We start from the raw sequence: 71,173 nt of genomic DNA, 5'->3' as shown, positions 1-71,173 counted from the left end.
GTGGCAAGAATACACAGAAGAACTGTACAAAAAAGATCTTCATGACCCAGATAATCACGATGGTGTGATCACTCACCTAGAGCCAGACACCCTGGAATGTGAAGTCAAGTGGGCCTTAGGATGCATCACTATGAACAAAGCTAGTGGAGGTGATGGAATTCCAGTTGAGCTATTTCAAATCCTGAAAGATGATGCTGTGAAAGTGCTGTACTCAATATGCCAGCAAATTTGGATAACTCAGCAGTGGCCACAGGACTGGGAAAGGTCAGTTTTCATTCCAATCCCAAAGAAAGGCAATGCCAAAGAATGCTCAAACTACCACACAATTGCACTCATCTCACACACTAGTAAAGTAATGCTCAAAATTCTCCAAGCCAGGCTTCAGCAATACATGAACTGTGAAATTCCAGATGTTCAAGCTGGTTTTAGAAAAGGCAGAGGAACCAGAGATCAAATTGCCAACATCCTCTGGATCATTGAAAAAGCAAGAGAGTTCCAGAAAAATATCTATTTCTGCTTTATTGACTATGCCAAAGCTTTTGACTGTGTGGATCACAATAAACTGTGGAAAATTCTGAAATAGATGGGAATACCAGATCACCTGACCTGCCCTCTTGAGAAACCTATATGCACGTCAGGAAGCAACAGTTAGAACTGGACATGGAACAACAGACTGGTTCCAAATAGGAAAAGGAGTTCGTCAAGGCTGTATATTGTCACCCTGCTTATTTAACATATATGCAGAGTACATCATGAGAAACGCTGGGCTGGAAGAAGCACAAGCTGGAATCAAGATTGCCAGAAGAAATATCAATAACCTCAGATATGCAGATGACACCACCCTTATGGCAGAAAGTGAAGAGAAACTAAAGAGCCTTTTGATGAAAGTGAAAGAGGAGAGTGAAAAAGTTGGCTTAAAACTCAACATTCAGAAAAGGAAGATCATGGCATCTGGTCCCATCACTTCATGGGAAATAGATGGGGAAACAGTGGAAACAGTGTCAGACTTTATTTTTTGGGCTCCAAAATCACTGCAGATGGTGACTGCAGCCATGAAATTAAAAGACGCTTACTCCTTGGAAGGAAAGTTATGATCAACCTAGATAGCATAATACAAAGCAGAGACATTACTTTGCTGACAAAAGTCTGTCTAGTCAAGGCTATGGTTTTCCCAATGGTCATGTATGGATGTGAGAGTTGGACTGTGAAGAAAGCTGAGCACCAAAGAATTGATGCTTTTGAACTGTGGTATTGGAGAAGACTCTTGAGAGTCCCTTGGACTGCAAGGAGATCCAACCAGTCCATTCTAAGCGAGATCAGTCCTGGGTGTTCATTGGAAGGAATGATGCTAAAGCTGAAACTCCAATACTTTGGCTACCTCATGCGAAGAGTTGACTCATTGGAAAAGACCCTGATGCTGGGAGGGATTGGGGGCAGGAGGAAAAGGGGATGACAGAGGATGAGATGGCTGGATGGCATCACCGACTCGATGGACATGAGTCTGAGTGAACTCCGGGAGTTGGTGATGGACAGGGAGGGCTGGCGTGCTGCGATTCATGGGGTCGCAGAGTCAGACACGACTGAGCGACTGAACTGAACTGAACTGAAGTACTTATGTAAATGGAATCATGCAGTATTTGCCCTTTTGTGACTGGCTTATTTCACTTAGTATAATGTCCTCAAGACTCACCCATATTGTAGCATCTGTCAGAATCTCCTTCCTTATTCAGACTGAATAATATTCTGTTGTATGTATATGCTACATTTTGTTTATCCATTCATCCATCAGTGAATGCTTGAGTTGCTTCCATCTTTTGGCTACTATGAACACACACAGGTGTATAAATACCTCTCCGAGTCCCTGCTTTCAATTATTCTCATATTGTATGTCCAGACATGGAATTGCTGTATCATTTGTTAATTCTATTTTTGGTTTTCTGAAGAACTGCCATATTGTTTCCCACAGTAACTATCATTTCATATTCCCACCAACAGTGCACAGGAGTTCCAACAAGGTTATCCTCACCAACCCTTTTTTTTTTTTTGCTATTTTATTTATTTATTGTTATAGTAGTCACCCTAATGAGTATGAGGTAGTATCTCAATGTGGTTTTGCCTTGTAGTTCCCTAATGATTAGTGATGTTTATAATCTTTTCATGTGATTATTGACCCCATTTATATATATTCTTTGGTGAAATGTCTATTCAAGTCCTTTGCTCATTTTAAAATGGTTGTTTTTGAGTTGTAAGGGTTCTTTGTATGTTCTGGATATTAGCCCCTTATCAGAGATAGATGATTCATAAATATTCTTTCTCACTCCATGGATTGCCTTTTCATTCTGTTGATTGTGTTCTTCAATGCACAGGAGTTCTTAATTTTGACATAACCAACTTACCTATTTTTTGTTTTGTTGCCTGTGGTTTTGGTGTCATATCCAAGAAATCATTACCAAATCCATGAAGCTTTCTCCTCTGTTTCCTTGCAAGAATTTTATAGTTTTAGCCCATACATTTATATGTTTGATCCATTGTAAGTTAATTTTTGTATACAATATGATCCAACTTCATTCTTTCACATGTGGATATCCAGTTTTCCCAACATCATTTGTTTAAAAGAATTATCATTTTTTATTTTAATGCTCAGATTTTTCTAGTTTTGGCCAGTGGGGTTCTCTTCAAGCTGGCTCCTGTGTCCTTTTGACATGTCTCCATCATTTTTTGAGCACATCTGTTCTTTAGATCACATCAAGAGGTTTCAGGCTCATCTTGTACTTTCCCAGTCCTGGCTCTGGAGTCAGCCATTTCTCCCAAGAAGCTTCATTTCTTTTTAGTGGATAATGGCACTTACGACACCAAGATCTGGGTACTAAAAGTGCTCATTTCTTCTGTAATGTTGCTGACTCTAGGCACTCTCAGTGGACAGAATTAGGATATAAATATAGACACGTGTATGTTATGAATCCATATATACATATGTTTGTAAATCCATACACACATCTATCTTTCTCCTTATATATTCAAATCCTTGAAAACCTGACATCTACAATACCAATCCAACACACCAGAGTGTTCATCCGAGCCTTTCCCTTTTCTGTTTGTAACTCTCTTCTCTAATAGTAAGAACCCTGATTCTCATTAGCCACAAGAATTTTACTTATTTGCTCAGCCCTAAAATACACATTCAGTAGTTTCAGATTTACTAACCTGATTCACTGTGGAAGAGAAGTCTACCAACTAGAGGTCAGTATTTTCTTATAGTCCTTTTTTGTCTGTAGCCTGATGGATACCTGTTCAAGAGTTGCTTGAGTCTGGGACTTCCCTGGTGGTCCAGTGATTAGGACTCTGCACTGTCACTGCAGAGGGCATGGGAGATCCCCTGAAGAAGGAAATGGCAACTCACTCCAGTATTCTTGCCCAGACAATTCCATGGACAGAGGAGCCTGGTGGGCTACAGTCCACAGGGTCGCAAAGAGACAGACATGACTGAGTGACTAACATTTTTCACTTTCACTTTGGGGAACTAAGATGTTAAAAAAAATTACTTGGGTTTGTTCTTCCTGGTCCCCTTCAGTGAAGCTGTGTTTGAAATGTGATTAAGGTTCACTTGTTTCTGTCTGTTTTAGGATTTTCCCCTACCCTGGTTAACTTCATTTATTTTTTAAAGTATGTGAAATATTAACATGGTTTCAAAAGTCAGAACTATATCAACAAGTGTGTTGTGACAACAAGAAGTGTCATTTCTCTGTCCCATTCCTTCCAGCTGGCTCCCACCCACCCCTCTAGGCAACCAGTTTCAATGCTTGATGAAACACTCGCCTCTGTGTATTTCTTTTTGGTAAAGGTAAGCAAGTCTACATGTGTTTTCTTATATCATCTTCTTATTACACAAAGGGTTGCATACTATAGATCCTTTTGGGTACTTTGCTTTTTTCCCACTTAACGGTATGTCCTAGAAATCACTCCTCATCCATCCATAACTTTCTTCCTCTATCTTTTTGCAGCTACCTAGGACTGCGTTGTGTGACTATACCACAGTTTGTTCAACCAGTCTATGTATAGGAAATCATACTGTTGCCTGCTGCTGCTAAGTCGCTTCAGTCGTGTCCGACTCTGTGCGACCCCACAGACGGCAGCCCACCAGGCTCCCCTGTCCCTGGGATTCTCCAGGCAAGAACACTGGAGTGGGTTGCCATTTCCTTCTCTAATGCATGAAAGTGAAAAGTGAAAGTGAAGTCGCTCAGTCGTGCCCGACTCTTAGTGACCCCATGGACTACAGCCTACCAGGCTACTCTGTCCGTGGTATTTTCCAGGCAAGAGTACTGGAGTGGGGTGCCATTGCCTTCTCCGTACTATTGCCAGGATTTTGCAATTATCAATCATGCTGCAGTGAATAGCCTTGTGCATATATATTTTCACATTGTTGGAAGTGTATCTTGAGGGCCAAATGCTGGAAGTGGGATTGCTAGGGTGAAAGAGAAACATGTGTGCATTTTTGTTAGATGTCATGTTCCCCTGCACTGGGGTTGTAAAAAGGTTGTTTAAAAAGCATGAAGAAGAAAAGCTGCTATTCACAAGAGAAACCAAATCATCTTTATTGCAGCCATTCAATAGTTCATATTGGTTTTAAGATCTGAGGGATTTAATTACCCAAAGACTGATTTTAACAGTCATTGAATTTCGCTGATATTGTCAGGGCCTCTGCAGGTGGGTGCACCCTCCCCAACACAACCTGATGCTGCTATAGAAGCTTCTTTCACTGGTGGCTCAGATGGTAAAGAATCTGCCTGTAATGCAGGAGACCCGGGTTTGCTCCCTGGGTCAGGAAGATCCCCTGAAGAAGGGAATGGTTACCCACTCCAGTATTATCAGGAGAATTCCGTGGTGGGATGAACCTGGTTGGCTAAGGTTCATGGAGTCGCAAAGAGTCGGACATGACTAAGTGACTAACATTTTCACTTTGGGCTTACCTTATGGCTCAGCTGGTAAAGAATTTGCCTGCAATGTGTTCGATCCCTGGGTTGGGAAGATTCCCTGGAGAAGGGAAAAGGCTACCCACTCCAGTATTCTGGTCTGGAGAATTCCAAGGACTGTATAGTCGATGGAGCTGCAAAGTCGGACACGACTGAGCTACTTTCACTTTCACTTCAATTTCATTTTCCAGAGGCAGCAACTGAGGTCACACATGACAAGTCACAGGTGTGGCCATCTTGAAAGGTGATTTAAAACCTGTCTGGGCTCTAGGTGATTTAAAAAAATTATTTGTTTATTGGTTACACCATGCAGCATGTGGAATCTTAGTTCTTTGACTAGGGATCGAACCTGTGCCCCCATACTTTGGAAGGTGGAGTCTCAACCACTGGACCTCCAGGGAAGACCCCTAGGCGATTTTAGAGATTATTTATTTCTTTGTAAGATCCAAGATCTTCTAGAAAATCTAATTAAAGCCCTCTCCTTAGGAACACATTGAGAAAGAGAAAAGCAGCCCCCCACACCCAGGAGCTGGCCTCACACTCACAACCAGAACCTGGTGTCCTCCTATTGAATGTGAACAGTTTTGTAGCATATCTGCCTTAGACAAGGCCACTCTGCAGCTGCCCTAGATCAGGACACAAACAAGACCATGTCATAATCACATCTGAACACAGTCAGAGCATGTGCATTGTCCAAGTCATAAAAATTACCAAGTGATTCCCTAACCTGGTTAATATGCTGTTCTTTACCAAATACAACTCATTTTAGTCTTCCCTCTTTCAAGATAAGATTTAATGATACCCAATCATAGAATAACTCCACCTCCAATCCAGAGCAAAACTCTGCTTCCTTAAACCCTCCTCCAAGTCACCTAACAGCAGCCCAAATCCTAGAAGAAATCTTCTCTAGCACCCTCTTACTTAGACACCCCACAGTGTGAGCTGTCTTTTGTTGCAAGGAGCAATCAACTTGTTCAAGCACAGGTGTGGGGTCCTTTGAATGAAGGGCTTTGACTGTACTTAGAGATTTCACAGCAAATTCAAGGACTCTTTGGAACCTCTAGTCCACGGACTCTTAATTAAATGGCCTTGTGGCTAGAGTATTGGTCACGTCATTAAATAGTTGGAGAACGTGAGGTCTAGACAGATGAACGGACTTCCTCAAGCACTCCTCTGAGCTGGTAGCTGGGTGGCAACTGGAAACCATGGTGGCTGGGCCCAGGAAGAGATATATGTCCAGCAGATATGGGACCTGCCCCCAAGGCCCATTCCAGCCCAGCCAGACCCCAAGAGGAGGTCAACAGCGCCGCCTGCCCCCAGCACAGGCCACAGAACTCGCAGCAGCACTCTCACATGATTGTGTCTGAAGGATGGCTTCTTGCCCTCCCTTATCCAGCTTTCTCTCTGCATATTGGAACAGTAAGATCCCAGGTTGAGGTGAGGGATAAAGGAACTCCCACCCCTGGAATTCCCTCGAGGAATTTCAGGCAGTGAGGTATCAGCCCAAAGGGTTTCATCCTCCCTGGTCCAGCTGCTCTGAGTTGCAGAGCCTGGTCCCTCACAGTCACCGGAAGCATACCTTATTCCCATCTGTTTCCCTTCTCATACCTCCCTGCCTTTGCCCATGCCATGCCCTCTGCCTGGAATGCTGTTCCTCTACTTGTCATCCTTGAGCTCTCCTGATTTCCCTTCAAGATCCAGCTTGCTATCACCTGTGAGGTGTCGGGGTAATCGTTCCCACCTCCTGCCTTTGGCACTCCCACACCCTGGGCAGACACTCCCTTCATAAGCCTTATCACACAGGAGTGCCTGTCTCCCCACTAGGCAGGGCCTGCACATCTGTTCTCTCTGGGGCCCCCAGTGCCTGGGCTGGGCTGCGCTGCGGTTCCGGGGGGTGTCCAGCAAGGACTGACTACAGGACTCTATAGAGCAGCCAACTAGTGTGGGTGAAGGAGAGAGGTGCTGCGGGCCTCTGTCTGCCCAGAGTGTGCTTGGGATAGGGCTGCCAAGAGGACCTTCTGGATTTATGGGGGTACTGAGGCTCCCTTTCCAGTCATATTGCCCTCTGCTTCCTGCTCCACTCCACCTGCCGGCTGCTGCCTCTGTTCCTTCCAGAGTCCATGTGGGCTTCTCCATAGCTCCTGGCACCCCAGGGCCTCCTAGCACACTGTCCCCTACCCCAGGTCCCCCTGGTGCCCCAAGATCTGAAAGCGCTGATCTCATGTCGAGCTGTTCAAGCTGTGGGCTTATGCTAATTAGGGCTTCCCTTGTGGCTCAGCTGGTAAAGAATCCGCCTGCAATGCAGGAGACCCTGGTTCGATTCCTGGGTTGGGAAGATCTGCTGGAGAAGGGATAGGCTACCCACTCTGGTATTCTTGGGCTTCCTTAGTGGCTCAGCTGGTAAAGAATCCGCCTGCAACGAGGGAGACCTGGGTTTGATCCCTGGGTTGGGAAGATTCCCTGGAGAAGGGAATGGCTACCCACTCCAATATTCTGGCCTGGAGAATTCCATGGACTGTATAGTCCATGGGGTTGCAAAGAGTTGGACATGACTGAGTGACTTTCACTTTCACTTTGTGCTAACTGAGCCTGACACCTGGAAGGCTGCAGCATGGGTGTCTGTCAAGCCATTGAGCCCTATCCCCTGCCAGGGATATCATTTCTATGGCACATCCTCGACTGTTCTCCCTGTGAAAGACAATGCCATCCCACAGAGTCAACAGAGACCAGTGCTCCTGACAAGGGGCCTAGGATGGTTTCTTAGATAAAGATTCAGCTACACTCAGGAAGTCTCAGAAGCTTATTCTCGCCAGGAAATTTTTATTTAGAACCCCAGCTAGCAGTGGCCTCCACCTCCTGGTTAGAGACACCCAGTGCTCCCCTCCCTCCTCTTCCCTTGGTGATGTGGCCAGGCATCCTTCAAGACCCTCAGCCCTGCAGAGCTGGGTACACTGCGGTGCACATGCCCAATGCCCTCAACCACACTGGGTCCCTCACACGTCCCCAGAGCATGTGGCATGAGTCAGAATTCATGATGGCATCTGCATACCAACCAGCCATCTATGCATCCATCCATCCATCTGTCCATCCATCTCAGAGACAGTTCCCACAAAGGCATCCTTTCTGAAATTTAGAGTCTTTTTTCCCTTTGAATTGGAGGCTGGACTTGACATGTATGTCTCCTTGGGACCTGAAACAATAGCGGGCTGGTCACCCAAAGGTCTCTAGCCACATCCTCTGGGTTCTGGCTCTTGCTCAAATGTCACCCCTGGCTTCCTAGGGCCAGGAATGAAAGGTTTCTGCTCCTCTTTCCAGAGTCACCTTCTGCCTCGGCCCTTCATCCACCTGACTCTTCTACCACAGTCATCTCTCTTACATCTCCCAGAATTCACCCATGCTGTTCCCACTTCCAGGAATGCCCTTCCTTCTTCTCTCTCTTGAGGCCTCCACAGCACTGATCACAGAGTCATGCATTAAGATATGCCCATGACTGTCTCTCCAGCTAGACTGGGGGCTGCTTAAAAGCAAGGGGGTGGACATGATTCATCTCTGTGCTCCCAGTGCATATGGTATGGACTGGATCCATAATAGTCTCCAGTTATGTGGGTGGGTGGATGGATAAGTGGGTGAATGAATGAGTGGGTAGGTGGGTCACCGATGGGTGGATGAATGGGCGTAAGGCTAGGTGAGTGGTTGGGTGACGGGTGAGTATATGGATGGATGGAAGAGTGGGTGATGACTGTCCTAGTGTTTTGACCTGCCCTATATGCTTTCTGGAGCCTCCCCTCTGACCCTCCCACACAGAACTTATCTGTAATCATCTGGAAGAGCAGACCTCCATCTTTAGAAGGTTTTTTCCTCAGCATTCCCTGATAGCTCAGTTGGTAAAGAGTCCACCTGCAATGCAGGAGACCCCGGTTCGATTCCTGGGTTGTGAAGATCTGCTGGAGAAGGGATAGGCTACCTACTCTAGTATTCTTGGGCTTCCTTAGGGGCTCAGCTGGTAAAGAATTTGCCTGCAATGCAGGAGACATGGGTTCGATCCCTGGGTTGGGAAGATCCCCTGGAGAAGGGAACAGCTACCCACTCCAGTATTCTGGCCTGGAAAATTCCATGGACTGTATGGTCCATGGGGTCACAAAGAGTTGGACATGACTCAGAATCTTTCACTTCCTCAGCATTAGAAATTAGTGCTTGATGAATACACATCAACCTGATAGCTTTGGAACAGAACTGAAGTGACAGGTTGACAGCTGGGCAGACAGAGCCCTCAGAGGAAGGGAACAGAAGTGCCTGGGAGGGCCATCTGCCTTGCATGGAGACCTAAGATAGGAAAGAAATTTCTTTTTCCTCTTGCACTGCCTTGGGGCTTCTAGAGCCACTGTGTACTTGGAAGTCTCCCCAGAGATCTCCCCTTCCTATTTCCACACTGCCCTAAATTCCACCACTGGATCAAGTCATTTCCAGTGAAGCTTTGCCTCTGCCATAAACATTCTCGCTGCTTCTTGAAGACATTGACATTTTATTTTTAATTTTTTATTTTAATATTATTTTTTGGCCACACTTGTGTGGGTTGTGGGATCTTAGTTCCCCAACTGGGGATCAAACCCGCATCCTTTGTGGTGAAAGCATGGAGTCCTAAGCACTGGACTGCCAGGGAAGTCCGGACATTGACATTTTAGTATAAAATACCTTTTAATCGGAGAAAGAAAAGGCAACTCAGTCCAGTATTCTTACCTGGGAAATCCCATGGACAGAGGAGCCTGGAGGGCTATGGTCTATCGCATCACAAGAGTGTCAGACAAGACTGAACAGCTAAAACAACAACCTTTTATTCTGTCACAAGAGGCAGAATTTCTGATGGCTGAGAGGGACGAGGTAAGTTTACTGTGTAAGCCTGAGGCCCTCCAAACAGTGAGCAGAGAGGGGACTAAGTCTGCCAGTGATTTTATTTAAGAATTCAGTCATGGCCAATTGTAGTAGGCAGGCATTCCTTTTGTCAACTCAGCAGCCTTCCCCTCTTCTATTAAACACTACCCTCCATTTTCTTTTTGACAAAACACCTCACTCCACCACATGTTTAGTTCTAATGGGGCTAATAACCCCCAACCCTGCCCAGAGCTCCAAAAGTGGACCTGTGACTAGCTTGGCTGTTCAGAGAAATCTGTCATCCTGATGACAGGGTCAGGAATGAGCATGTGACCCAAGCTAGGCAACATGACCTAAAGCTGTGACTACAGGGGAAAAGACTTCTCTTTCCCCCTTGGGGCTCCTAGCTATTCAGGTGGAGGTGAGGTAGTGACTTCGGGAGTGGCCGGCTGAGAGTAAAGCTGTCAAAGAAGAAGCAGAGCCTGCTCCTGGTGAGAGGAGGAGTCCTTAGATGTGGGGTACAGGCCCCACACTAGCTCTGCCCAGGCCAGGTATCTTCAGTTATCCAAGTAAGTCCCTTTTCCTTCAGCTGCTTTGACTTGGCTTTCTGTCACTTACAACCCACAGATCTCTGAAGAATACATCCACCTTCCTGCCCTCGCCTGCCCCAGTGAGATTCTCTGCTCATTTTCAAGATGGATGCTTGAGGTCAGAGCATGCCACAGCCAGGATTCAGGTCCAAGAACTGGCCACTGTGTCCATCCCCCCAGCCCCTACAAGTTCCCCAGGCAGGCCTCAGGAGTGACCTGGACCAAAATCTCCTCCACATGAGACTTGAGCACCTGGGCACCTGGGCTCTTGGCCAGTTCTGTCTCTTAGCCTGTTGGGCAACTTTTTTGTTGTGGAGGGATGTGCCTTACCCCCTCTGGTCTGTAGTGCTTTATCTCCAAAAGCAGGGCCTGGGGTGAGGGAGAGCTTCAGCTCCTGGCTGTTATGCTCTCAGAGACCATCTATTCTTCTCTAAAAGGTGGCTACAAAGGTCCTCAGCAATTCTCAGCTCCAAAGTGCCCATTGTGCAGATGGAGAAACCAAGGCTCTAAGAGGTAACTTCTCCCAGGGTACCCCACAATCACCTGATGGGAATACATCTTTCTTTGTGCTCCTTTCCCCTTTGTCCTCTGGGCCCTATGATCCCCTGGTGGCAGCCAGGGGAGTGCCAGAGACTGCAAGCCAGACATGTCTTCACAGGACAAGGATCTGACTCACCGATCCATCATGCAGGGAGCACTTGCTGGGTGTCTTAGCCCTGGATGGAGCAGCTGGGTCCTGCTAGGAAGGGGGCCCAAGCATCCTTTGTAAGATGTCTGCCATTGTAAGTTCTGCAAAGCAGACAGATTTAATGACTGGCAGCTGACATTTATTGAGTGCTTGCTCTGTGCTGGACTATTTAGAGAGCTTCTCATCCATTATCTTGGTTAATCTGCTCCAAACCACTGTAAGGCAGGAACCATATTACCTGGGTTTCATTGATAAGGCAGCTGAGGCTCAGTAGTTGAAATAATCTGCCTAAGAATAAAGCCATTCCTACTGGTGTCAACAGCCCAGCAGCCCAGAATGGCAATGGGGCATTCGAACATCTTCATGTCCTGAATGAGCCCACCTCGACGGCCACTGTCTGAGCTGGGAATGGGAAGCTTGCTGTGTCTTAGATCTGAATCAGAGCACAGCACTGAAGGTGGTATCAATGGGGGTGGGTCCTCTCACCCCAGAGGGTCATTCCACATCCTCAGGGTAGGGGAGTATCACTGCAACCTCCCCAGCCCCCGCTATTCCACACCCTGTGTGAACTACATCCCCTCCCTCCAGGACCAGGGCAGAACCCATGATGGCCTGGATTCAGCTCTGTCTCCACACTTCAGCCCTTGACGTTCATTTTACATGAGTCCCTTCCCCTCCCACCTCGGTGACCTCATCTATACTATGAGCTGGTAGATGCAGTTTAAGGGAAATTTCCATAATGGTAATACCATGACTCATACATAAAGAGTGAACACATGTCAAAGATTTTACTTAGGGCTTTTATTAACGAGAGAACGGGTAAGATGTTACAATCAGCTCAAAGCAGAATCTGCAGAATAGACATATATAGATAAATTTGCCAATCGATATGCTAGGATATTTGGAATCATCCTTTCTACAGGGCAGAAATCAGTTGTATTTTGAAAGGACAAAATTCACTTGCATGTTTAATAATGGGACTCTGCAGGTCTGTGTATGTTAACTCCTGTCTCTTTAGAGTTTCAAAATGGTGCTGTCAGGGACAAGGGTGCTGCCCCTATGGATCAGATAAGCCATAAAGGCCACCTAGACACACCATTGTTCCATGGAAACAACACCTAAGAATAGTTCTGCACCTTTAAAAGCCTTTCACATTTTTTCCTGAAAATGTATAGGGCTGAACTAGACATTGGCTGAGACTTTTTCCAGCTCAGAGGCATTCCTGGGTTGAGGCAAGCCCAGCCCCTGGGGTTATATCTGCTTTCTGACTCATCTATCCCTCCACTTGTTTGCTTTCAAGATCTGGATGCTGAGGGGTGCCACTAGCTCACATAGGGCATTTCTGGTCCCACTTTCCTCCTTGGCCAGGTGTCTCCGGTTAGGGCACAGCCTGCTCGGCTGAATGAAGGAAGGCGCGATTTCCCAGCTTCAGCTTTGTCCCAAGTAACAAGGGTGGAGAATAGCAAAACGGTCATGAATTCCGCTCGCCTGGCTCTGCCAAAACCTGGATTCCTAGAGAAAGCACCTTTCTTGGTTTCTCTTATAATCCCCAGCCAAGTGGAGGGGAAGGGAAGCAGCATGTCCATCCCCTACACAGATGCCATATGTGTGCCCCCAAAGAGACATGTGCACGAACACCAAGATCCAAGCTCGGGAGCATATCTGAACACTTGAGTATGTGCTGTGCCTGGGCCCCTAGGGGTACACGTACAGACATTCCCTGACTCAGGCCCACATCCACACATGAAACCATGCACACACATGTGCATGGGCCCCCAGAGTTGCACAGGCACAGATAATGACGCCCAGGACCATGGGCACACCTGTAGCCACACACACACACACACACACACACACACATGCATGCATAATCATACAGGGCCTGTGGACCAATATGCCCCTGTGCATACACACATTCATGGGTGCCTGGAGGTCCATGTGCACAGACACCAGAGTCCAGGCTCCTGTGCACTTGTGTGTCCATCCACACATTCATGTGCATTCATGAGTCCCCCAGGGCACATGAGCACAGCCAGCCATGCCCAGATCAATGGAAATATCTGCATCCATGCCCACATACACGCCCAGCTCAGGCTCTCAGGGGTATGTGTGTCCTGACACCCAGGATCAGCCCCATGTATACACTTGGTCAATCACACTGGCAAATACCAAGCACCTGGGGTATATGAACACAGACACTAGACACACAAGCCTGGGCCAATGGGCTCCCCTGCACCTGTATACTTACAAACAGCCACGTGTGTGCACCCTGGGGTATACACATACACACAGACAAAGAAACACTCAGGCTTGTACCTGTGGCAGTAGGGGTTTGAAATCAGACTCTCAGGCATAAGCACATCCTCGCCCATGTACACATTTGCTTTTCACAAGCATCCTGGGCAGGGTACAGGCCCCTGTGTCCCTACTGGGCTCATGTGTACCCTAGCACCTCCATGAAAATGCACACTCGCACCCGTGAAATGTACATGCACACCTACACCTAAACCAGCAAATCCTGAGTGCACCACATACCACTTATGCGTACATGTGTGAGCACTGTAAATGTGCACTCCAAGGCATAGGCACACCTGGCACATTTACATATAACTTCATATATGCTGGAATGCACACGTGTGCACACACACCGCCATGAAGGCACGTGCACCCAATTACCCGCGGAAGCTTTCATTCACCACCTCCTGTCTGGCAGGTAATTACTTTCAGCTCCTGCGTCTGGCAGAACTTTCTCATGAGATGAGGGCTGTGACTGATGATCCACCTCAGCTTTCACCAGCTCCTGCCTTCTAGAGGGATTCAGACATTTGTCCCTAACCTCGGGCTGCCACCAAGCCTGAGATAACACCATTACAGCTACTCTCCCATACCACAGCACCAGTGGATCTAAACTGCATATGTATTCCCTGGGAGAACAGCCTGGAATGAACCAGGTGCGGGTGGAGCTTTAGAAGGAAACATACAGCAGTTCTAAAAGCTCCCCAAATAATTCTTACCCATCTTGCATTGTGTCTGTGGGTGTCTTGTGGATTCAGTTCAGTTCAGTCGCTCAGTTGTGTCTGATTCTTTGTGACCCCATGGACTGTCCATCACCAACTCCCGGAGCTCACTCAAACTCATGTCCATTGAGTCAGTGATGCCATCCAACCATCTCATCCTCTGTCATCCCCTCCCCCTCCTGCCTACAATCTTTCCCAGCATCAGGGTCTTTTCCAAGGAATCAGTTTTCTGCATCAAGTGGCCAAAGTACTGGAGTTTCAGCTTCAGTCCTTCCAATGAATATTCAGGACTGATTTCCTTTAGGATTGAATGGTTTGATCTCCTTGCAGCCCAAGCGACTATCAAGAGTTTTCTCCAACACCACAGTTCAAAAACATCAATTTCTCGGTACTCAGCTTTCTTTATAGTCCAACTCTCACATCCATGCATGACTACTGGAAAAACCATAGCTTTGACTAGACAGAGCTTTGTTGGCAAAGTAATGTCTCTGCTTTCGAATATGCTGTCTAGGTTGGTCATAACTTTCCTTCCAAGGAGCAAGCGTCTTTTAATTTCATGGCTGCTGTCACCATCTGCAGTGATTTTGGAGCCCCCCAAAAATAAAGTCTGACACTGTTTCCCCATCTATTTGCCATGAAGTGATGGGACCAGATGCCATGATCTTAGTTTTCTGAATGTTGAGCTTTGCCTCTTCACACCGAGAGATGAACTCCCCAGGTTGGCAGGTGCCCAATATGCTACTGGAGAAGAGTGGAGAAATAACTCCAGAAAGAATAAAGAGACAGAGCCAAAGCAAAAACAACGCCCAGTTGTGGATGTGACTGGTGATGGAAGTAAAGTCCAATGCTGTAAAGAACAATATTGCATAGGCACCTGGAATGTTAGGTCCATGAATCAAGGTAAGTTGGAAGTGGTCAAACAGGAGATGGTAAGAGTGAACATTGACATTTTAGGAATTAGTGAACTAAAATGGACTGGAATGGGCGAATTTAATTCAGATGACCATTATATCTACTACTGTGAGCAAGAATCCCTTAGAAGAAACGGAGTAGCCCTCATAGTCTTGCGGATACAGCCCCCAGAATCTGATCCATGGGAGTGCTGCAGATTTCAGCCTGCATTTCTCTGGGCTACCCCTCTCTTCTCTGAGCTTCAGAGTTCCCTTCAACTAGACAAGGAAGATGGGCCAAATTTTCCTTCTTTTATTTGAAATGCCTGCTGCCCTCCCCAATGACCAAAATGTGTCTCCTGGAGTCAAATCTGAAACTGAGAGGCAATATATTAGTTTGCTCAGTGTATTAGGGCTGCCATAACAAAATACCACAGAGAGGGTGGCTTAAACAATAGAAACTATTTCCTCAAAGTTCTAGAGGCTGGAAGTCCAAGATCAGGGTGCCATCTGAGTTGGTTTCTTGTGAGGCATCTCTTCCTGATTTGTAGATGGCCACCTCCTCACCGTATCCTCACATGGTCCTTCCTCTGTGCACATGCACATGGAAAGAACTCGCTGGTGTCTCTTCCTGTTCTTATAAGGCCCCCAGTCCTACTGGATTATGATCAACCCTTTTGACCTCATTTTAAAATGACTTTCTTAAAGGCCCCGTCTTCAGAAATAGTCACACAGGGGATGAAGGCTTCAACATATGAATTTGTGTGTCTGTTAGTTGCTCAGTTGTGTCCAACTCTTTGCGACCCCATGGACTGTAGACCATCAGGCTCCTCTCTCCATGGAGTTCTCCAGGTAAGAATACTGGAGTAGGTTGCCATTCCCTTCTCCAGGGGATCTTCCTGACCCAGGGATTGAACCCAGGTTTCCTGCACTGCAGGCAGATTCTTTACCAGCTGAGCCACCAGGGAAGCCCTAAGAATTTGTGGGATGACACAATTCAGGTCCTAACAGTCAACAAAGTGCTACGTTGAGGTGCAGCAGGATGGCTACAGCTCCTTCTTTTCCTCTGATGTGTTCCTGAGATGTGTCTGTGCATAAACCAGATGGAGAGGAGGAGTACCAACAGGCATGATCACAGCCCTTCTTGTAGACGTAGAATTCTTTATTGCTTGTGAAGTAGTGCACTTAAAAAAAGTCACATTTACTGAGGTATATTTATTTACATACAGTAAAATGTCTCCTTTGTACCATACCAGTTCTCTGAGACTTGATAAACAAAAGCTAATTGGTTAATTGCCACTAGTAGGAAAGAAATTCTCTCACTCAAAATAGTTCTTTATGTGGCCATGCTGAAGTCAGCCTCTCCCTCCACTCCGAACCACCACCTGGTGACCGCTGATCTGTCTGCTATTACCAGGCATTCCACTTTCTGTGTGCTCAGTCGTGTCTGACTCTTGGTGACCCTATGGACTGTAGCCCGCCGGGCTCTTCTGTCCATGGAATTTTCCAGGCAAGAATACTGGAGTAGGTTGCCATTTCCTCCTGCAGGGGATCTTCAGATCTCAGGGACTGAACCCACATGTCAGGCATTGCAGGCAGATTCTTTACCACTGAGCCACCAGGGAAGCCCTATAATTTTGCTTTTTACAGAATGCTATATAGGCAGAATTAGACATTATGTAGTCTTGTTATCCAGGCTTCTTTCACTCAGCCTAGTGCATTTGAGGGTCATCTATGTTGGATGCATCAGTAGTTTGCTATTCATTGCTGAGTAGTAAGTAAGGATGTATCAGCTTCTTTATTCGCCAGTGATTGAAAGACATTTGGGTTGTTTCCAGGTTGGAGTGATTGCAAATAAAGTTGTTATGGATATTTGCATATAGGTTTTTGTATAAATATTAGTTTTCATTTTTTTGTACAAACGTAACTTTTCATTTTTTCTTAGATAAATACCTATGAGTGGGATTGCTGGGTTGTGTAGTAGGTGTATATTTCACTTTATAAGAAACTGCCAAACTGCTTTCCGAAGTGACTTAACCATTTAACATTCCCACTAGCACCAAGGGAGAGTTTCAGTCTCACTGACAGTATAGTCAGGCTTTCTAAGTTTTGCCTTTCTATTAAATGTGTATATCTCACTGTGGTTTTAATTTGCATTTCTCTAGTGATTAATGTGGAGAAGGCGATGGCACCCCACTCCAGTACTCTTGCCTGGAAAATACCATGGGAGGAGCCTGGTAGGCTGCAGTCCATGGGGTTGCGTAGAGTCAGACACGACTGAGCGACTTCACTTTCACTTTTCACTCTCATGCATTGGAGAAGGAAATGGCAACCCACTCCAGTGTTCTTGCCTGGAGAATCCCAGGGACCGAGGAGCCTGATGGACTGCCGTCTATGGGGTCGCACAGAGTCGGACACGACTGAAGCAACTTAGCAGCAGCAGCAGCTGTGATTAATGATGTTGAGTGTTTTTTCACATGTTTATTTGCCATCTGTATATCCTCTTTGGTGCAGTGTCTGTTCAAATCTTTTGCCCATTTTGAAACTGGGTTGTTGGTTTTCTTATTATTGAATTGTGGAAATTCTTTATATATTCTGCATACTGCTCCTTTGTCAGATGACTCATTTTGAAAATATTTTCTCCAAGTCTATGGCTCATCCTTTTACTTTAAAAAAAGAATTATAATTTATTGGAGTATTGTTGATTGACGATGTCATGTTAGTTTCAGGTGTACAGCAAAGTGGATCTGTTATACATATACATATATCCACTCTTAAAGAATATTTATTTGGCTGGACTGGATCATTGTTGTGGCACATGTCATCTCTGATCTTAAAATAATTTTATGTATTTATTTTTGGCTGTGCTGTATCTTCATTGCTGGGTGGTCTATCCTCTAGTTGTGGTGTGCTGGCTTCTTATTGTGGTGGCTTTTCTTACGGAGCATGTGCTCTAGGGTGTGCATGGGCTTCAGTAGTTGTGGCGCCTGGTCTCTAGAGCACAGGCTCAGTAGTTGTGGTGCATGGGCTTAGTTGCTCCATGGCATGTGGGATCTTCCCAGATCAGGGAACAAACCCATGTCTCCTGAACTGGCAGGCAGATTCTTTACCACTGAGCCACCAGGGAAGCCCGGGAGATCTCTGATCTTTATTGCAGCATGCAGATCTTTAGTTGCAGAATGTGAACTCTTGGTTTTGGCATGTGGCATCTAGTTCTCTGATGAGGGTCAAACCCAGGCCCCCTGCATTAAGACGTTGGAGACTTAGCTACTGGACCACCAGAGAAATCTCTATAGCCACTCTTTTTTAGATTCTTTTTCCATATGCTAAGTCACTTCAGTCGTGTCCGACTCTGTGTGACCCCATAGATGGCAGCCCACCAGACTCCCCCGTCCCTGGGATTCTCCAGGCAAGAACACTGGAGTGGGTTGCCATTTCCTTCTCCAATGCATGAAAGTGAAAAGTGAAAGTGAAGTCACTCAGTCGTGTCCGACCCTCAGTGACCCCATGGGCTGCAGCCTTCCAGGCTCCTCCATCCATGGGATTTTCCAGGCAAGAGTACTAGAGTGGGGTGTCATTGCCTTCTCCTCTTTTTCCATGTAGGCCATTACAAAATATTGAGTAGAGTTATCTGTGCTATACAGAGGTATAAATAAGTTATCTATTTTATATATGTGTGTGTTCAGTTGCTCATTCATGTTCAGCTCTTTGTGGCTCCGTGGACTGTAGCCCACAAGGCTCCTCTGTCCATGGAATTCCCCAGGCAAGAATACTGGAGTGAGCTGCCATTTCCTACTCCAGGGGATCTTCCCAATTCAGGAATCAAACATGTGTCTCTTGCATCTCCTGCATTGGCAGGTGGATTCTTTACCACTAGCATCACCTGGGAAGTGATTTTATATGTAGTATGTGCATATGTCATTCCCAATGTCCCAGTTTATCCCCCCACCCCATCTCCTCATAGCTCAGCTGGTAAAGAATCCACCTGCAATGCAGGAGACCCCGGTTAGATTCCTGGGTTGGAAAGATCTGCTGGAGAAGGGATAGGCTTCCTTGGTGGCTCGGATAGTAAAGAATCCACCTGCAATGTGGGAGACCTGGGTTTGATGCGTGGGTTGGGAAGATCCCCTGGAGAAGGGAAAGGCTACCCACTCCAGTGTTCTGGCCTGGAGAATTCCATGGACAGAGGAGCCTGGCAGCCTACAGTCCATGGCGTCTCAAAGAGTCGGACATGACTGAGCAACTTTCACTTCACTTATCTCCTGGTAATCATAAGTTTGTTTTCTATAGCCATGACTCTACTTCTGTTTTGTAAATAAGTTCATTTGTACCCTCTCTTCTTTTTTAGATTCTACATATAAATGATATCATATGGTATTTGTCCTTCTGTGTCTGACTTAATTCACTCAGTATGATAATATCTAGGTCTATCCACGTTGCTGCAAATGGCATTATTTTGTTCTTTCTAATTGCTAACTAATATTCCATTGTATATATGTACCACATCTTCTTTATCCATTTCTCTGTTGGTGGACATTTAGGTTGCTTCCATGTCCTGGATATCGTAAGCAGAGCTGCAATTAAAATTGGAGTGCATGTATCTTTCTGAATTATGATTTTCTCTGGGTATATGCCCAGGGGTGGGATTTCTGGGTCATATGGTAGTTCTATTTTTAGTTTTTAAAGGAACCTCCACACTGTTTTCCATAGTTGCTATATCAATTTACATTCCCCCAACAGTGTAGGAGAGTTTTCTTTTCTCCACACCCTAGCCAGCAATTATTGTTTGCAGATTTTTTTTAAAACTTAAAAAAATCCCACATTTATTTATTTATTTTTGGCTGCCCTGGGTCTTCGTGTGGGCTTTCTCTAGTTACGGCGAGCAGGGGCTGCTCTTTAGTTGCAGTCCATAGGCTTCTTCTCATTGGGGTGGCTTTCCTTCTTGCAGAGCATGGGCTCTAGGTCATGTGGCCTTCATAGTTGTGGTGCATGGGCTTAGCTACCCTGCTGCACATGGAATCTTCCTGGAACAGGGATCAAACCTGTGTCCCCTGCATTGGCAGGTGGATTCTTACCCATTAGACCACCAGGGAAGTCCTGTAGAGTTTTTGAGGATGGCCATTCTGACCGGTGTGAGGTGATACCTCATTGTAGTTTTGATTTGCATTTCTCTAATAATTAGTGATATTGAGCATCTTTTCATGTGTTTTTTGGCCATCTGTGTATCTTCTTTGGAGAAATGTCTATTTAGATCTTCTGCACATTTTTTTGATTGGGTTTTGTTTTTATATTTAGCTGCATGAGCTGTTTGTGTATTTTGGAGATTAATCCTTTGTTGGTTGCTTCATTTGCAAATATTTTCTCCCATTCTGAGGGTTGTCTTTTGTTTTGTTTATAGTTTCCTTTGCTGTGTAAAAGCTTTTAAGTTTAATTAGATCCCACTTGTTTATTTTTATTTTCATTACTCTAGGACATGGATCAAAAAAGATCTTGCTATGATTTATGTCAAAGATTGTTCTGTGTATGTTTTACTGCAAGAGTTTTATAATGTCTTGTCTTATATTTAGGTCTAACTCATTTTGAGGTTTTTTTTGTGTGTGTGTGTATGCTATTAGGGAGTGTTATAATTTCATTCTTTTACATGTAGCTGCCCAGTTTTCCCAGCACCACTTATTGAAGTCATGCTTTCACTTTTGCATTATTTTATACCTATTATTTTATTTATTTGTTGTTGTTGTTCAGTCACTAAATTGTGTCTGACTCTGTGACCCCATGGACAGCAGCATGCCAGGTTTCCCTGTCTTTCACTATCTCCTGGAGTTTGCTCAAACCCATGTCCATTGAGTCAGTGATGCTATCTAACCATCTCATCCTCTACTGCCCCCTTCTCCTCCTGCCCTCAATCTTTCCTAGCACAGGGTCTTTTCTGAGTCAGCTGTTCATATCAAGTGGCTAAAGTATTGGAGCTTCAGCTTCAGCATCAGTCCTTTCTTTCATTTATACTTTCAACAAATATTCATTAAATATGCCAGACACTGCTCTAGGTTACCAAAAACACAGGAAACCCAGCAAGCATAAACACCTGTCTTTAGCGACCTCCCATACTCAGTATTATTCAATAGGTAATGAAAAATACTATATTAACATGTTGGGTATGCTATTTGTTTCCTGCCCCAATCCATTCTCCTACCTTCCCTGTCTTGCCCTGTGTCCCTGTGACTTCATCAGCCATGCCCTGCCCCAACTGGCTTCTAGTTGGGTTGGCCAATGAGAGACCTTGATATAGGTGGCTGGAGAATGCAAGGACAGAGAAAGCTGGGTGTTCATTGGCTGGGGCTGAGTTCCAGCTCTTCCTTTCTGGGTTTCAGGAAGATTGTTCCCTTTCCTGCCCATTCAGGCCTAGGAATGGTGGCAGAACCCCTCTGATGCCAGTACCTGGATAAGCTGGCAACCTTATGGGCTTACTGAACCCTCTCTGCACCTCTGTAATGGTCCTCTCATTTAGGTCTCTTCAAAGTTCCGCCTGTGTGTGCTTTGTGTGTCCTCACCTGCACTGCAGGGCTCTGGCTGACTCAACAAGTAAATATGTAATGTACTAGGAAGTTCTATGAAGAAAAACCAAGAAGGATGCACGGATATAGGGGCACTATTTTGGATAGTCAGGGAAGGTTTCCTGAGGAGATGATCTTTAAGCAGAGATAAGAAAGCGAAGGGACAGCCATATAACTGTGAGCGATGCACATGTCTTGGGAAGAGAGTTCAAGCAGAGGCGAAACAGCAGGCATCAAAGTCCCTAAAGTGGGAATAATGCTTTGGGGTGTTTGAGGAACTATCAAGGAGGCTGATGTTGATGGAGAGAACAGGTGAGTAGAGACACTGGAGAGATTAGCAGGACAAGAATTATTATACTAATCTGCCAAAGGTGGAAACCCAGGGCCCAGGGAAAGGGGAGGGGCTGGCCTGAGGTCTCACCGTGAGGTCATTTTCCACTCAATCCCCATGGCTTCTCCTCAGTATATCCTGTGTTTCTGGTGCACAGGAGAAGGGCTGCCATATGCCCCAGAGAGAATGTATTGCCTCCTGGGGAGGCCTGTCAGGTGGCCATGGTCCTGGCCCCTGGGGCCCCCACCCTCCATGGCCCAGCCCGATCTCTGATCTGAACTAAGGACTTCAGCCTGTCCTCACAGTAGCCAGAGGATCCTGTTACAGCCCAAGGCAGCCCACAGCCCTCCTCTGCTCAGACCCCTGTTCCACTTCTTTCAGAGAAAAAGCCAAAGTCCTCCCCGTGGCCAAGGATGCCCTACAGGACCAGGCTCCATCACCTCTTGGACTTCACCTCCTGTCACTCACCCACTTGCTCACTCTACTCCAGCTCTACTGGTCTCCTTACGGTACCTCAAATATGCCAGGTATGCTCCTGCCTCAGGGCCTTTGCACAGGCTTTCCCCTTTTATCTAGATCACTATTCCTGTACGTGTAACCCTTCCTGGGGTCACACTGACTTGTGTATGGACCCTCCCAGGGTTGCATAGCCTGGAGTGTGGACAGTCTTGGGATCAAACAGATGAGGATATAGACATTCATGTGGTTGCTAGATTCGGGTGCCAGCAATCCTGGAGTCACACTGATTGGGATGTGGACCTCCTGGGGTCACATACTTGGATGTGAGGGCTCTAGGTGGTCACAGTGCCTGCAATGTGAACATGACTGAGGTCATGCAGGATGGGGCGTGACCACTCCTGAAGTTCCCAGGCTGGGATGTGTTCTCCTAGAGTCCTTCAAGATTGGTGTGTGGACACTTCTGGAATCACATGGACTATCATGGTACCCAGGTACTTCCTGGTTTCACCCAGGCTCAACTGTAGACACCCTCGAAGTCACCTTCTGGGATATGGACACTCCTGGGCTCACAGAGACTGGGACTAAGGACATGACTGAGGACACATTCACTGGGGGGCCACTGCAGTCAAATGCTTGTGGTGCGGCCACTACTGAAGTATCATATGCTCTGCTGGCAACACCTCTGTAGTCACGCTGTTTGCAGTGTGGTCTGTGCTGGGATCACACCAACTAAAGCAGGGCTGCCTCTCAGGACAGACAGACGGGGGTGGACACAGGTGTGGTAACACCAAATTTGGTGTGGGCATTCCTCTAATTGGGCTTCCCTGGTGGGTCATTCTGGTAAAGAATCTGCCTGCAATGCGGGAGACCTGGGTTCAATCCCTGGGTTGGGAAGATCCCTTGGAGGGCATGGCAACTCACTCCAGTATTTTTGCCCGGAGGATCCCCATGGTCAGAGGAGCCTGGCTACATGTCCATGGGCTACAGTCCATGGGGTCACAAAGAGTCAGAAACAACTGAGCGACTAAACACAGCACAAACACACATTCCTCTAATCACACTGAATGGGGGACCAGTGTCCCTGTGGTCACAGACACTGGAGCATGTAGACGCCTTTGTCACACAGATGGGGGGTTATCCCCCCCTGGGTCACCCAGACCGGAGAGGAGACCGGCCAGCAGTCACAGGCACGGGAGTTTCATACTCCTGTGGTCACACTGACAGGAACACATTCTATTGAGGCTACAGACAGACACTGGGGGGTTTGAACAACACTGGGGTCACATACACTTGAGACTGGTTGCTTCTGTCACAAAAACAGGTGTGGACACTCCTGGGCCGTGGAGGCTGCAGTGTGGTCACCTCTGTGATCACACAGTGTGAGATGCACACACTCATGGTGCCACTCAGACTGCACTGCAAAAACTTCCAAGATCACACACACTAAGCTTTTGCCACTTCTGGACTCTGACTGTGGGCTGAACACTGCTGGGGGTCACAAAGGCTTGGCTGTGGATGTTCCTGTAGTCAAACATTGGGATGTGGATGCAGCCAGGGTAAAACCCACTGGCTCCATCTGGGGTCACAGAGACAAGGGGAGGATGTGTTTGTGGTCACACATACTAGCATGTGGACACCCCTTTGTTCACACTGTTTGGGATGTGGACACACATGGCTTCATGCAGACTGGAGTTCAGCTACTCCTAGGGTGACATGGACAATGTAGTGAATGAGCTTGGGGCAAGAGAAATTGAGGTGGAGACACTCCTTGTTCCCACACTGGGTGGAAAGTTCTGGAATTGCAGGCTTGGGAGTGACACCCCAATGGTCACAGATCCTGGGGCACGGAGACTTCATTGATCTCACAGTCAAGGGTGTACCATCCTGGAGACATTCAGACTGGGTGGTGGCCACTCGTGGTCACACAGAAAGTTGATCATCTTGGGGTCATGCATATTATTATGTGTACACTTTTGGAGAAACACAGGCTGACTGTGGGTCCTCCTGCGGTTACATACCCTGTGGTGTAGATACTCCTGGCATTTCAGTCTGAGGAATGATCACTCCTAGGGAACACTGCTTTTTCATACTGCTCATGGGGTTTTCAACAGTTAGAACCTTACATGGAACAGCTGACTGGTTCAAAATTGGGAAAAGGGTAAGACAATGTTGTATATTGCCACCCTTTTTTATCTAATTTATATTCAGAGTATATGATGTGAAATGCCAGGCAGGATGAAGTTCAAGCTGGAATCAAGATTGCTGGGAGAAATATCAACAATCTCAGATATGAAGATGATACCACTTTAATGGCAGAAAGCAAAGAGGAACTAAAGAGCCTCTTGATGAAGTTGAAAGAGGAGTGAAAAAGCTGACTTAAAACTCAACATTCAAAAAAACTAAGACCATGGCACCTGGTCCCATCACTTCATGGCAAATAGAAGGGGAAAAAGTAGAAGCAGTGACAGATTTTATTTTCTTGGGCCCCAAAATCACTGCAGACCGTGACTGCCATCATGTAATTAAAAGACAGCTTGCTCCTTGGAAGAAAAGCTATGACAAACCTAGACAGTGTATTAAAAAGCAGGGACATCACTTTGCTGACAAAGGTCCTTCTAGTCAGAGCTATGGTTTTTGAAGTAGTCATGTATGGATGGTGAGAGTTGGACCATAAAGAAGGCTGAGTGCTGAAGAATTGATGCCTTTGAGCTCTGGTGCTGGAGAAGATTCCTGAGAGTCCCTTGGATAGCAAGGAGATCAAACCAGTCAATCCTAAAGGAAATCAGTCCTGAACATTCATTGAAGGACTGATGCTGAAGCTGAAGCAATATTTTGGCCACCTGATGTGAAGAGCTGACTCCTTGGAAAAGACCCTGATGCTGGGAAAGATTGAAGGCAGGAGAAGGGGACAACAGAGGATGAGATGGTTATAGATAGCATCACTGACTTGATGGATATGAATTTGAGCAAACTCTGGGACATAGTGAAGGACAGGGAGGCTCGGCGTGCTGCAGTCCATGGGGTCGCAGAGTCGGACACGACAGAGTGACTGAACAGCAGCAAGGGGATACTGACTGGGAGGTGAAAAGTCAACAGTGAGAGACCTGGGGTGTGAACGCTGCTGTAATGCAGACTAGGGGTGTGCTTCCCTCAGGACACACATTGGTGTTACCGAAAGGAGAGTGTGTGTGTGTGTGTGTGGGGGGGGGGGTCTGGCTGCTCACTGCTCAATAGCCAGTGAACAGGACAGGTTGGTGGAAAGGAAACTATGTTTTATTTCAGATGTCAGCAACTGAGGTGGGGAGGAGGGTGGCAGACATCTGTGCAAAGGCAGACTTCCACCCCCTGACAATCAGGGGATGAAGATATAAAAGGGAGAGCTTTTATAGACAGAGTGGGGGGCAGTTACAAGCAGAAACAGTACAGTCATCTTCAACTGGTCATCAGTGTCCTGACTAGCATCACCTTGGTTGTTTCAGGTACAGTTCATCTATAGTTCCAGAGTGAAATTTTTCCCTTCTTTGCAGTCAATTCTCAGAACTGTGGCAGCTCATGTTCTGGGTACAGTCTGGTCATCATGTGGTTGACTTCTCCACCTGGGGTTTTGGTATCTATAAGACAGCTCACAGGATATGGTGAATATTATCTATAGCCCTTGAGAAAGAACTAAAGGTCCTTGACTATGCTTAATGACTACATTATTTAGTCTCCTTTGACTGTTTTTGTTTCAGTATTTCTCACTTCTCTGATTAAATTTTTTGACTGTAGTTTTCCACAGGCAAAAGGCAGGCAGAGGACTTGGTGGGGGGGGGGGTGGCAAGGGACATATGGTCCTGCTCCATTTTATTGGGGTCTAGAGACTCTTGGCATCACACACAGGGGGTGACAAAGGCAGAAATACAGCCATTGATGAAGTCACCCAGATTGAAACATGGGCACCGCCGCTGACTGACATACTTGGGAGTGGACACCCCTGTTGTAAAACACTAGAGTTTTCACAGCTCTGTGGTCAGAAGTTTTAGGATATGCACACTTAGGGGGTCACAGACTATGTTTTGAATACTCCAGGTGACACACGGACTGAAGTGTATACCCTCCTGTGGTGACATGGACTACACTCTAGACACTTTGGGGGATGACAGTGATCGTGGTGTGGTAACCCCTGGGGTTACAGTAACAGGGGAATGGGCACCCATTGTTGTTACACAGTCTAGGCAGTTGACAAATCTGAGATCAAACTGAACAGAATGTGTACACTTTGGTGGTAATACAGGTTGTGTTGTGGAAAGCCTGGGATCACAAAGAGTGGAGAATAAACATTACTGTCATCACAGACTGGGGTGGAAACACTCTAGGAGTCACTCAGACTAATGTTAAGTACTCCACTGGGGACACACAGTCTGGGGTATATGTACCTCTGTGGACAAACTGACTTTAGTGGGGAAAATGCTGGGGTCACACAGAGGGGTGTGGACACTCCTGAAGTCACAAGACTAGGGCCAGACAGGTGGAGAGTGGGCACTCTGGAGAGGTCAGAGACCAGGCCTAGGCCAGATGGGCCCCTCCTAGGCTGTACCCTTGGGGGTGTGGACACTGCTGGCTTGCACAGACTGGGGATTAAGACACTGCTCCCATCAGAGAGACTTTTGGTGCATACTTAAGATGTAATATAGATGGGATGGACATAACTAGGGACACAGCCTGAGGTGAGTATGCTCACAGGTTCCCAAAGGCTGTTGTGTTTTTGATCCTCGAAATGGAGACAAGGACACTCCTGGGATTATACAAATGGGACTGTCTGTACTCCCTGGCTCTTGCTGATTGTATGTAGATGCTGCCTGAATATACATGGTGACGGGGGTGGATATTCTTATGTCACACCACCTTTTGTGTGGATACTTCTGTTTTACATTCCTGGAGTCACACAGACTTGGGTGTGGACATTCCTGTGGTCATACTGATATGAATGAGAAGACTCCTGCATTAACGAGCTGTGGTGTGGGCGCCCTGGGGTTGGAATTGGTATGGCCACTCCCAGGTTCACAAAGTCAGGTACAAACACCTGGGGTTACAGACTGAGATGTCAGTAGTCCTGAGCTCAGTGGATGGGAGTGTGCACAGAGAATGGTGATTTTCTAAAGATATGTGAGTGAGCTGCAGAAACCAGACCTGCCTACGTAGCTGTCAGCTCCTGTTTGCTAAAATGTAAATTCAGGACTGCACTCATGACAAACTTTCCGACATGCCTTTAAGAAAGGGTTTCTTAACATAAAAAAGAAAAATTTGTTCTGGGGAGTTCCCTGGCGGCCTAGTGGTTAGGATTCTGGGCTTTCACTGCTATGGTGCAGGTTCAATCCCTGACTGAGGAACTGAGATCCCCATAAACCATGCGACACAGCACCCCCTCCCCAAAAAAACTTTGTTCTAGGGAATCCTATGGCGTCTGATCTGATCAAGTCTGTGAACTCCTTCATAGAATGTTTTTAAAAGCATGCGTGTACATACACACACACACTCTCTCAATTATTATGGATACCAAGTAAAACAGTATGGTGGTTCCTTAAAAATTTAAACAAAACTTAACATATAATCCAGCTATCCCTGGATCCCAAATATATACTTTTGGGTCTGTATCCAAAAGAGATGAAGTCACTACTCAAAGAGATATCTGCACCCCCATGTCCCTGTAGTATTACTGACAACAGCAAAAATATGGAAACAACCTAGGTGTCTTGTCAACAGACAAATGGATAAAGAAGATTTGGCATATGCATATGACAGAGTATTATTCAGCCATAAAAAAAAAGGTGGTGGTGGTGGTGGTTTAGTCACTCAGTCGTGTTTGACTCTTGTGACCCCATGGACTGTAGCCCACCAGGCCCCTCTGTACATAGGATTTTCCAGGCAAGAATACTGGAGTAGATTACCATTTCCTTCTCCAGGGGATCTTCCCAACCCAGGAATTGAACCCAGGTCTCCTGCATTGCAGGCAGATTCTTTACTGACTGAGCTATGAGGGAAGTCCATTTGTGACTACATGGATGGACCTCAAGAGCATTATGCTAAATGAAGTCAGAAAACACAAATACTAAATATGGAATCTAAAAATGGGGGAAGGTGGTAAAAAGGTACAGCTTCCAGTTATAAGTTCTGGGATGTAATAGTGCATAGTGACTATACTTATCAATACTATTTTGTATATTTGAAAGTTGCTTAGAGAGCAAATCTTTTTTAAATTAATTTACATTTGGCTGTGCTGGGTCTTTGTTGCTGCATATGGGCTTCCTCTAGTTGTGGCGAGTGGGGGCTTCTCTGTAGTTACGGAGCACAGGCTTCAGCAGTTGTGCATGGGCTTAGATGCTCCACTGCATGTAGACTCTTCCTGGACCAGGGATCAAACCCGTGTCCCCTGCATTGGCAGGCAGACTCTCAATCACTGGACCTCCAGGTAAGTCCAAGAGCAAATCTTAAAAGCTCATATCACAAGGAAAAAACTAACTATGTGATGTGATAGATGTTAACTAAACTTGTGGTAGTCATTTTGCAATATATATTAAGTCATTATGTTACATACTTTCAAATTACACATATTATATCAATATGTCAATTACAGTTCCAATAAAAGAAAAAGTATCATATTAAAATGAAACAACATTGAGGTGCTACAATAAATGAACTTTAATTAGTACATCAAATTATAAGACCTTATTCACTACAAACAAGGTAAAAAGACAACCCTTAGAATGGGAGAAAATAATAGCAAATTAAACAACTGACAAAGAATTAATTTCCAAAATATACAAGCAGCTCATACAACTCAAAATCAGAAAAACAAACAGCCCAATCAAAAAGTGGGGAAAAGACCTAAACAGACATTTCCCCAAAGAAGACATACAGATGGCTAACAAACACATGAAAAGATCCTCAACATCACTCATTATTAGAGAAATGCAAATCAAAACTATAATGAGATACCACCTCACACCAATCAGAATGGCCATCATCAAAAAGTCTACAAACAATAAATGCTGGAGAGGATGTGGAGAAAAGGGAACCCTCTTGCATTGCTGGTGGGAACATAAACTGATATAGCCACTATGGAAGATGGTTTGGAGATTCCTTAAAAAGCTAGGAATAAAACCACCATATGACCCAGCAATCCTACTCGTAAGCATGTACCCTGAGGAAACCAAAACTGAAAAAGACACGTGTACCCCCGATGTTCATTGCAGCACTATTTATAATAGCTAGAACATGGAAGCAACCTGGAAGTCCACTGACTGACGAATGGATAAAGAAGTTGTGGTACATATATACAATGGAATACTACTCAGCCATAAAAAGGAACACATTTGAGTCAGTTCTAATGAGGTGGACGAACCTAGAGCTGATTATACACACTGAAGGAAGTCAGAAAGAGGAAATATAAATATTGTGTACTGATGCATATATATGGAATCTAGAATGATGGTACTGATGAATTAATTTTCAGGGCAGCAATGGAGAAACATATGTAGAGAACAGACCTAAGGAAATGGCTGGGGAGGAGGGGAGGGAGAGGGTGAGATGTATGGAAACTTACAATAATACCATATGTAAAATAGATAGCCAATGGGAAATCGCTGCATGACTCAAACAGGGGCTCTGTGACAATCTAGAAGGGTGGGATGAGAAGCGAGTTGGGAGGGAGGGGACCTGGGTGTTCCTATGGCTGATTCTTGTTGATTTGCGACAGAAAACCACAAAATTCTGTAAAGAAATTATCCTTCAATTAAAAAAATATATTATGTATGAAACGAGTTGCCAGTCCAGGTTCGATGCATGATACTGGATGCTTGGGGCTGGTGCACTGGGACGACCCAGAGGGATGGTATGGGGAGCGAGGAGGGAGGAGGGTTTAGGATGGGGAACACATGTATACCTGTGGCAGATTCATTTCAATATTTGGCAAAACTAATACAATTTTGTAAAGTTTAAAAATAAAATAAAAGTTAAAAAAAATAAAAAAATAAATTAAAAAAGATTTTATCCAAAGTAGTGACCAATATTTTAAGATGCCCATGACAACTGTAATAAGTTGTAACAACATAAACAAGTAACTTTGATACGTACTGGTGGGCAAGTTGCAGGCACTGCTTCTACTACTGTAAAAGTAACTTTACAATACTGATTTGCTGCCAGCATTCAGATTCTGGAGGAAAGCTAAAATTTCAGTTAGTAAAACTGAACTGATTTCCCTCCATTAAGTTCACAAATACCCCTGACTTCTACCCAGGGTTAAGAAGCCCTGCTTTCAGGGTGAGTTCTGGACATATTCAGGACACAGGGCTGGGAAGATTTAGAGAAAGCAAGACCCTACTCAAGAATCCCCCCTACAGTGCAGACGGGCACGCCGGGATGTTTCTTTCCTTGTTGTGTTTGTGGCGGTTGCTGGAGGTTCCTCCTCAGAGCCTGTCAGGATGGGTTGACGAGGTATTTGAAAACAAGTTCATCAACTCAAGTTCTGGTTTTCCTGACAGCAAACAGCTTCCGAGTCCTTATCAGATTGCCAGCTAACTAAAAGGTCAAAGTAAAAGAAGTTTTAAACCAAAATATGTTTCCCACTGTCTTCTACTATACTCATTGTTTTCTCAGCTACATTTTTGTGCAGTTTTTTCCTCTACTTTCATTGTGAACCATAACTCACAGAAAATGCATAAAACATATAATGTTCATTCTTTTTGATATGTAGTTCTCCACTGTGAATAAACCAGGATTTAACGATCCATCCTACAGCTTATGGGTGTTTGGACTGTATTTAGTCTGGGGGGTACTATAAATGGGATGGTTAGGAACATTGAAGTACTCCTTTCTTGCTGGAACTAAATACACATGCAGCTTTAGCAGATAATTCCTAACAATTATCTAGCAGTTACACCATTATATGCTGCCCTTGGTATATACAAGGGTTCCAATGCTGCACGTCCTTTCAGATATTTAATATTGTTAATCTTTTTAGTTTTAGCTTGCATTTCTCTGAAGAGCAGCTTTTCATGTACTTACTGGGCATTCTCATATTTTCCTTATTGATTTATAGCAGCTTTTTAAATATCATGGATACTATACATGTACAGATTATAAATATCTTTTCCCACTGTGATCTGCCATTTCATTTTTTTAAGGTGTCTTTTTTACTTATTTTAATGGTAAACTTGGTCTGAATAAACTGCAAAGCCATTGTCAGACGGGGATGTCCTCTAAAGTGGTGTCCTGAGGATGAGAAGCCCTCCAGCACTGATAGGTTTAGCCCAGACTGTTCCAGGCAAACCGGCTCCTCACTGCTCCCCCACCATTCCACCTCAGGGCCTTTGCATTTGCCATTTCCTCTCCCTAGAATGTTCTTACCCTAGATTAATACATGGATTCTCTCCCTCATCTCCTTCAGGTCTCTGCTCAAACATCACCTCAGTGAGACCTTCCACAATAACTGTCTTAAAAACTGCAAACTGCCAGACCCTAGAATTCTTGATCTTTTGTGTGCTATGTGCTAAGTCTCTTCATTTGTGTTATCACTTGTTATGACCCTATGGACTGTAGCCCACCAGGCTCCTCTGTCCATGGGATTCTCCAGGCAAGAATACTGGAGTGGGTTGCCATGACTTTCTCCAGGGGATCTTCCTGACCCAGGATCAAACCTGTGTCTCTTATGTCTTCTGTATCGGCAAGTGGGTTCTTTACCTCTAGCACCATCTGGGAAGCCCTTATCTCTTTACCTTGCTTTAAAATTTTTTCATATCCCAGGTTACTTTTACATATTATATACATATGGGTGGACACAGAGCAAGATAAATAGTACATGTATGTGTGAGTGGAAACTCCTGCATTTAGATTGTGAACTATTACCTCTTTCCTATACTAGAAGCTCTGAGGGTCAGGGTATCTGCCTGTTTTGTTCCCTGCTTCATCTTCAAATCTAGAGCAATGCCCAGCACACAGCATGTGTTCAATAAATGTTTACTGAGTACCTCAATGTGTAAAATCATTAAGGCAGTTCCTGACACATAACATCAGGAGTTTTAGTAAAGGTCTGCTGACTGAAATCTTACCAGTTGATGTAAAAATTTAAAAAAGTAGAATTTTACTCAGTTTTTTCTTAAAGATGCTGTTTACTCAAATTCTTAGATTAAAAAGGCAAATTTACCTTCATGTGTTAAGATGAGCAAGTCACTCCACTGTCTTCCACCTACCCAAGAAAAAGAAGAGAGACTCAGATATTTGGTTAAGCTTTTCTGCTCACTATACTTGGTTTTACCCATTGATTTTTATAGCTATTGGGAGTTAGGAAACAGAAGTTTGTCCCAGATACCACATGATTTGGGGTAGAAAGAAGCACATGAAGAGGGGGTCACTGTGGGCACCGAGGGCTCTGGGTCCATGTTTTCAGACCTCAGACGTCTGCAGGGTGTAGCGCTGTGGAGTGGCCAGGGACTGGGGCAACAAGTCCACTGTGCTCATGGGGCAGTCCTGGGGGCAGATCTCCTTGGCCAGCTGCCCCTTCTTCTTCAATGCGCAGGCCTCCTGGTAGGGCGGTGAGATGGGGGGCTGCGTGGGTGGAGTGTACTTGTATTCTGAACCATCCTCTAGCTGCAGGGACACACATTGGGAGGGTCCTCACACACATTGTGAGGACCTGGGAACAGAGGACAGCACCCCCCATCCAACCCACTGTTGACAGGGCACTTACGTCCAGTGGGTAACTGCGGTCTGAATCATAGGCGCTCAGGTCCCCACAGGTCACAAATGGCACAATGATGCGGGTGGGGCCATCCAACTGGTTGAAATCTGGATCTGACAAGCAGGGACAGATGAGACAAGACAGGGCCAGGGTGTCTGGGGTCAGCTGTGACTCAGGCTGCACCCCAGATGGGTACGGAGGCCTCCCTCACATATCCACCAGCTACTCTCTATACTCTTGCACCAGAAATCCTTCATTTGGTTCAGATCACCTCCTCAGGGAAGCCCTCCATGATCACTCATTCTAAAACAGCCCTCCCCAACCTGCTTTTCTCCCACTGCACTTATGGCCACCTGCCATACACTGCCTGGACTTTGTCTCACTCAAGCATGCTTGACACAAAAGCAGCCCTGTGCTTTTTCCCTCTGGGGCCAGGTTGAAGGCCCTCACAGGACAAAATTCCCACACAGAGGCAGGGTTTCTACCTGGGGGTGTGACTGAGTCTTCCTAGGCTAGAAACTCCTTAGGCAGGTGGAGTGTCCCTTGGGGTAGGACTCAGAACTTTCACCAGGTCTAAGAGTCATCACTAGGGAACTAAGCTGAAGATCCTCCTAGATCAAAATACCCCTACAGGGGTGGAATTTTCAGAGGGTGGGGCTGAAGATCCCTTTGGGACAGCATTCCCTTAAGGGGCAGGGTTTCAGCTGGGCGTGGGGCTAACGGCCCTCCTGGGACATAAAATTTCACTGGCAGACAAACTCTCCCCAGGGATGGGGCCCAGGGCTCTCACCATAAGAGTGGTCCAGCAGGGGTTTGGTCAGGTCCGGCAGGAAGCCCTCAGGGGGGTCGTAACCCTTACAGACAGCAAAGGCCTCTATGGGGAGAAGGTAGAGTGAGGGGCAACTGCTGCCTCCACTCCATGTGAGATGGGCCTCTGAGATTCAAAACCCCTGCCTGGCCCCTCTACCCCACTGACCAATGCTGGAGTTCCGGCTGCTTCTGGGCTTGGCACAGAGCACGCTGGAGAAGAAGACACGCAGCTGGCTATAGATCAGCGTCACATCCCGGCCTCGGAAGATCTGCAGGGTGGGGAGGCAGAGATGGAGGCATGAGGATGAACTTTGGGGACTCCTCTCTACCCCCTACCAGGTTCCCTGAGACTTACCTTAGCCACAAAGCAGCCCCCTGGCTTCAAGACGTGTGTAGCAATATTCAGAGCCTATGGGCAGGACAGATGGCTAAGGCTGAGATACAGCCAGCCAGGAGGGGGCCAAACTGAGGTAGGGACAGCCAGGGTTACTCACAGCTAGGAGGAGCTGGGCCTGCATATACTCATCAACATCGTGGAGGCCGGTTACTGTGGCAAGAGGAACAGCGTTAGGGGGCCATACAGTCTAGCTATCTTCCTGTCCCAAAGAGGTTAGAGCGCTAAAAACATTTACCAAGCTCTCTTACTACTAAGGTTCTGCATGCAAATGACTACATCTGCCAACTGGATGCATATTCTGAGCTCCTAACCCTAAGACATTCATTTTCAATCTCAAAACAATCTTAGGCACGAGTATTATTTCTTCTATCTCCAGTCCAGATTCAGATCAGAACGAACATCTCAGATGCAACACATCCAAAAATAAACTCTTTACCTTCTTGCTGGAACTTGCTCCTCCCATCATTTCCCCCATCTCACCTGATCCTTCCAGTTGTTCAAGCCAAAACCTTCAAGGTAGTTACCTTTGATACACACACACCCCTCCCAATCTCTTCTCACATCCACATTTAAGCCATTAGTAAACTTTCTCAACTCTTTCAAAAGATCTCCTCTACTCATCTCCACCACCATCGCCACTCACCTGGATGACTACAGCAGCCTCCCCTCCCCAGGTCTCAGCCCTCACACTGCTCACAGCAGCCAGAGGGATCCTGTCAAGACACACATCAGGCATGGCCCTCCTCTGCTCACAACCACCCCATGGCTTTCTCCATGCTCTTGTCTTAGTGAAGGAGCCAAAGTCACCACTGTGGCCCAGAAAGATCCACCTGAGGATCTGATTCCCACCACCTCACTGACCTTACCTCCTACCACTCTCACGCTTACTCTGATCCAGCCACAGTGATCTTGCTCTTCACCCTCCTACCTCAAGTCCTTTGTATGTGCCAATCACTTTACCTGGATTGCTCTTTATCCAGATGTGCCCTAGCCCACTCCCTTGGCTGCTTTAGGTCTTTATGCTAAAGGCAGTGAGGCCTTCTCCACTTTACTTAAAATTCCTCCAGGTATTCCCTCCCTCTCTCTCATTTTCATTATTTCCCCATGGTGCCTATCACCTTTTGACATGCTTTATAATTCAATCATTTGTTTCTTTTCTGTCTGCTCCCACTAGAACACCAGCTCTATGAGGTCAGAGAATAGTAGAATTTTATTCATGTTATCCTCCCAACATGTCTAACAGTGCCTGACACACAACAGATGCTCAGTAAATGTGCTGAATGGATGGATAGATGGCTGACTTAAAAAAAAAAGAAGTGAGTGGAATGGAACAGTTGCAGAGAGATGACAAAAGGGTGGATAAAACCAAAACAGTAGAAGACAGAGGCAGAGAACAGGAAACAGAGGTAGGGAGAAGTTGCCAGATGTGGGAACAGCTGACAGTGCAGGGGAGAGGCAATAAAAGAAGCCAACAGAAGTGGGACATACAGAGAGGAACATGCAAAGGACCCCCCGCCTGGCCTCCCAATCCCTGCTGTTTACCATCAGGAGCCCCGTCACACACTACTAGGTCCGCGGGGCAGCCTTCAAAATGCTGGATGATCTCTTTGGCAGTGGACAGCTATGGAAGAAAGGGATGATGAGTGGCCCCACAGCATCCCCACCACAGCCCTCTAAGCCCACCACGGCCCTGGCCCACAGCATCAGGTCAGCCAAATTCTCAGGCTTTGCCTGAGACTGGGCTCCATCTCTGGGAATATTTTTTTGCTGTCTCTCTGTGATGACAACTCACTGGCTCTGTTCCTCTTCTGTTATCCTCTCTTGGTTTCTCTCAGCTACTCTACCTGTCTGTCTTTCTTGGTCTCTTTGTCTTTTTCTTTCTTCCACTTGCTGCAAACCCCAGATTGGGAGGGCCTTTGTCCAGAATACACACCAACACCCCCAGCCATGCTCTCACCTGGGTGATATCCCCCTGGATCTGTAACACACCTGGTAGTGGAGCCATAGCCTGAAGGTCCACAGCCACCACGTGGCCAGACCCTTGGCCCCTGTGGACAACATGGTCTGTGTCAGCTCAGTTTTTACTCCTGGTCCACCCTCCAACCTAGTCTGCCCTCCCAGCCTCCCATCTGGGACTCCACACTCACCCAATCTTCTGACTCAGCACCTGGCTCCAGCTGCCTGGGGCCGCACACAAGTCAACTGCCCGCGTCACACCTGAGCACACACAGGAAGGTGCACTGGTCAGCTTCAGCCACCTCTCCAACCTGGGACCCTGCAAAGTTTACCCCTTTCCCCCAGGAAGCACCCATATCTACCTGCTGCCCAGATCCTTTTGAGTACCTGCCATCTTCCTGACTGCCCCACAGACCCTCCAAGTCAGCCCACCTACCACACAGAGCTCTGTAGACCTAGCCCACTTGTCTATTTCCTTCGCCCGCCCCATCCCCCAGTGAACTGCCCACCAAAAATGGGGACCTTGGAAGAGTTGGAATTCCTCATCAAGTTGTAGCAGCTTGAAGGCACTGCGGGCACGCCAGCCATTCTCCTTGGCTAGGCGGTAGTAGACATCTCTCTTGTCCTTTGACGTCCGTCCCATCTTCCACACTGTTTGCCCAGGGACCTGCCAACAGTAAGCTGATGCTGCCCCATATCAGTAAGTAGGTGAGTGGGCCATTACCTATCTCTGCAGGGCTGTGAGAACCACATGAACTAAACCAGGCTCATCTGATCTATGTGACAGTTCTCTCAACAGGTGGCGAGGTTGGAGCCCAGTCACTAACCCACTGAGCTCACCGAGCCTAGGATCCCATTACTGAGGTCTCAGGCTCCACCGCTCACCCTACAGATTCCACCATTAAGCCAACAGACCCCTCAAAGTCCCACAAACCCAACACTTATCACATAGATGATGTTACTGACCCTGTCCACCTCCCACTGCTGTCACTTACACTCCACATATTAAACCCTGCAAGTCTCACGATCAACCCTTCTCTGCCCACCTTAACCCAAATAACATCTCACCACCACCCCCAGCTCTCCTCACTACCCCTAGTCATAAAGCCCTACTAGGCCCCATTAATCCCCTGCTTTAACTCTATTACCCTCACACTAGCTCACTGCATTCCCCGCCTCCTTAATCTCTCTCCCCTGAAATGATTAGGCCCCAATTATTCCTTTTGTTGTTGTTTAGTCGCTAAGTCATGTCCGACTCTTTTGTAACCCCATGGACTGTAGCCCGCCAGGCTCCAATGTGCATGGGGTTTTCCAGGCAAGAATACTGGAGCGGGTAACCAATCCCTTCTCCAGCGGATCTTCCTGACCCAGGGATCGAACCCACATCTCCTGCATTGCAGGCAGATTCTTTACTACTGAGCCACTTGGGAAGCCCGATAATTCTTTTATCATCCCCCATTAATACCTGGAGGATCATGGTCTATTAGTTCCCCATTAAACTCTCATTTACTATGATTTATCAACCCCCTTTAGCTCGGCCCTCCAATTGATCCTTCACAGATCACTAGACCCTGTTAACTCTTCTTACCACATTCACCTTAATCCTTGATTATCATACATCTCCCCATACACACCATTCTCCCCTCACTGCCCACCTGTTTCCCCACCCAATAATCAATTTATGATCACACCCAACAGCTTACTTATTACCCTCTCTTTGCTCACTCTGTTCTCATTACTTCTTCAATGATCATGCCATCATCACAAACTAAAATCCTTTGATCACAATACCCCTTGATCTTCCCATTCTCTCTTCTTTGATCACTACTTCATTAGTTCCTTGATCATGACCCTCACCTCTTATTCCCTCCACAGCCTCACCATTATCCTTTGAATCACTATGCTCCATCACTCTTTATCAACCCCTTGAATGTCATAACTCCATTCGTCCCCCAGCGATCACACTGCTACTTGTCTCCCATTATCTTCCAGTTTCCCATTCTACCATCCCCTCATTAATGAACACATCCCCACTGGCCCCCATGAACACATCGACTAAAGCACACCTATTAGCCCCCACTGATTTCCCAATAACACTCCCACCAGACCTCTACTACACCCACGCAGCTCACCAAACCTCCACACCTACCCATTAACAGCCCTCTGGCTACACCACTGGTCCCTCCTCATCATTACCTCAAAGCCCAAGTCCCCACTGGGACCAGGACCACAAGACCCCCTTCAAGGCAGCTCCGCCGGTATCTGGACCCCTGGGCCCCCGTCCCCCACCCCTAGCCCATCCCGCAGGAGCGGTCCTATTCTCCAAACAAACCTTGGGTCTGGAGCCTACCCAATGCCAGCTGCCCAAACCACACTGTTGCGAACTTCCCTCCTTCCCTCACTGGCAGGACAGTGCAGGCATGCCTCAACTGTTTGAGTCGGGACCCAAGTCCTCCGCGTCCCAGGGCCTACCTCCAACTTTGGGAGTGGGGAGAAAAGGAACCAAGGAGGCCGGTTCGTGAGCAGCACAAGCCTCGGCGAGAGCGCAAACCGGTGAGAAGTCGTAGGTTTTCAGTTTGGGTTCTTAGTTGCTCCAAAAGTCTGTCGCGCATGCCTAAGGGCCACCAGAGTGTGCCACGCCTGTCATCGTGGAATGCGGTGGCTCGCGCGAAGCCGGGACCGGACCTGAATTTACCACGTGAGTTCCGGCAACTCATGCCGACGTAGCGGGTCTGGCGAATTGCCGTTCCCAGCATGCAACGGGCTCTAGTAAAGCCGCCGAAGTCTCGCACGGAAAGGCTGAAATGTCGCGAGGCATGAGAACTGACTATGCTCTTTTGTTATAAGCCGAAAAATCGCCTTTTTCTCCACTCCTCCCTTCTTGGACAACTGTATGTCTTGAGCCTGTGAACTACATTTCCCAAGATACTACGAGCACGCTGGCACCTACTTATTTTTCGCGTACCGTGAAGTGCAGTTACCTTTGGGGTGGTGAACTTGAGAGGAAGGAGAGTGCGTTAGTTAAGTGCGCGGGCGCGCGAAAGCTACTGGTCTGCGATTTCTAATCTCACTTCCGCTAATTGATAGCTCATTCTGATTGTTACCTTCTCAGAACTTCGGTTTCTCTGTCTGTAGAAAGGGGATAATAAATAATACAGACTCCACCTAGAGTTACTGGGAAGATTAAATAGGTGCAGTTCAGCACACTAATTCTTTGTAATTCTGTGTTCTTCAAACACTTTTAACTCGGACCTAGAAAAAAAAGACTGCGTCTGGACTCAGTGCACAAGCAAATATAGTAATGGAAACATTATAGCGTTTACCATGTGCCAGGCACTCTCTGAGTGCTTTCAGTGATATTCTGGTAAATGGTTAACAAGCATTTATTTAGGTGGAGAGGGAAAGGAAGCTCTGCTTTCTAACATTTGCCAGTTTCCATGGTTTACATACTATTATCTTGTCAGATTTCAGCTTACCAAGGTGTAGTCACGGAACACGGAATCTGGAAGAGGTGCAGTAGTGCACCATGTCTATTATCTCCATTGTACAAATAAAACAGGGATAAATGATCTCTCAGGAGCATAGAAATAATGAAATGTAGTAAAATAAGTGATGAATTTTGAGTATCACCTTTCAGAATTTAATTTAGTTGTAAGTTTATATAATTTCATGTTTAATAATGGCTGTTTCCCCCGTTTACAGATGAGGAAAAGGAGGATATGTATATATGAATATAATAGAGATGTAAACACATGCCATTTACTATGTATATGGTGACATAGAAGTATATAGTGATGTCTAATTTTTACTGGTATATAAATTATATATTAGTAAACAATACAATAAATATACATATGCCATTATATGGAAATATAGAATATATTTTTGCATTTTGTATAGTATATGTACAATATATATATCATCTTATATAAATTTATATGCTGAGATATATATATATATATATATATATATAAATCTGCTGTATTTATCTACTTACTAAAGTAACTGCACTTAAGTATAAATAAATAATGTTATGTTCAGTTCAGTTCAGTCGCTCAGTAGTGTCCGACTCTTCGCGACCCCATGAATCGAAGCACGCCAGGCCTCCCTGTCCATCACCAACTCCCGGAGTTCACTCAGACTCACGTCCATCGAGTCAGTGATGCCATCCAGCCATCTCATCCTCTGTCGTCCCCTTCTCCTCCTGCCCCCAATCCCTCCCAGCATCAGGGTCTTTTCCAATGAGTCAACTCTTCGCATGAGGTGGCCAAAGTACTGGAGTTTCAGCTTTAGCATCATTCCTTCCAAAGAAATCCCAGGGCTGATCTCCTTCAGAATGGACTGGTTGGATCTAATGTTATGTTAGGTGGTGATAAAAGCTATGAAGAATAATAAAGGATGAAAGGAATGGAGAGTAACAGGGGTTGAATTGCTATTTTAGTGTGGTCATCTAAGGCTTTCAGAGGAGGTGACATTTGAGCTGAGCCGGAATGAATATTTGGAGGAAGAGCATTCCAGGCAGAGGGAACGCCAAGTGCAAAGACCCTGAGGTGGGAATGAGCTTGGAGAGTATCCAAAGAACTGAACAACCAATTCATCATTCCTTAGAAATGTGAGCATTGCTAGGCAGGGATTTCTTTTGTTTTGTTTACTGTTGCCTCCCTGGCGCCTAGAATAGGGCTCGGCACACAGTTGGTATTCAATAGATGTTTGTTGAATTCACCCTTCTATTGCTTTGTTCCTTCACTTTTTCCCTAGTGGTGTGCTCTGCGTTTATGTGGGGCCCTGGGAGGAGGTGTAGACAGCCAGACACAGACCCTGGAGAGCCAGGGAGGAAGCCAGAGTTTGTCACTGGAGTTCAAGGGCATTGTGGGGGGCAGTGGGAACATGGCCCCCCTTCAGAGGTTAGCATGTGTGAGAAAGCAAGGGTTCAAGCCACCAGGCGCTGCTCAACAGAGAGGAGGAGGTGCCAGGCATTGGGGGCCCAGGTTCACCCTGTGGGACGCTTCCCACGTCCTGTTTTCTTGCCTCTCACAAAGAGGATGTTTAACTTTTTGCAAAGAAACTTGCTTCCTCCAGCAGGGCTGGGGGGATTGGGGGACAGGAGCCAAGCTCTGAACTCTCCAGGCTCTTCCCGGAGTGAGGTGTCCGCCTGCAACTCCCACCCAGCACCCCACTGAGTGTAAAGTTGTCCTCCCCTCAGCCTCCAGAAAGGTCAGAGAGGGGAGCTGCCAGGCTAGCCCTGTGCCAGAGGGCATCTTACCACGTGAGGGAAACGCGGGGCGGGGGGGGGGGTGTCCAGGCTCAGCGGACCAGACACTGACTCAAGAAGTCTTGCTGTCCAGGGGCTGCTTTGAGGGACAGAAAAGTTGTCCATGGATAGCCTGCCTGAAAGGAGAGATTAGAATCCTAAATCCAGCTCAGTGGGGTACTGCTTTCACTGGATGAGAAGAGTTCATTAATTCCTTTCACAAAGATGTTATTGAGCAATTACTCTATGTCAAGCATTGTTCTTAGTGCTTTACCTGTACTAATTCCTTCAGTGTTCCCCATGGCCCTGAGTTAGGCAGTACTTAGCCCCGTGAGAAGGCAATGGCAACCCACTCCAGTACTCTTGCCTGGAAAATCCCATAGGAGGAGCCTGGTAGGCCACAGTCCATGGGGTCGCTTAGAGTCGGACACGACTGAGCAGCTTCACTTTCACTTTTCACTTTCATGCATTGGAGAAGGAAATGGCAACCCACTCCAGTGTTCTTGCCTGGAGAATCCCAGGGACGGTGGAGCCTGGTGGGCTGCTGTCCTTGGGGTCGCACAGAGTCGGACACGACTGAAGTGACTTAGCAGCAGCAGCAGCAGCCCCGTGGGAAGCTTGACAGTGAGATTTTGAGACTTGCTCCTGGCCACTCAGCTCCTAAGTGGCAGAGCTGTGAAAACTCAAGCTATTAACTGCTTTGCTCCATGGTTCCCTCCCCTGAAGGCTGCTGTGTAGTGATTTAATGAAAAGCCGGGGTTCTGCTTAGAAGAACTGACAAGAACTTAAACCAACTTTTAATAGATTCGATAGCAATCCCAAATGTCACATGAGGGTCTGCTTTACTGAACCAACGAAAGCCTTAAATGACCCCTAGAAAGGGCCCTAATTTGATGAACGAATACCGCGTTCTTATCCCTGGCACAGCCTCGAGGCCTCAGTAAAGCATAAAGACATCTGTTCCTTCTAAAGCAGCCTGCTTCTGCAGCCAGATTTCACTTTCCCTTTGTTTTTCCTCCTACCAGCATATGTAGAACACCTGCTATTTGCAGTGCCCTGAAACTTAGCTGAGCGATGGGGTGTAGAGCTGGATGAGGGCTTGCTCCTCCCCTAGAAGAGTTCACTAGGCAGAAATGAAAATAATAATGATGATGATATGACACTTTATAAGAAACATTTATCGACCTCCTGACATGTACCCGGGTGGCCCTGTGCTGGGCAATGTTTAAAGGCCTGGGTGGCCCTGGAAGGGGAGGACAATGATCAGAGTAGGAAGCTGCTGCTGGGTGGTAATGGGTGAGGGCATCTGTTTTTTGTCCTAGTTTCACCAGTTCTTTGGATGGGATACTTCAAACTTTTCTTGAAATCTAGACACCAGCCTAGCCAGTCCCCATCCCCCCGCCCCCTAGTCATTTGGGCCAAGGTCTCAGCTGACAGGTGTCTCTTTCCCTGGCTGGCCTGGGGCACAGGTGTGTAATGGCTCTTGGGGAGAAGAGGAGACTAGAGACACAGTAGGCCCGGACAGACGGGAGTAGTGTGTGTGTGCACATGCACGCATGCATGTGTGTGAATACCTGAGGGTATCTCAGCTGCCTATACATGGTCCCAGCCACAAACACATGTATGTGAGCTCCACATGTGTCTTAGTATGTTACTTGCCTGGTTGTGTCTTGTGTCCACGGTTGCCTATCCAACTTGTATTTCCTTTTTGGCAACTAACTGTTGGTCCCGTCTGCTTGTGCAGTCATCTCTATGGGGCTGTGTGTGTGTTCTCTGAGTGCTTCTGTGTCTCCTTTGTAATGCTCATGGGTGAGAAGTCTGTCTCTTCTCTGTGTGTCTGTCTCTGATGTCTGTGTGTCTTTCTTCTCTATCACCATGTTTGTGTCTCTACTTGTGAGTGGCTGTAGGTGTGTATGCCCTATGTGTGCTTAGTCAATCAGTCGTGTCCAACTCTTTGCAACCCCATGGACTGTAGCTCGTCAGGCTCCTCTGTCCATGAGGATTCTCCAGGCAAGAATACTGGATTGTGTGTCCTAAGGGTATTTCCTTTGGTGCAAGCAAATGCTCCTTTGTTTCTTCTTCAAAAAGTTTTAGGTGTATTTTCTGGATTTCCTCTTTGTAATGATAGTAAATGTACTTTCTGCATCCCTGTTTCTTCCGTTTGTGTGCCTATATGTGTGTTCTCCGTGCACATCTTCCCTGACTTAATTTGTGTAAATAGTTGTGTATACACAGCTGTGTCCACCTGTTTTCCTGAGTGCAGTTGTGCATGTATCTGTGACTACGGCTTCTCTGTCTCTACAATCGTGTCTGGCTGTGCGTACCTCTCTCTGTGACCACAGCTGTATGTGGTCACAGTTCATACACAAGTTCACATGCACAGAAGTATCACTATAGAGGCTGAACCTGAATGTTGGCCTCCAGGGTCGTCTGAACCTGCAATCATGTGTGTGGGAGATGCTGGGACTGTGTATAATGTTGTTGGTTGTGTGGAATTGTATTTGTCTGTGTGCTCTGGCTCTGTGTGTGGCTGTGAGTCTGTGTGTGATTTGCCCATTGGTTCTCTTTCAAGTGGCCACGAGTCTGTGGGTGACGATGATATCTGTGAGTCTGCAGTAGCAGTAAAGCAGTGAGAGCCTATTCCTGTATCTGTCTGTTATCTCCGTGTGCAGCACTGAGGCTGTGGATGACGATACTTATAAGACTAAGTCCCTCTGCACAGCTGTCCCATCGCCTTGGCTCTCCATGTGCAGTCTGTGTGTGTTCGAATCAGTCAGCCTGTATTCTCTGTATGTGGCTGTGAGTCTACACAGGAGTTTGTGTACCTCTGTGGGTGGTGGTGAGTCTGCCTCCATCTCTAAGCCCCTGGATGGGGCTGTGATCCCTGAGTGTTCGAGAGTCCCTCTCCTGCTAAGGGGAAGGAAACGCCCCATCCCTCACCCTCCTCCCACTGCCAGTGGGGTGGAAGCCTCCAGGCTAGCTTTGAAGCCCTAGCCAGCCCCTGGCCTTTCCGGGAATTCTGTGCTCCCTGTGGGGGGCGGGCAGGTGGGTGGAGGGGCCAGGACAGAGGCTTCTTGTCCACCTGGGCCTCAAGCAGCCCAGTCAAGTGGGGCCCGGACCCCATGTATACGCTCCTGACTTCCTGCAGGAGACACATGCTTCGCCTGAAACAGACATGCTTGTCACACGCCCGAATGGAGTCAACACACAGACCCCTATTTAAGAGAGACAGACAGTGGGGCTCCTCAGTTAGGGCATGGACAGGCTCCACCCAACGCCTAGGCTGGGGTCCAGGAATTCAGGGCGTGCCCAATTTACAGACAGCGTGTATCCACACTCTCCACCCAACTACAAATTCCCTCCTTGCCTCCCTCTGGGGACCCCCCCCAAGATCTAGGGTCCTTTCTCCATTGGGCTGTCTGTCTGAGGTCAGCCTATGGTGGCCTGGCTGTGTCTCTCCCTGCACCTGTCCCACTGCTGTCCTCACATCTGTCTGTTCTTCTGCCTGAATCTGACTTTCTCTGCCTGTTGCCACCTGCCCCCATCTGTGTCTCTCAGCCTCAGCCACTTGCTCTGTCCCTTTGGGCCAGTGTGTCTGTTCCTAATCTATGTTTGTGGATGTGTCTGGCTGTGTCCACCTGTCCATCTGCATTTGTCCAGGAGCTTGCATGCGCCTCTCCCTGCCCACCGTTTCTGAGTCTTTCTCCCCTTACTGCCCAGCTGCCTATCACTCCCTCACACTCCCCGTGTCTTTCTATCCCTTCCTGTTTTCTGTCCTTGTGCTGTTTCTTCTGCCTGCTCGTCTCTATTTGAGATCATTTCTCTTCCTATCTCTGTCTCTCCTCCTGCCATCCATTCCATTCTGCCGTGTGTCTGACCTGAGTCAGTTCCCTCTGTCTGTCTTTTCCTCTCTCTAGATGTAGGTCTGTTCCTTTGATCTTTCAGTCCATCTCCACCGCCTGCCCGGGAAACCTCTGTTTACTTCAACGAGGGTTCAGATGAAGGGAGGCAACCCCTCTCTTTCCCCCACCCAGAACAAGAAGAGGGAAACTGAATTAAACTTAAAACTCTACAGGGAAAAAAAAAAAAAAACAACAAACCGCGGGGCAGATGGAGCACTGGCAGTGCTGATTAGCCACCGACAAAACCCGAGGTGTTGATTGGTCAGAGGGCAGGCGAAGGCAGGGTCTGGCTGAGTGGGAGCCCTGCCGCCCGGTGGCGGGGTCCCAGAGCCCCAGTTCTGAGTTGCCGCTTCAAGAGCTGAGAGGAGCAGGGAGGTGAGGAGGGGGTGCTGGCCATCGAGGGGGCTCCTGAGATGCCAAGGCACGAACAGGGGTCCCGGGAGGGGGCTCAGGGGTTCCCTGAAGATTTTTTTAGTCCTAGTGAGGAATTAAATGGGACGGGGGTCCTTTTGGTACCCAGATCCCAGGAAATGAATCCAGGAGTGGGTGGGAGTCTTGAAATGGTGCTCACACTTGACGATGGGGCTCCTTGAGAGCCTTCCCTGACCCACGGAGGGGATTCAGGGCTTGGGTAGGGGGTTTCCTGGAGGCAGTTTTAGTGATGATGGGGACCTTGAATGGGGTTTTCTGAGATACGGCATTCCCAGGAAGTGAGTTCAGGGCTGGGGGTTTCTTTAGAGACACTCTGTCCAGAAAAGGGGGACTCCAAGCTTGCATGGGGATTGCAGAGACACCCCACCCCAGGAAGTACATCAGGCACTGGGAGTGGGCTTTTGATGACTGTCTGAGGGACCTCTTCTCCTCATGAGGGGAAATTAGGGCTCAGGCGAGGTTCCTGAGACACCGCAAGTCCAGAAACAATCTCAAGCCTGGAAGTGTCTCTAAAGTGACTTCTACTAAAATAGGGGTATATAAGACTTGACAAAGGTCCTGGAGAATACCTCTGTAGTCCCTAGGAGGGGAATTAAATGGGAATCCCGGGGTCACTTCTATCCCTGGAAAGGGGTTCAGTTTGGAGAATTGCCTTTGGCCTCTATCGAGGATATTCAGAGTTGTGGCAGAGAGCAATTTGCCGTGTCCTGTCCCCGGCGGGGCTGGGGTCGCCGAGCCTGCCCCCCACCCCATCCCCAGCCCCTTCAACAGGTTGCATCAGCTCTTGCTCAGGCTGGCGGCCCAGGCGGGGAGGAGGGGGGTAGGGGGCGTTAGGAGGGGTGGGGCAGTCGGGTCGACACGTGTCCCTGTAAGGAGTGAGAGGCCTAACCACACGGTGAGGGTGGAGGGAAGGGGGAGGTGCTCAGGGGACCGGGGAAGGAGAGAAACCGAGAGTAAGAGAGAGTGAGTCTGGGGTCTGAGAGGAGAGGCTGTCCCCACTCCAGATGGCCATCTCGTCTGCTGAGGGGTCAGTATCTCTCATTCTGTCTCTGTCCCTACCCCTTTATCTCTAGTTGCCTTCTTTTTTTTCCGTGTCTCAATGAGTAAACTGTTGGCGTCTCTCCCTCTCTGATTCCCTTCTGTCTCTCTCCCTTCTCTTTCTCCCTCGGCCTCTCCCTCTTGTCTCCAATCCTCTCCACTTTCCTTCCTGTCTCTCTCATCCCTCTGTCCCTGTTCCCCTCGCCTCATCTGTGTTTCTGTTTCTGTATCTGTCCATTGCCATCAGAGCCTCAGTCCCCTTCATCTAGGTCGCCCCACTTTGTAAGCCACCCTGCTCCATAACTGACCACCCCACCCCATTTCTCTGCCCACAGGATGGAACTGCAGGATCCAAAGATGAACGGAGCCCTCCCTGGGAATGCTGTGGAGTGAGTCGGGGGCCCAATGGGTCAAGGTCAGAGGTCCGAATTACCTTCTCATCACCTCCTTAATTTCTCTGCCTATTCTACCTGCAGGCAGGAGCATGAGGGCTTCCTGCCCAGCCATAGTCCTTCTCCTGGGAGGAAACCGGCCCAGTTCATGGATGTGAGTGACCCCACAGGACCCATCCCAGTTGTATCTTGCCCAGCTCAGCCTCTCCCCTACTGCTCCTTCTTCCCCGGCTCTTCCCTTCTGCTGTTTTGCCTCTGGTCTCTGCCCCACACTCCCCTGTTCCTCTCTACTTCCAGCTGCTCCCCTCTAGAATCTCCCTTCCTTGCTCTCCCTTTCCCAGCTTCTTCCCATATTCAAATTATTTTCCTTCTGATGGCCCTTCCTGGGTTTCTCCCTGCCCCCATCACTTCTTCCCTAGCCTTTCCCAAGGCCCCAGCACTGGTCTCCGTCCCTAGTCTCCTTACCTGGTCCCCTCCCCATGTTCCCTGGGCCTTGCCCCTTACCAGCAGTTCGAGGGGAAGACATCGTTTGGAATGTCAGTGTTCAACCTCAGCAACGCCATCATGGGCAGCGGCATCCTGGGGCTGGCCTATGCCATGGCCCACACGGGGATCCTCCTCTTCCTGTGAGTCCTAGGCAGTCTGGGGTGGGGGCTGGGTGTTGTGGGGCCAGCCGGGAGGCCTGGAGGCCAAGTCCGAGCAGTGCCATCTGCCATAGGGCTTTGTTGCTGTGCATCGCTCTTCTGTCTTCGTACTCCATCCATCTCCTGCTGACCTGTGCTGGTGTTGTAGGTGAGACCCAGAGCTCACCTAGACCTTGGCCTCCAGACCCAAGACCGGCCCCTCAGAACTTGGATCCAGAACCCCAGACACCACACTCAAGTCTCTGGGCTCCAGACCCCAGACTGTACCCTGGGTCTCATACTTTATCTGGGCTCCCAGATTCCCAAGCCCCAATCCTCAGCCCTCAGTCTGACCATCAAAGCCTGTTGCTCAGACCCTCCCTACTCCCAGACCACTCCACTCCACCCTCGGTCTCCAGCTTACTTAGCAAGGAAGCCAGCCCCACAACCCAAGACTACCCTCCCCCAGCTCCCAAGCTGCCACAGCCCCAGATCTCAGACTTCATTCCTACCATGGCTTCAGTGGAGTGAAGCCATGGTAGGACCCCCAGGACCCCCATTACCTACATCTGGCCCCCAACCTTCTCCCTGGCCACAGATCCTACCTGCCAGACTCCAATCCCAAGCCCAATCCTAACTGCCTAACCCTCACCTTCAGCTCCGAGCAATGAGACCCAATCAGCCCAAGCCCCAGCTCCCTAGCTCCCAGGCTCTGGCCCTGGGAGGTTCTCCCACCCCTGGCCTGGCCTCCTGGACCCACAACCTGTCCCTTTCTGGTCCCCTCCCCTCCAGGCATCCGAGCCTATGAACAGCTGGGACAGAGGGCGCTGGGGCCTGCGGGGAAAGTAGTGGTGGCGGCGGTCATCTGTCTGCACAATGTTGGGGGTGAGCACTCTGAGAGGTGGGGGTCAGCTTGGGGGAAGAGGGTGGGCTGAGGTGGGCTTCCCCAGGCTGGGGTGGGAGGGAGATGAGGGGAATGCTTCTGCTTACACCTGCCCCCACCTGCACCAGCCATGTCCAGTTACCTGTTCATCATCAAATCCGAACTTCCCCTGGTTATCGCCACTTTCCTGGACATGGACCCTGAGGGGTGAGTGTGCAACACCCCTTGGCTCTGACCCACAGGCCACTGATTCTGCCTGTGGGGTCTGGCTGCTAGCTTCAACTCTATGTCCGGCTGACTCCCAGGTCTTCTATTTTTGAGGCTGTTGGGCAGGCCAGTTTGGGCAGACTGCGATTCCTGTGTACTGTGATGCTAGCAGTATGTGTGATTGCTCTGGCTAGTGGAGTCCAGTAACACCACATGTTGATTTTTGTGACTGTTCTGGCTGACTCCATGTGTCCAGTGTACTCTCATGTTGACCCTGTGGCTACGCCTATCCAGTAGACCTAAATCCTGTCCATGGGTTTGATTCTGTGACTCTTGCACTGGCAGATTCTCTGGCCATCTGTATGCTAGCTGACTACAGCTGTGTCCTGTGTGCTGTGACTCCAGCCATGTGTGTTTGACATTTGCTTACTCCGACTTTCTCTGGCCGGTGCATTCTGTTTGATTCTGGGTCCATTAGGCCTGGCTGAATCTGTCTAGGTATAAGTGTATGGTCACTGACTCCAGCAGAGTACGTGCACGTGTTTGTGCAGTGTACCATGGCACCAGCTATGTATACATGTGCCTGCTCAGTCACTCAGTCGTGTTGGACTCTGTGACCTCGTGGACTGTAGCTTATTCGGGCTCTTCTGTTTGTGGAATTTTCCAGGCGAGAATACTGGAGTGGGTTGCTGTTTCCTACTCCAATGTATAAATGATTTGTGTTTAACTCTCTGTGTTTAACGTGGTTACCATTGTTCTGGCAAATTCTTTCTGGCTGTTTGTGTGTGAGCCTCAACTGTGACTATATATGTTTTCTGTATTATGGTTCCAACCATGTATGTTTGCCTGTTCTGAGTATATATCCAGCCAATTGTGTGTTTAATTCTGCATCTGTCTGATGGCTGAATCTTTTCAGTTGTTTGTTTATGATAGCTGATTCTGGGTATCCTCTTAGATCTTTGGTTTGATCCTGAAGCCATTCAGGTAGCTAACAGTCTATGTGACTAGATGTGTCTCATTATTATAATTAGCTCCCACTGCATATATGACCAGTGGTGCTTTGTTGGTTTGTAACTGTGTGTCTAGTAGGAAGAGAATATGTGAATGCCCAGAACATATTAAGCACTATTTAATAAAATTCTTTGAGGAAATGAACAATTGTTCAGCCAATTCTGTATTAACAGACTATCCTGCCTGGACACCTCCCTCCAATATCTGTACAGATCCCTCTCTTTCTTTGAGCTTGGTTCCAACAGCATGGGCAGCTGGCTAATTCTGTCTCAGTTTCCATCTTTGACTCTGGCCAAATCGGCTCAACTACTTTCAAGTGCTCAACAAACCTTGAGTTGTTCAAACAATCACACATATGTGTTTCTGACTTTTTGTCGAGTCTGCAGATCATCAAGAGATCATCAGACTGTTGTTCTACCTGTTAGACATACCAGGGTCATGATTCACTCTGTGTCTGGCACCTTGTGTTGGACACTGTGAATCTGGCTGTTGTGGGCTGTTGTTTGCCCATCTGACTGTATGTCCACTTGAGGTCTGATGACACAGTTTGTCCAGCTATGTGTGTGTTCCCAGCTATATCCCTCTGACAGTGTGTGGCTGATAGTCTGATAATCTGTCTGGCTGTTTCTGTCATTCCTGTTGTGCCATTTGTCCCTGTAACCACCTGTAGGGGTCAGCTCATCTCTCCTGACTGTGTGCAGAAACCTGTCTGGCTGTCTTCTATGAGTGTCTGCTTGACAGTTTTCTTTGGTAGGCAGTTAGTCATTATGTTTGCCTGTCTCCTTAGGGACTGGTTCTTGAAGGGAAACCTCCTTATCATCATTGTCAGTGTTTTAATCATCCTGCCACTGGCCCTCATGAGACACTTGGGTAAGAGGCTTCCTGCCTTGGTCATTTGGATGATGGAGTTAGAGAAGGGGAGCCAGATTCAAAGAATCTCAATTTTCAAGGGCTGTGGAATACCAGGGGAGAGCTTGTTTCATGTGGGTTTTAACAGATGAATAGGAGTTTGTCAAGTGTTGGGGGGCTGGTCCAGGTGGAAGTTTGTGCAAAGTGTGGCAAAATTGGGGTGAAGGGGCCTTGAATTTAAGGTCAGACTAGGGGGTTGATATTTGCTTGGGGGGGTTCCCTTGATTTCTGAGACTCTGTATATTGCCCCTTGCAGGCTACCTGGGGTATACCAGTGGTCTCTCTCTGACCTGTATGCTGTTTTTCCTCATTTCGGTGAGTCTGAGGGAGAAGGACATGCAAAAGTACAGAAAAGGTTTGGGGCATTGGGACATAGCCTTCCCCATGACCTCACTTCCCCACCCTCCCTCCTCCAGGTCATCTATAAGAAGTTCCAGCTTGGCTGCACTGTAGGCCACAATGGAACAGCAGTGGAGAGCAAGAGCTCCCCAAGCCTTCCCATCCATGGGCTCAACACAAGCTGTGAGGCCCAGATGTTCACAGCTGACTCACAGGTTGGTGTGCTGGCATATGTCTATGCCTTGCACTGTACGCAGGTCCTCTGGTTTTGTCCCACACTGCACTCTGCTCAGAGTGGAGCCAGGTATTGGACATCAGGGGCTTCCATGCGTCTGATGTGGAAGGCAATGGTGGAGCTGGGGGGGTGGGGAGGAGAAGATGGAGCCCTTATACTCTAATCTCTTGTACTTGGACCATTCCCCCAGATGTTCTACACAGTGCCCATTATGGCTTTTGCCTTTGTCTGCCACCCTGAAGTGCTGCCCATCTACACAGAACTCTGCCGGTGAGTGGGCAGGCAAGTGGGCATGGGTGATAGGGCAGCAGGTGGGGTGATAGTCATAATGCCTATCATGGTCCTGGTACTGTACAGCTCGATTGTGGCCAGATTGTGCCAAGGAAGGGGTTTGAGGTGGCCAGGAGGGCTTGGGGGATGCAACACAGTGACTGTTCACTAATTGGGGCTTAAGTATTCTACCCTTTTAACATCCAGTATAAGTGTGAATGGACAAATGGAGAGGCTGAGATCAGATGAAGGGGTGGCATATGTGGATGGGATGGGGGAGATGGGGAAGGTCAGATGGAGAGGGATATGGATGTGCAAAGGAAGGGCAGGGATGATATGATGATGGGAGGAATGTATGAATGATCAATCAGGGGGACAGTGTGGATAATCAGAATGGAGGGAGAGGCTGTGACAGTCAAATGAAAAAGAGAGACAGAGATGGTCAAAGAGATAGGCAGAGTTGGTTATATGGGGTTAGAGGGATGGATAGAGAAGGGAGGCGTGGCTAATACAGGGGAGGCAGAGATGGGCATCTCAGCGTGTACTAGCTGAACATCAGCTCTGGGAAGACTCTAGAGGATGGGGGCTGGTTTGGAGGGGCCTGGACCAAGTCCACGGGTCTGGACATGACAGTTCTATGACCTCTATACCTCAGGCCCTCCAAGCGCAGAATGCAGGCTGTGGCCAACGTGTCCATTGGGGCCATGTTCTGCATGTATGGGCTCACGGCGACCTTTGGATACCTCACCTTCTACAGTGAGTGCGGCTGGGGCCAGGGCTGGGTAGAGAGCTAGGGTGGGGACTGGGTAGATTACTAAGCAGGAGCCTCAGCACTTTCCCTGCATGCTTTCAGACCCCTCGGTTTCCAAAGGGACTATACACACCCTGCATGGAGATTTTGTCACTGTCTGTGTGTGCGTGTGTATGTGTGTGCACACATATATGTTTCTGGGACACTGGTCCTGGTGCTTCAATCACATCCCATCTCCTGTGTCCCATGTCCCAGGCAGCGTGGAGGCGGAGATGCTGCACATGTACAGCCAGCATGACCTGCTCATCCTCTGTGTGCGTCTAGCGGTGCTGCTCGCTGTGACTCTCACGGTGCCAGTTGTGCTGTTCCCTGTATGTTGGGGGCAAGAGTGGGCCTACAGGGTGGAGGGGCATGGATGGATGGGTAGAGCGTTAGGCAGGAATGTTTGGATGGAGGGTGGAGGTAGGAGTGGATGGATGGATGGATAGAGGAGGCTGGGATGGACAGACAGGGAAGATAGAGTTGTCAGATGGACAGAGAAGGCTAAAATAGATGGTCAGACACAAGGGGGACATGGATGGCAGAGTATAAAGAATCAGAAGAACAGGGTTGTCATTTCGAGGGAGAAGGCACAGATGTCTGACTAGACAGAAGAGGGAAGCAGGAATAGACAGAGGGTAGAGGCATAGGTAGATGGATATTCAAGATGAAGAAACAGGGATGGACAGATAAAGGATGGAGACAGAAGTAGTGAGGTGTAGGAGGGACAAGGCTCCCTGATGGAGAGGTTGGCTGAGCAGACAGAGGAGGGAGATGGAAGTCATCAGATGAGGAGAGAGGGGCAGGGACCTCAGGGTGGAAGGACATGTGGGTGGTCAGGAAGGATGAGGCAGACATAGTTGGATAGAGGAGGACAAGATTTCAGACAGTGAGTGGAAGCATAGATGGATGATCACCCAGAAGGGTCACAGACTGTCAAGCAGAAGGGATGCAGGATGCTCATGTAGAAGGTGGAGGCACAGATGGATGGTCAGACAGAATGGAGGTAGAGTCAGATGGAGGAGAAATCAGGGGTCTCAGACTATGGGTGGTGTTAGAGACAGATATATACATAGAAGGGGAGGCAGTGCTTGAGCCCTGACCCTCATCCTACTGTACTCTGGTCACAGATCCGCCGGGCTCTGCAGCAGCTACTTTTTCCAAGCAAGGCCTTCAGCTGGCCACGCCATGTGGCCATAGCACTGATCCTGCTTGTCTTGGTCAATGTTCTTGTCATCTGTGTGCCAACCATCCGGGATATCTTTGGGGTTATCGGTCTGTATCCCCAGCCCTAGTCCCAGACCCCACATAATATGGGCCTTGTACCCCAATCTTACATTGCTTCTTTCCTTCCTGCTTGTCCTTCAGGGTCTACCTCAGCCCCCAGCCTCATTTTCATCCTTCCCAGCATCTTCTACCTCCGCATTGTGCCCTCTGAGGTGGAGCCCCTCTACTCCTGGCCCAAGATCCAGGTGAGCATTCCAGGGGAGGGCTGGGGAAAGAGGGAGCATTCTGAAGAGGGAGCATTCAAAGATGGCTAAAGGTTGAAGGAACATTTTCAAGAGGGGGCTTGGAGCAGAGAGGGCAGATGGTCTAGAAGAATGAAGAAGATTGTCATAGGAAGAGGCTGAGCAGACAGAGCACAAGAAGAGTTTGAGAAGACAGCAAGCACTTAAGAAGGGGCTGGCGTGGAGGAAGCATTCTTCAGACAGATGGAAGGAGCACTATTAGGAGAAGTTTGGAACATTTTCAAGGAAGATGGGGGAGAGTACTCCCTGAAGAATTTTAGGAAGACGGAAGGAGGAGTCACAGGAAGGGGTTGGTTTTAAAGGAGAGAGAGCAGAAAAGGAGGATCAGGAATGAATGCAGCACTCCCTGGAGGGGATGGAGGAGCTTGGGTGTAGGTACACACCCAGCCCCATCTTTTCTCCCTCTCACCCACAGGCTCTGTGTTTTGGTGTCTTGGGGGTCCTCTTCATGGCGATCAGCCTAGGTTTCATGTTTGCCAACTGGGCCACAGGCCAGAGCCATGTATCTGGACACTGACCAAGCCCTGCTTCACCTGGGCCCCAGTGTGCATCCACCCGTGCACGTGGAGGGAGATGGACTGCTCTCCCGGTTCCCATCAACATAGCCACAGGCTGAAGAGTGGTTCACTCCCTTCTTCCTCAGGGGATGCCAAGCTCAGATCATGACTCTAACCCCAACCCCAACCCTACAGGAGGAGGAGGAGGAGGCTAGGCCCTTAGGGAACCCCTGCCCAGTCCAGTCTTTTCTGCCTCCTCCTTGTAGAAGCTGTTTGTCAGGATCACCGTTGAGCTAAAGGGGAAGAATAAAGATGCTAAATTGCAACTCTATCATCAGTATTTCATTTCTTTCCGGCACTTCTTAGGGGAGCCTTCCCAGGTTCACATTGGTAAATGACAGGAGGACTGTAGCGGCTCTTATCTGTTCACCCACTTCTCTGCCCTTCAGTAGCTGGCTACAAAACTCACATAGATCCCTTCACTGGCTCACTCAGGAAACATCTCCCAGAGCCTACTGGCAACCAGGTGCTGTTCTAGGGTGCTGGGGGTATAGCAGCAGATTGAGCAGACAATAATCCCTGAAGTTGAACAAAAAATCCCTGAAGTTACACAAGAAAGGGCAAAATATGACCTGCCAGCCAAATTCAGCCCACTGACTTTTTGTTTATCCCCAAGCTAATAATAATGGTTTACACATTTCTAAGTGATTGGAAAAAAAATCAAAAGAAGAATTTGTGACAGTTGAAAATTAACATGAAATTCAAACCTCAGTGTCTTCAAATAAAGCTTCATTGAAACTGTCACACTCCTGGTACAGGCCACCAAAACAAACAAACAAACAATACAGTCACGCTTGCTCATTTACACACTGATGATGGCTCTTTAGTGTTACAACAGCAGAGATGAGGAGTTACAAGGGAGACCACAGAGCTCACAAAGCCTAAGCTATTTATTATCTGGCCCTTTTCAGGAAAAAATTGCTAAATCTCTGATCTAGCTGAAGAGAGGAAAACAGATAAAGAGGAGCACTATGAGGAAAATGAGTGTAATGCTGGGATTGGTGGGGGGGGCGGGCAATCAGGGAGACCTTATAGAGGAAAGGAAAAGGAGCTGGGTCCTTGATTGACTAGAAGGAGCAAGTCAAGTTTCAGGTAGAGGAAGCAGCCAGTGCAGAGGCCCTGAGGTAGGAGCAAGCATGGCAGGTCCAAGGAGGAACCAGGGTGGCCATTTTGCTCTCCCATCAACCAATGACACCACAGTCTTGCCAGCAGACTGTTAGGAGACATAGACATTTACCTCACTAATAAGTGAAAAATTCACATGTGTTTCTTTCAGTTTAATTCAGTCACTCAATCACGTCTGACTCTTTGCGACTCCATGGACTGCAGCATATCAGGCTTCTCTGTCCATCACCAACATGCAGAACTTACTCAAACTCACGTGCATCAAGTGGGTGATTCCATCCAACCATCTTGTCCTCTGTCATCCCCTTCTCCTCCAGCCTTCAGTCTTTCCCAGCATCAGGGTCTTTTCCAGTGAGTCAGCTCTTTGCATCAGGTGGCCAAAGTACTGGAATTTGAGCTTCAGCATCAGTCCTTCCAATGAATATTCAGGACTGATTTCCTTTAGGATTGACTGATTGGATCTCCTTGGAGTCCAAGTGACACTCAAGAGTCTTCTCTAACACCACAGTTCAAAAGCATCAGTTCTTAGGCGCTCAGCTTTCTTTATGGTCCAACTCTCACATCCATACATGACTACTGGAAAAACCATAGCTTTGACTAGACAGACCTTTGTCAGCAAAGTAATGTCTCTGCTTTTTAATATGCTGTACAGGTTGGTCATAGCTTACCTTCCAAGGAGCAAGTGTCTTTTAATTTCATGGCTGCAATCACCATATGCAGTGATTTCGGAGCCCAAATAAACAAAGTCTGTCACTGTTTACATTGTTTCCCCATCTATTTGCCATGAAGTGATGGGACCAGATACCATGATCTTAGTTTTCTGAATGTTGAGTTTTAAGCCAGCTTTTTTATTCTCCTCTTTCACTTTCATCAAGAGGCTCTTTAGTTCTTCTTCACTTTCTGCCATAAGGGTGGTGTCATCTGCATATCTGAGGTTATTGATATTTCTCTCGGCAATCTTGATTACAGCTTGTGCTTCATCCAGCCAGGCATTTCGCATTCTGTACTCTGCATATAAGTTCAATAAGCAAGGTGACAATATACAGCCTTGATGTACTCCTTTCCCAATTGGGAACCAGTCTGTTGTTCCATGTCCGGTTCTAACTGTTGCTTCCTGACCTGCATACAGACTTCTCAAGAGGAAGGTCAGGTGGTCTGGTATTCCCATCTGTTAAGAATTTTCCACAGTTTGTTGTGATCCACACAGTCAAAGGCTTTAGCATAGTAAATAAAGCAGAAATAGATGTTTTTCTGGAACTCTCTTGCTTTTTCAATGATCCAGCAGATGTTGGCAATTTGATCTCTGGTTCCTCTGCCTTTTCTAAATCCAGCTTGAACATCTGGAAGTTCGCGGTTCATGTATTGTTGAAGCCTGACTTGGAGAATTTTGAGCATTACTTTGATAGCATGTGAGATGAGTGCAATTGTGCAGTAGGTTGATCATTCCTTGGCATTGCTTTTCTTTGGGATTGGAATGAAAACTGACCTTTTCCAGTCCTGTGGCCACTGCTGAGTTTTCCAAATTTGCTGGCGTATTGAGTGTAGCACTTTCACAGCATCTTTTAGGATGTGAAATAGCTCAACTGGGATTCCATCACCTCCACTAGCTTTGTTCGTAGTGATGCTTTCTAAAGCCCACTTGACTTCTCATTCCAGGGTGTCTGGCTCTAGGTGAGTGATCACACCATCATGGTTATGTGTGTCATGAAGATCTTTTTTGTATAGTTCTTCTGTGTATTCTTGCCACGTCTTCTTAATATCTTCTGCTTCTGTTAGGTCCATACCATTTTTGTCTTTTATTGTGCCCATCTTTGCATGAAATGTTCCCTTGGTATCTCTAATTTTCTTGAAGAGCTCTCTAATCTTTCCCATTCTATTGTTTTCCTTATTTTTTTGCATTGATCACTGAGGAAGGTTTTCTTATCCTTCCTTGCTATTCTTTGGAACTCTGCATTCAAATGAGTATATCTTTCCTTTTCTCCTTTGCCTTTTGCTTTATGAAAGATTTCACTTTATGTGTTTATTTATGAAAAAAGTTTTCAGATGTTTAAGAGACATTCATTTGTCTTCTCAGATAATTTTTCTACATCTAAAAGCCACTGCTGCTGCTGCTGCTAAGTCGCTTCAGTTGTGTCTGACTCTGTGCGACCCCATAGACGGCAGCCCACCAGGCCCCCCGCCCCTGCCCCCGTCCCTGGGATTCTCCAGGCAAGAACACTGGAGTGGGTTGCCATTTCCTTCTCCAATGCATGAAAGTGAAAAGTGAAAGTGAAAAGTGAAAGTGAAGTTGCTCAGTCATGTACGACTCTTCGTGACCCCAGGGACTGCAGCCTACCAGGCTCCTCCGTCCGTGGGATTTTCCAAGCAAGAGTACTGGAGTGGGGTGCCATTGCCTTCTCCACTATAAGCCACTACAGTTTTATAATCTTTTCTCTCCTCTCTATGTTTGGAAATGGGGCAGTTGACTAGAGTTGATTACTTCTGTATACTCCTTGTTTCACTGTTCCTTCCTTCCTGCCACTAAAGTTAAGCTCAACAAGCTTGCTTTTTAATAATAAACTAACTTTAAATCCCAGTGCCTGGCCCTAAAAAATGTTCATCTTCATGTTGAACCTTAAGATCATCCTCTCAATAAGCACTCTTGCAGAGTGAAACTTAAAAATTTTGATGAAGTCTAATTTATCTATTTTTTAGTGGGTTGCACTTTCAGTGTCATGTTTATGAACTCTTCAGCATGCCCAGTTTTAAATTTTTATGTTTTACATTTAAATCTATGACCCATTTGAATGACTTTTTGTGTTAGGTATGAGATTTAGGGGGCTTCCCAGGTAGGGCTAGTGGTAAAGAACCCACCTGACAGTGCAGGAGACATAAGAGACATGGGTTCAATCCCTGGGTCGGGAAGATCCCCTGGAGGAAGGCTTGGCAACCCACTCCAGTATTCTTGCCTGGAGAATCCTACAGACAGAGGAGCCTGGCAGGCTACAGTCCATGGGGTCGCACAAAGTCAGACATGACTGAAGCAACTTAGCACACACATGAGGTTTAGTTCAATGTTCTTTTGGGGGAGCCTATGGATATCCAGTTGCTTCAGCAAAATTTCTTAAGACAATACTTCTTCCACTGAATCACTTTTGTAATTTTGTAGAAAAATAAAAAATAAGTGTGAGACTATTTCTGGGTTTTCTATTTTGTTCTGTTTTGATCTACATGTTTATTTTCTACCCAACATTACATTTTTGACTTCAAATTTGGTTGAGTGATTCCTCCCATGTTGGAGGGAGGAACATTTTCCAAGTTGTTTTTAGCTATTCTAGTTCTTTTGCCTTTCCATATAAATTTTAGAATAATCTTGTCTATATCTATAATATTTCTTGAATTTTTATAAGAATTGCATCAATCTGAACATCAAAGTGTGGATATACTTTTGTATATACTTTTGTGGATATCAAGTGTTTGATATCTGTATATCAAACCTTTACTATGTTGAGTCTTCTCTGGATCTTTTCCTCAATGGTTTGTAGTGCTCAGTATATAAGTTTTATACATGTATTATTAAATTTATACCTAATTGTTTCATTTTCTTTGCAGCAATTGTAAGTGGTATTATGTTTTTGGGGCTTCCCTTGTGGCACAGTGGTAAAGAATTCACCTGCAATACACGAGACTCGGGTTCAATCCCTGACTTGGGAAGATCCCCTGGAGAAGGGCATGGCTACCCACTCCAGTATTCTTGCCTGAGAAATACCATGGACAGAGGAGCCTGGTGGGCTACAGTTTATGGGGTCTCAAAGTGTTGGACACAACTTAGTGACTAAAGAACAAATTATGTTTTAAATTTAAGTCTTCATTGCTCACCATTCCCACTATTAATATCAATATTAGTCAATATTGAACTAGACATCATGCCCATTGCAACAAGAGGGGTAAGTATTTTAAAATGATGGTAATCATGTTATTTTTTCAGATGATGAGGTTATCTACTTAGGAGAACCAAGAAAATCAACAAAGTATTAGAATTAGAAAAAGAATTCAGTAAGTTGTCATGGACACAAAATAAATATCCAAAAATCAATTTGTATTCCTACCTCTCAGAAATAATCAGATAGAAATTACAATGGGGAAAAATATTCTGCTTACAACAACCACAAAATGGTAAAAAAAAAAAAAACTCACTAAGAATAAACTGAATCAGAAATATTCTTCTTTCTAAATTCCATATCATATAAGAAACAAATCTTTCTAAATTCCATATCATATAAGAAACAAATCACCAGTCCAGGTTTGATGCAGGATACAAGGATGCTTGGGTCTGGTACACTGGGATGACCCAGAGGGATGGTATGGGGAGGGAGGTGGGGGGGGGTTCAGGTTGGGGAACACGTGTACACCTGTGGCAGATTCATGCTGATGTATGGCAAAACCAATACAATATTGTAAAGTAAAAAAAAAAAATAATAATAAAAGGAAAAAAAAAGAAATATTCATGACTATAGTAACAGCACTATAAAACTGAACTCAAGGACAGAAAAGAAAATGGGAATAAATTTACAGAAATATTCTATTTCTGAATGAGAAGATTCTTTATTGTACAGATGTCATTTCTGATATCTATTTTATACACTTTCTATTTACTGCAAGTTTCTACTTAATGCAATTTTTAAACAAAATCCATGTGAGATTTTCTTTGGATTATGACTTACTTTTTGAATTATGTCAGACTGATTCTAAAGTTTGCCGGTGGAAAACCAGGTGGCAACAGAATAAATATATGAGAATAGCCAAGAATTATTTTTAGTTTTCCTGAATTATTTGAAATTTAGACAAGTTTGAAACACTTTTATTTATTATTTTATTTATTTATTTTTTTTTACTTTACAATATTGTGTTGGTTTTGCCATACATCAACATGAGAAAATACTCAGATATACAGGCCTGAATTCTTTTTTTAATTGGAATATAATTGACATATAGCATTATATCAGTTTCAGGTGTACAACATAATGATTTAATGTTTGTATATATTGTGAAATGATTACCACAATAAGTCAACATTCATCATCACACATAGTTACAATTTTTTTCTTGTGATGAAAACTTTTAAGATCAATTCTCTTAGCAACTCTCAAATATACAATATGTATTTTAGCTATAGTCACCATGCTGTATATTACACCATCAGGATTTATCTATTTTATAACTAAGATTTTTTTAAAAACTAAAGAATAGTAGAGTGTTCTTGCCTTAGCAAATGTTGTCCAGTTCAGTTCAGTCGCTCAGTCGTGTCCGACTCTTTGCGACCCTATGAATCACAGCACGCCAGGCCTCCCTGTCCATCACCAACTCCCAGAGTTCACTCAAACTCATGTCCATAGAGTTGGTGATGCCATCCAGCCATCTCATCCTCTGTCGTCCCCTACTTCTCCTGCCCCCAATCTCTCCCAGCATCAGAGCCTTTTCCAATGAGTCAACTCTCTGCATCAGGTGGCCAAAGTATTGAAGTTTCAGCTTCAGCATCAGTCCTTCCAATGAACACCTAGGACTGATCTCCTTTAGGATGGACTGGCAGGATCTCCTTGCAGTCCAAGGGACTCTCAAGAGTCTTCTCCAACACCACAGTTCAAAAGCATCAATTCTTCGGCGCTCAGCTTTCTTCACAGTTCAACTTTCACATCCATACATGACCACTGGAAAAACCATAGCCTTGACTAGACGGACCTTTGTTGGCAAAGTAATGTCTCTGCTTTTGAATATGCTATCTAGGTTGGTCATAACTTTCCTTCCAAGGAATAAGCGTCTTTTAATTTCATGGCTGCAATCACCATCTGCAGTGATTTTGGAGCCCCCAAAAATAAAGTGTAACACTGTTTCCACTGTTTCCCCATCTATTTCCCATGAAGTGATGGGACCAGATGCCATGATCTTCGTTTTCTGAATGTTGAGCTTTAAAAGCCAACCTTTTCACTCTCCTCTTTCACTTTCATCAAGAGGCTTTTTAATTCCTCTTCACTTTCTGCCATAAGGGTGGTGTCATCTGCATATCTGAGGTTATTGATATTTCTCCCGGCTATCTTGATTCCAGCTTGTGCTTCTTCCAAGGATCAAGACCATCCCCATGGAAAAGAAATGCAAAAAACCAAAATGGCTGTCTGAGGAGGCCTTACAAATAGCTGTGAAAAGAGGAGAAGCAAAAAGCAAAGGAGAAAAGGAAAGATATAAGCATCTGAATACAGAGTTCTGAAGAATAGCAAGGTGAGATAAGAAAGCCTTCCTCAGTGATCAATGCAAAGAAATACAGGAAAACAACAGAATGGGAAAGACTAGAGATCTCTTCAAGAAAATTAGAGATACCAAGGGAACATTTCATGCAAAGATGGGCTCCATAAAGGACAGAAATGGTATGGACCTAACAGAAGCAGAAGATATTAAGAAGACGTGGCAAGAATACACAGAAGAACTGTACAAAAGAGATCTTCATGACCCAGATAATCATGATGGTGTGATCACTCACCTAGAGCCAGACATCCTGGAATGTGAAGTCAAGTGGGCCTTAGAAAGCATCACTTCGAACAAAGCTAGTGGAGGTGATGGAATTCCAGTTGAGCTATTTCAAATCCTGAAAGATATGTTGTGAAAGTGCTGCACTCAATATGCCAGCAAATTTGGAAAACTCAGCAGTGGCCATGGGACTGGAAAAGGTCAGTTTTCATTCCAACCCCAAAGAAAGGCAATGCCAAAGAATGCTCTAACTGCTGCACAATTGCACTCATCTCACACGCTAGTAAAGTAATGCTCAAAATTCTCCAAGCCAGGCTTCAGCAATACATGAACCGTGAACTTCCTGATGTTCAAGCTGGTTTTAGAAAAGGCAGAGGAACCAGAGATCAAATTGCCAACATCTGCTGGATCATTGAAAAAGCAAGAGAGTTCCAGAAAAACATCTATTTCTGCTTTATTGACTATGCCAAAGCTTTTGACTGTGTGGATCACAATATACTGTGGAAAATTCTAAAAGAGATGGGAATACCAGACCACCTGACCTGCCTCTTGAGAAACCTATACACAGGTCAGGAAGCAACAGTTAGAACAAATGTTGAGATGTACTTTAAAATCAGTAAGGGGCCTGGAACAATGTGTTAGGCAGAATAAGTGCCCCATCTGCTAGGGTGTCCATATCCTTAGGCCCAGAACCTGGGAATTAAAATTGCAGGTGGAATTAAGTTTGCTAAACTTTAAAATAGATTATCCTGGATTATCTGGGTGGGTCCAAGGTAATCACAAGGGCCTTTACAAGTGGAAGGTGGAACCAGGAGTCAGAGAAAGAGATATGGTGACAGAACCAGGGTCAGAGAGATATTATGTGTTGGCTTTGTGGATGATGGAAAGGGGACCATGAGCCAAGGAATGAGGGCAACCTCTAGAAGCTGGAAAGGACAAGACAGTGGTTTTTCTTCTGGAGCCCCACGAAAAGAACACATCCCTGGGAATACCTTGATTTTAGCCCAGTGAGACTCATTTTGGATTTCTGATGAATAGAGGTATAAGAGAATAATTTTGTGTTAAGCCACTAAGTATGTGGTAATTTGTTATAACAGCAAGAGAAATCTAATATCCAGAGAAATAATTAGTGAAACAAGCTGATCAATATACAAAACTTTTGCATGCATTTCCAAACGTGGGCAAAAGATAGATTGTATATGTTTTTTAAAATTAGAGGTTTAAATATGAAAATTTAAAGTTGTAAAAAACTAGAAGAAAATTTTGGAAAATATTATGATAAATCTTCAGGTGACATAGCATTTCTTGTCATTACACCAATGCTAAGAGGAATAAATCTGACATATTTAAGATGTAAAATTAAAGTGCTACCTAAGTCAAATGACACCATAGACAACGATTTGAAAAGCAAATTTGAGGGGAAATGTTGAAACATATTTTGGGTGGTGGGTAGTGATTTAGTTGTTAAGTCATGTTCGACTCTTGGAACCAACTGAGCCACCAGGGAAGCCTGAAACATGTTGTAGGAGAGGGAAAAAAATCTTTTCCTTCTACCATTCTATGTTCTTGGCTGGGGCTCTGTAACAAGACAGATTAATAAGAGAAAAACAAGTGCAATTTTATTAATATGTGTAAATCATATACAGATGGGAGAAACTCAGAGATGAGTAACTCAAAGGGATGGTTAGAGCTTGGATTCACATGGGAACCTGGCCTAAAACAAAGGAAAGAGGAGTTTGGGGCTACTGGATGAGAGGAAAGGTATTGGAAAGTGACAAGGCAAGTATGGTAAACAAGGATAAGATTTGTTATGCAGATTTAAGTCAGTGCTTTCTCTGTGGATAAGAATTTCTAATGATTTAGTCATCCTTCTCTTCTTAGCTCAGAGAGAGGATGACATTCTTACAAATGGAGATTTCCTTTATAAATGTAAATTTCCCATACAAAAGAATAACTTCTACTCTCTCTCTAGAACTTCCCTAGTGTCTGTTGTTTCTCAAAATGATCAGCTTAAAGTAATCTATGCCAAAGAGGCATATTTTGGGGTGGCACATTCTATTCTCCTACAATATGCAACAAATTAAAAATAACTGTCCTTAATAGATAACAAAGCTTTAGAAAATCAATAAGAGAAGCTGGAGCAAACCAATGGAAAAAATGTGTTTGGGCAATGACATTACTTCACAGTATACCACAAAGAGATTAAGAAGTAGAAAGTATGAAAGGAAAAAAGATAAAGCTAATGGAGAATAGATGCTGAAAGTTTCAACATTCATCTAATAGGAGTTCCAGACATAGAGAATAGAAAAGCTGGAAAGGAAGGCAGGCAATACATGAAGAAATAATGTTCTAGAATTTTCTGAGCTGAGAGGAGAAACTTCAAACTGAAAAGAAACATTAAGTTCTGAGCATGATTCAAACACACATACATGCATATGTGTGCACACACACATATGTGAAATAAAAATTTTAAGTTAAAAATAAAGTCCCAAAAGGGGAAAATTCTGAAAGTTTCCAGAGAGAAAACTGAGAGAATATGATGATGTTTTTCAAAGAGCTGATGAGAAATAACTTTGAACTTAGATTTCTAGATCCAGCCAAAATAATCCAGATGAGAACAAAAACATTTCAGAAAATTTATCAGACACCCTTTCTGAAAGGATGATTTGGGTATGTGATTCAGCAAGAAGGAAAATACATGAATTTAAGAGGAAGAAGGGGGTTCCAATGAAGCAATGGTGAGGGGGGAAACAGTAAAATTTACTGAAAAAAATCTAAAATAAGTTTGATTGTAAATTTAAAAAATTACAGTCTTGAAATACAATTCAGCTAATATCAACATGTAAGATGAGGGGAGGGACAGGAAAGAAGATAAAAGTTCTTGTGTTGTTTAAAGGGATGGGTATGGGAGAGTGTTGCAGACCTGTGCTTCAGAGGGGAAAGTTGTTTCCACCTGGAGCACTTGTAAATATTGGATTGGCCTCTGATGGACAGAATTGTCATGTTTTTAATGAAGCATGGCTTGTGCTGAACAAGACAAGCTGGGTCAAGCATTTGAAGATTCTTTTGAAGTACTGAGGCAGCATTCAACTGGAGACTTTCAGTACTCCTCAGATTACAAAAATTACCTGGCTTTTATCAACCACCGTTCTCATATCAGAGGAAATTCCAACAGCTATGGTTTGCAGCCTGCAGAGGAACCCATCTATAATTGGAGAACAGTAACAAACAGTGCTACGGACCTCTATTTTGAAGGAAATATTCATCAATCTCTGCAGAACATCCCCAAAAACCAGCTGGTACAACCTGCTCTTCTCCAGCAAAAGGGAGGAAAAGGCAGGAAGAAGCTCTGACTGTTTGAATACCTTCATGAATCCCTATGTAATCCAGAGATGGCATCTTGTATTCAGTGGATAGATCAAACCAAAGGCATCTTTCAGTTTGTATCAAAAAACAAAGAAAAACTTGCCCAACTCTGGGGAAAAAGAAAAGGCAACCAGAAGACCATGACTTATCAGAAAATGGCCAGAGCACTGAGGAATTATGGAAGAACTGGGGAAATCATCAAAATCCGGAGAAAGCTAACTTACCAGTTCAGTGAGGCCGTTCTCCAAAGACTGTCTGCACCTTATTTCTTGGAAAAAGAGATCTTCTATTCACAGTATGTTCAACCTGATCAAGGATATCTCAGTTTAAATAACTGGAATGCAAATTATAATTATACATATGCCAATTACCATGAGCTAAGTCACCCTGATTGCTAAATACACTCTTACATTTCATAATTTTCTGACATCAGAAGTCTCTACAAGTTTTAGGATTTTTCTCTAAAAGCAAATACTGAAAAAAACACTTCATGATTGTTATCTTCTATGACATAGCATATAATCTATACTAACTTGGGGAGAAATTTTGCCAGTGAACAGCTCTTTAGAATGATTGTCCCATTTGAAAGTATAGACTAAATGTCCTTCCTCTTACTAGTAACTATGCAATTATTTCTTTCTAGATTAATAAAGCCAGTGGAGACCGTTTGATTTGCATATTGATTAAACATTATTTTCTTGTCACTCAGACCAAAAAAAAAAAAAATCACTTTAGCATATATCCAATAACTTTAGCAACAGAACAAAAACTGATTGCCTGTGATAGTGTTCCTGCTAAATTATATTCAGGGCTTTAAAAATTTCAGTGGCTAAAACTAGAACTACTATATGATCCAGCAATTCCACTCCTGGGTATATATCCAAAGAAAATGAAAACACTAATTCAAAAAGATACAAAAATTTTTTTTGGCTGCACTGTGTGGCTTGTCAGATATCAGTTTCCCAACCAGGCCTTTGCAGTGACAATGCCAGATCCTAACCACTAGACTACCAGGGAACTCCCATAGTGACATTATTTACAATAGCCAAGATATGGAAGCAACCTTCTAGCCAACAGGTGAATAAAGGAGATGTGGTATACACACACATAGAATATTACTTTGCCACAAAAGTGAAATCTTGCCATTTGCAACATGGATGGACCTAGAGGATATTAAGCTTACTGCAATAAGTCAGACAGAGAAAGACAAATAATATATGTTACCATTTATATGTAGAATCTAAAAATTGAAACAAATGAAAATAATGAAATAGAAACAGACTTAAAGATATAGAGAACAAACTAGTTACCAGTAGGGGGAGGGCTGGGGGGAGGGGAGCAAGATAGGCATAGAGGATTAAGAGGTACAGACTACTAAATATAAAACAAAAAAGATACAAGAATGTAATGTACAACACAGGGAATGTAGCCAACATTTTATAATAGCTTTGAATAGAGTATAACCTAGAAAAATATTGAATCACTATGTAGTACATCTGAAACTAATATAATATTGTAAATCGACTATATTTCTATAAAATAAATAAAGATTTAAAAAATAAAAAAAAATAAAATAAAGGGATGGGTATGAAAACATTTACCTCAGATTGGGACTTGAACCCACGTGGCTGGGACTCAAACCCAGTCAAAACCCTGTTTGGGACTCGAACCCAGCCAAAATCCATAGTACCTGATTTCAGGACCTAATGTAGCTCAGGTTCTTGATGTCTCACTGCAGAAAGAATTCAGGGAGAGACAAGGTGATAGATAGGAAGTGGATTTATTCAGATACAGAGAGAAGCACACTCCACAGGCAGCGTGTAGGCCATCACAGAGGGTGAGTGTGGCCCCGAAATTTGGAGAGGTTAGTTTTTATAGGCTGGGTAATTTCACATGTGAAAGAGTGGGAGGATTATTCTAAATATTTTTGGGAGGGGGGAGAAATTTCCAGGATTTGGGCCATAGTCCACTCCCTGGTTTTTTAACAGTGCCTTGGAACCGTCGACATTCTAGGAATCAGCGAACTAAAATGGACTGGAATGGGTGAATTTAACTCAGACGACAATTATATCTACTACTGTGAGCAGGAATCCCTTAGAAGAAATGGAGTAGCCATCATAGTTAACAAGAGTCCAAAATGCAGTACTTGGATGCAATCTCAAAAAAGACAGAACGATCTCTGTTTATTTCCAAGGCAAAGCATTCAATATCACAGTAATCCAAGTCTGTGCCCTGACCAGTAATGCTGAAGAAGCTGAAGTTGAATGATTCTATGAAGACCTACAACACCTTCAGGAACTAACACCCCCAAAATATATCTTTTTCTTTATAAGGGACTGGAATGCAAAAGTAGGAAGTCAAGAAACACCTGGAGTGACAGGCAAATTTGGCCTTGGAGTATAGAATGAAGCAGGGCAAAGGCTAATAGAGTTTTGCCAAGAGAATGCACTGGTCATAGTAAACACAGTCTTCCAACAACACAAGAGAAGACTCTACACATGGACATCACCAGATGGCCAACACTGAAATCAGACTGATTATATTCTTTGCAGCCAAAGATGGAGAAGTTCTATACAGTCAGCAAAAACAAAACCGAGAGCTGACTGTGGTTCAAATCAAGAACTCCTTATTGCCAAATTCAGACTTAAATTGAAGAAAGTAGGGAAAACCACTAGACCATTCAGGTATGACCTAAATCAAATCCCTAACAATTTTACAGTGGAAGTGAGAAATAGATTCAAGGAACTAGATCTGATAGACAGAGTGCCTGAAAAACTATGGATGGAGGTTCATGACATTGTACAGGAGCCAGGGAGCAAGACCATTCCCAAGAAAAAGAAATGCAAAAAAGCAAAATGGCTGTCTGAGGAGGCCTTACAAGTAGCTGTGAAAAGAGAAGAAGCAAAAAGCAAACGAGAAAAGGAAAGATATAAGCATCTGAATGCAGCGTTCCAAAGAATAGCAAGGAGAGATAAGAAAGCCTTCCTCAGTAATCAGTGCAAAGAAATACAGGAAAACAACAGAATGGGAAAGACTAGAGATCTCTTCAAGAAAATTAGAGATACCAAGGGAACATTTCATGCAAAGATGGGCTCCATAAAGAACAGAAATGGTATGGACCTAACAGAAGCGGAGGTGGCAAGAATACACAGAAGAACTATACAAAAGAGATCTTCACGACCCAGATAATCATGATGGTGTGATCACTCACCTAGAGCCAGGCATCCTGGAATGTGAAGTCAAGTGGGCCTTAGGATGCATCACTTCGAACAAAGCTAGTGGAGGTGATGGAATTCCAGTTGAGCTATTTCAAATCCTGAAAGATGATGCTGTGAAAGTGCTGCACTCAATATGCCAGCAAATTTGGAAAACTCAGCAGTGGCCACGGGACTGGAAAAGGTCAGTTTTCATTCTAATCCCAAAGAAAGGCAATGCCAAGGAATGATCAACCTACTTCACAATTGCATTCATCTCACACACTAGCAAAGTAATGCTCAAAATTCTCCAAGCCAGGCTTCAGCAATACATGAACCATGAAATTCTAGATGTTCAAGCTGGTTTTAGAAAAGGCAGAGGAAGCAGAGATCAAATTGCCAACATCCGCTGGATCATTGAAAAAGCAAGAGAATGCCAGAAGAACATCTACTGCTTTTTTTACTATGCCAAAGCCTTTGACTGTGTGGATCACAATAAACTGTGGAAAATTCTTACAGATGGGAATACCAGACCACCTGACCTTCCTCTTAAGAAGTCTGTATGCAGGTCAGGAAGCAACAGTTAGAACTGGACATGGAACAACAGACTGGTTCCAAATAGGAAAAGGAATACGTCAAGGCTGTATATTGTCACCCTGCTTATTTAACTTATATGCAGAGTACATCATGAGAAACGCTGGGCTGGATGAAGAACAAGCTGGAATCAAGATTGCCAGGAGAAATATCAATAACCTCAGATATGCAGATGACATCACCCTTATGGCAGAAAGTGAAGAAGAACTAAAGAGCCTTTTGATGAAAGTGAAAGAGAAGAGTGAAAATGTTGGCTTAAAGCTCAACATTCAGAAAACTAAGATCATGGCATCTGGTCCCATCACTTCATGGCAAATAGATGGGGAAACAGTGGAAACAGTAGCTGACTTTATCTTTTGGGGGGCTCCAAAATCACTGCAGATGGTGACTGCAGCCATGAAATTAAAAGACGCTTACTCCTTGGAAGGAAAGCTATGACCAACCTAGACAACATATTAGACAGCAGAGACATTACTTTGCCAACAAAGGTCCATGTAGTCAAGGCTATGGTTTTTTCAGTAGTCATGTATGGATGTGAGAGTTGGAGTATCAACAAAGCTGAGCTCTGAAGAATTGATGCTTTTGAACTGTGGTGCTGGAGAAGACTCTTAAGAGCCCCTTGGACTGCAAGGAGATCAAGCTAAAGGAAATCAGTCCAAATGTTCATTGGAAGGACTGATGCTGAAGCTGAAACTCCAATATTTTGGCCACCTGATTCGAAGAACTAACTCCTTGGAAAAGACCCTGATGCTGGGAAAGATTAAAGTCAGGAAGAGAAGAGGACGCCAGAGGATGAGATGGTTGGATGGCATCACTGACTCGATGGATATGAGTTTGAGCAAGTTCTGGGAGCTGGTGATGGGCAGGGAGGCCTGGTGTGCTGCAGTCCATGGGGTCACAAAGAGTCGGACATGACTGAGTGACTGAACTGAACTGTACACTCCACTCCAACACCTCACAGATTGACTGGTATCAATCACTTTTGCAGATCAGGTGAAACTCTAAGAATTGCTTATTGAAGAAAGTGAAAAATCTGCCCAACCTTCTTATAATACCGACGCATCCATGCGTGCTAAGTCGCTTCAGTCGTGTCCAACGCTTTGTGACCCCATGGACTGTAGCCCACCAGGCTCCTCTGTCCATGGGATTCTCCAGGCAAGAATACTGGAGTGGGTTGCCATGCCCTCCTCCAGGGGATCTTCCCAACTCAGGGATCGAACCCGAGTCTCTTATGTCTCCTGCATTGGCAGGCAGGTTCTTTACCACGAGTGCCACTTGGGAAGCCCATAATACTCACAACAGGCCACAGATGCAATCTTGATACATTCTACCACCACTGCCATCAGCCCTGGCAAAATGTAGAATCCAAGGGACATTCTCTGAACACAATATAATAAAATGAAAACAACTTTTTCTCTAGGAACTTTAAAAAACACCCTTAAAGACTGTCTGAAGATGGCTGTTTGAACAAACTTGTGTACTTCCCCACTGCACCACTGAAGTGATGGAAAGGTTTCATTAATTCCTGGAAAAGAAGAAAGGGTGCCATCCAGGAACCAGGAATTGTGAAGGATTTCTAAAAAAAGAAAGCAGTGCACATAAGGTTTACAAGGGTGAAGAGAACCAGAAGCCCAGAGGAGCAGGTGGAAGCAACTAAGAAAGTAAGAGTGTATCCAGAGAAACCCCAGGTGGAGGGTAAATACATAGAAAGAGCAAGAACTGCCCCCAGAACTACAGGGCTAGTTGCATCATCAACACCCTTACATGGGTAGACAGCACTCTACTG

At 45.8% G+C, this 71,173-nt stretch overlaps 2 protein-coding genes and 1 pseudogene across 11 annotated transcripts; 2 read left to right on the top strand and 1 right to left on the bottom strand.

Moving 5' to 3' along the window:
- Positions 1-29,025: 29,025 nt before the first annotated feature.
- FTSJ1 (FtsJ RNA 2'-O-methyltransferase 1) lies at positions 29,026-38,935 on the bottom strand. 6 transcript variants are annotated; one of them, XM_024987995.2, is made up of 13 exons: positions 38,715-38,935; positions 36,765-36,929; positions 36,434-36,503; positions 36,244-36,334; positions 35,829-35,907; positions 34,384-34,436; positions 34,245-34,298; positions 34,056-34,158; positions 33,870-33,953; positions 33,089-33,192; positions 32,791-32,988; positions 32,546-32,587; positions 29,026-30,921 (listed from the first exon to the last, which is right to left on the bottom strand). In XM_024987995.2, the coding sequence occupies exons 2-12, from the start codon at positions 36,883-36,885 to the stop codon at positions 32,555-32,557; spliced, it is 990 nt and encodes a 329-aa protein (XP_024843763.1). In that variant the 5' UTR covers positions 36,886-36,929; positions 38,715-38,935; the 3' UTR covers positions 29,026-30,921; positions 32,546-32,554. The 6 variants fall into 6 exon arrangements, with proteins under 6 accessions (XP_024843763.1, XP_005228184.1, XP_005228186.1 ...); XM_005228127.5 differs by having other exon boundaries at positions 36,765-36,923; XM_005228129.5 differs by having other exon boundaries at positions 36,752-36,909.
- A 6,794-nt stretch (positions 38,936-45,729) lies between these two features.
- On the top strand, positions 45,730-54,881 carry SLC38A5 (solute carrier family 38 member 5). 5 transcript variants are annotated; one of them, XM_010821894.4, is made up of 16 exons: positions 45,730-45,770; positions 47,201-47,254; positions 47,342-47,411; positions 47,768-47,883; positions 47,976-48,049; positions 48,673-48,765; positions 48,892-48,970; positions 50,769-50,851; positions 51,147-51,205; positions 51,307-51,444; positions 51,655-51,734; positions 52,390-52,490; positions 52,741-52,856; positions 53,655-53,799; positions 53,893-53,996; positions 54,469-54,881. In XM_010821894.4, exons 2-16 carry the CDS (start codon positions 47,202-47,204, stop codon positions 54,568-54,570), a joined length of 1,413 nt encoding a protein of 470 aa, XP_010820196.1. In that variant the 5' UTR covers positions 45,730-45,770; position 47,201; the 3' UTR covers positions 54,571-54,881.
- Positions 54,882-64,983: 10,102 nt separating this feature from the next.
- LOC785658 (transcription factor Spi-C-like) lies at positions 64,984-66,087 on the top strand (annotated as a pseudogene).
- Positions 66,088-71,173: the final 5,086 nt, after the last annotated feature.

This window comes from Bos taurus, chromosome X, assembly GCF_002263795.3.
Source record: "Bos taurus isolate L1 Dominette 01449 registration number 42190680 breed Hereford chromosome X, ARS-UCD2.0, whole genome shotgun sequence".
NCBI lineage: Eukaryota > Metazoa > Chordata > Mammalia > Artiodactyla > Bovidae > Bos > Bos taurus.
This window is presented reverse-complemented; position numbering and strand designations above follow the sequence as displayed.

Coding starts and splice junctions, on each gene's coding strand:
- FTSJ1 (XM_024987995.2), bottom strand. CDS start 36,885: ATGGGACGGACGTCAAAGGACAAGAGAGATGTCTACTACCGCCTAGCC. Junction 34,159..34,244: donor GGGGCTGCTTTGTGGCTAAG/GTAAGTCTCAGG, acceptor CCCACCCTGCAG/ATCTTCCGAGGCCGGGATGT. Junction 32,989..33,088: donor ACCGCAGTTACCCACTGGAC/GTAAGTGCCCTG, acceptor GTGTCCCTGCAG/CTAGAGGATGGTTCAGAATA.
- SLC38A5 (XM_010821892.4), top strand. CDS start 46,832: ATGGCCATCTCGTCTGCTGAGGG. Junction 48,971..50,768: donor CTGGACATGGACCCTGAGGG/GTGAGTGTGCAA, acceptor CTGTCTCCTTAG/GGACTGGTTCTTGAAGGGAA. Junction 53,800..53,892: donor GGATATCTTTGGGGTTATCG/GTCTGTATCCCC, acceptor CTTGTCCTTCAG/GGTCTACCTCAGCCCCCAGC.